Source organism: Helianthus annuus, chromosome 17, assembly GCF_002127325.2.
Source record: "Helianthus annuus cultivar XRQ/B chromosome 17, HanXRQr2.0-SUNRISE, whole genome shotgun sequence".
Taxonomy (NCBI): Eukaryota; Viridiplantae; Streptophyta; class Magnoliopsida; order Asterales; family Asteraceae; genus Helianthus; species Helianthus annuus.
Genome location: NC_035449.2, coordinates 87,930,878 through 87,991,825, shown reverse-complemented (window position 1 = coordinate 87,991,825; position 60,948 = coordinate 87,930,878). Strand labels below are relative to the sequence as shown.

Sequence of the window (60,948 nt, the reverse complement as noted above, 5' to 3'; positions counted from 1 at the left end):
GAATTGGCCCTCAATCTTTCATGCGATCTCCTTGGGCAATATCTGGCAATGTGACCTTTGATGTTGCAATTAAAGCACCTCCTACTCTCATAACTCCAATACTGGCAGTTAACAGCAATGTGTCCGTGATATCCGCAGCTGTAACACACTCTGTTATCGTACCGATCACCATTTTGAGTCCAAATGCTCAGATCAAAGCATTGTTTGGCTTGGTGATATTCTTTTCTCAAACTTGCTGGATTTGGCTTTGAAGCACTGTGGTCCGACCTGCACCACTTATTACCAACAATTTTTGAGTTTTCATTTTTTACTTTTTGTGTTTTTTTCTTTTGGTTGGATGAACGATCTGATGAACTTTTAATATCTTTCGAACAATTTTCTCATTGTTAATTTTTTGTTTCTGTTCTGCTTTCTTCTTCAAAGGTTTTTGCTTCTAGCATTCACCCTTTTCAGTTGATTGCAGAACAGTGTTCTGAACTTTTACCTTTTTATCATCAGATTTTTCACCACAATCTTTCACTTTGACTTTGTCAAAGTTTGTGACATTGTCACTCATTGGAACAGAGTTGATTGGTTTTAGACAAGGAATATTCAACTTGTCAGATGAAGTCACAAAACCGATCAACTTCTTTTCAAGTTCATCAATTCTGTTCCTCGAATTCTCAGCTTCTTTTTCAAACTGAGAGATTCTTTCAAGATGAGACTTGATTGAATTTTCATTTTCATTTTTCAAGTTTTCAAGAACAGATTTTTCATTTTTCAAAACATTTATCTGTTCTTGAAGTTTCACTTCATTAGCTTTCAGGTTTTTGTTTTCCAATTTTATCCAGAAATCTTCATTTTCTGATGATTTCTGTTTGCTTTCAAAAACTTTTACATTTTCTTTCAACTTCTTGTTTTCTGATGTCAAACTGTTCATTTTACCCAACAGTTTGTCATTTTCAATTTTCAATTTCTCACAATCTTCTTGTAACATAAGAATCTGTTTAATATCAGCTTGCTTCTCGTCTTCCAACTTCTTGACCTTCGATGTCAAACTTTCCGCATCCTTCAAGAGTTTGTCATTTTCAGTCTTGAAGTTGTCGCATTCGAAGCATACTGTTTCAGAACATGAAGTTTCATTCTTCACAGATTCTTCAACCTTCGGCACTTGTTCTTTCTCTATCTTATATGTACCTGCACCAAAGATTGTAACAAGATCAAGAGGATTTCTATTATCATCAATATAACAGCCTCTTTTCATATCATACACCGAATTTCTTTTTGTTTTCAAACAAACACTGATTTTTTTATTTATTTCTTTGATCACTTTTAAACTCAAATCTTCCAAATTTATTTTTATCTTATCCAATATTTCTCTCTTCTTTTGATAATTTTCATAATCGTGATTTTTAAGTTCACTGATGAATTCATTCAGAGTTAATTTTGAAAAATTAGAATTTTCTTTCAAATTTTTCAAAAAATCATCCCATTCAACTGATAAACCATTAGCGAACTTTGATACCATCTCAGCTTCTGATATCACTATTTGATTTTCCTTCAAATAGTTCATCAAACGATCAAAACGTTTCTCCAAATCATCCAATTTTTCATCTTTCTTACTCAAAAAGCCTTTGAAACGTTCATACCAAATTTCTTTTGATATTTTCTGATAAGAACTACTAAGATATCCTCGATACCAACTATTTATTCTCTCAAGATCATTGTTTTCCTGCACATCAAAACTCATTGTAATTTTTCCCAAATTCAACACGTATTAGTTGACTAAAAAGCGAACCAACTATTGGTCAGATGAGCGGTCCAGAAAAATAACCACACAAGCGAACAAACAACTGTCCCAAAAGCGGTCCAATGAATTTGTTGAATAAGCGGACCAGAACAATGTCTGAATGAGCGGTTCAAACAATACACGTTCAAGCGGTTCAGACAACTTGTATCAATGAGCGGTCCAGACAATTTCAAATAAGCGGTCCAGATAGAGTCTGTTTGAGCGGTTCAAGGTGGTCCGAATAAGCGATCCAATAATTGTTGGTCGGAGCGGTCCAAGATCAATCCGACCGAATGAGCGGTTCAAGATCCGTCCGAATGAGCGGTCCAAGATCAGTTCGGTCGAGCGGTCCACAATTTCAAATCCAATTTTGACCCACTTAAACTTCGAATTTTGATCTGAAACTTTCCAGGGTTTGTCACGGTACTATTGCGCACAATCCCTGAGATTTTCAGTAAAATTCGACCGTGAAATCTCTTCGAATCAGAAAAAGAAGGTGTAGAAGTGAGAATTTCGAGCAAAAATCGAGCTAAACGGTAACAACTCTTCCTCCTGAGCTCTGATACCACTTGTAGGATCGTTTGCTGACCTGACGAGTCGTTCAGAAGAGTGCTTAGACTAATTCAGAGGCGGAATTCATTGAATTAGTCTTCGTAAAGCTTGATTTCACTACTTAACGTCTCCTGTATTGATTAAATGTCAAATTACAAGCTTTTGGAGACAAACAGGCAGAGCTTCGCTTTTTCACACACACATATGCTACCACTGGAACCGCTCATATGGACTCTATATATATAGATCCTATGGATCGCTTATATGGACATGCCATATGAGCGATCCACTCATTATGTCATAAAAGCGATCCAAGCTTTATGACATATGAGCGATCCATATACATAATGACATAAAAGCGGTCCAACTCATCTACCCTATAAGCGACCCTAAGTCTAATACAAGATTTCTCGTTTACTGTTCACAATACAATCAGCTCTACCCTAAGACTCGAACGAAGATGTAGTCGACAGACAACTGCACCAACAAATACTACGCTTCCGCACTTGATCTTTTGTTTCGTTCTAAAATAAACACTTGTAGTTTTACTTTGAACATGATTTGGTTGGTTAAGCTTGTGAATGTCGTAACTAGTTAGTTCTCAAATCTTGAAAGTTTTTGTAAAGTCTACTTTTGGCATAAATTGTAAGTCTTACATGTTGTTAAATCTGATATTATAAACTGGGTGTTACAAGTTGGTAATCAGAGCTTAAGGTTGCCAATAAGTGTTCGGTTCAAGCTTGATCAACATCCGGTAAGAGTAATTGCTTAAGTAAAATTTAAAGAGTATAGAAATAATTCACGAACAAATATGCATGGAAAAGAGTGTGTAAACACACTCAAACACAAGAAAAGCATGAAACAAGAACGATAGAATCAAGAGTGTGTAAACACACTCAAACACAAGAAAGGCATGAAACAAGAATGATTGAGTCAAGTCACGAACTTGATTAAATCAAAACAAGTAAAACATGTGTTACAAATGAAATGTTTAACAATGTATGTAAACATTTCAGTATTAAAGATGGCGGATGGAGGTGATGATGATGCGGTGCCAAGAGTCACCGAACAAATGAGGATAGTGATTGCCGAAGAGGTTGGAAAGGCGATCGAAAACAGTTTGTCAAACTTCATTGATAAAATTCAAAACACGGTTTTATCAGTAATAGAAGAGAGAATCAAGAAGCTAGAAGATAATTCGAATCTAGCAAAGGAAAAATCTGGGGAATGAAAGCCTTGTTCATACAAGGAATTCATAGCTTGTAAACCACCTATATATAATGGGGAGGTTGATCCAATCGTGTATCAACGATGGATAGGCGATATCGAGGGAGTATTCGAGAGAACTCATTGCGGTGAGAATGACTACGTAGCTTATGGTACGGGTCAATTAAGAGGTCAAGCGAAAGACTGGTGGGATAATAAAAAGAAGGAGATTGGAAGCGAAGCGGCTAAGGCCATGACATGGGAGGAGTTTAAGACGCCGTTTCTTAAACACCATAGTCCCAAAGCGGTTATAAACAAGATCAAGGAAGAGTTCATGCAACTCAGACACAAAGGTGAATCCATAGACAAGATCACGGGGATGTTTATGGACAAGATGAAGTTTTGTGACGATCTGATAACGAATGAAGAGCAAAAGGTTTATTACTACCATAACATGCTAAGCGCGGAGTATAGGGAGTTCATAACCCCTTCAAAGTACGAGACCCTTACCGAGATTGTCAATGCCGCTCGGGAAAGGGAGATCGAGCTGAAAAAGAGTATAGAACGGGGTGAACGAAGGGCACAAGACGTAAATCCAAGCCCTACTAAGAAAGCAAGAACGAATGAAACAGTGAAGAAATCAGATACAAAGGGCGGTACACCAAGTTGCAAAATCTGTGGCAAGAATCATAAGGGTGAATGTCGCTTCAAAGATAAGCCCTGTCCCATATGTCGAAAAACGGGACATATGGCTATATCATGCCCGGAGAAAGTGACCGTTTGTTACAACTGTTACCGAACGGGTCACAAAAGATCGGAGTGCCCGAAACTGGTGGGAAAGAAAGAAGGGCAAGACTCGAAAGGTGAAGCCTCAAAAGCCAAAGCAAGATCTTTCCAACTGACCGCTGCTGAAGCAAAGGTCGAACCTGACGTGGTCTCAGGTATATTTATTGTAAACTCAATTCCCGCACGTGTGTTATTTGATACTGGTGCGAATAAATCCTTTGTTTCATATGGGTTTATTCAGCACCCTTCATTTGTTCTAACAAAATTACCTATGCCCTTAGAAGTAGAGATAGGTAATAACAAAAGCTTTATTGTTTGCGATGTATGTGAAAACTGTACGATGAACATTGATGACGAGGAATACGCAATAGACTTGATTCCGATGTCGATGGGAGAATTTCAGGTGGTAGTGGGAATGGATTGGCTATCCCGTTACCACGCGAAAGTGGTTTGTTTCCGAAAGGAAATAAAACTAATGTCTCCTAGCGGAAAACAAGTTACGATATATGGAGAAAAGGGAGGTAACCCGGTGATATGCACAATGCTAGAAGCCCGTAAACTCATGAAACATGGATGCAAGGCCTATATGGTATATGCAAGCGAAACGGAAAAAGAACCCCTCAAAATTGAGAATGTACCGGTCGTGCGAGATTATGAAGACGTGTTCCCGGAAGAACTACCGGGGATACCACCAGAACGGGAGGTAGAGTTCGGAATCGAGTTGATTCCGGGCGCGAAACCCGTGGCCAAGGCGCCATACCGACTTGCACCGTCGGAGTTACAAGAATTGATGTCTCAAATTCAGGAATTTCTTGACAAGGGGTTTATCCGACCGAGTGTGTCTCCGTGGGGCGCACCAGTCTTATTCTTGAAAAAGAAGGATGGCAGTATGCGCATGTGTATCGATTACCGAGAGTTAAACAAATTCACGGTGAAGAATCGATACCCACTTCCAAGAATTGATGATTTATTTGACCAATTACAAGGAGCAAGTTGGTTCTCCAAAATTGATCTTCGATCTGGTTATCACCAACTGAAGGTCAAGGAGGAAGACGTACCGAAGACGGCCTTTCGTACACGGTACGGGCATTATGAGTTCCTTGTAATGCCCTTTGGATTGACAAATGCACCCGCGGCTTTCATGGACCTCATGAACCGGGTTTGCAAACCCATGCTAGATAAGTCGGTAATCGTATTTATCGATGACATTTTGGTATATTCGAAGAATGAAGCTGAGCATGTGTATCATTTGCGGGAAGTATTAGACACCCTCAGACGAGAAAAGCTATATGCAAAATTTTCTAAGTGCGCTTTCTGGCTAAGAGAGGTGCAATTTCTTGGACATATCATTAGTACCGATGGAGTACTAGTGGATTCGTCCAAGGTGGAAGCGGTGTCAAAATGGAACCCTCCAAGAAACCCCTCAGAAATCCGAAGCTTTTTAGGGCTTGCGGGGTATTATCGGAAATTCATACAGGATTTCTCCAAAATTGCCTTGCCATTGACCAAATTGACTCGCAAGGAGGAAAAGTTTGTATGGGGCGTTAAGCAAGAGGAAGCTTTTCAAACGCTCAAAGAAAGGTTGACCCACGCTCCGGTATTGACATTACCAGAAGGGACTGACGACATGGATGTTTACTCGGATGCTTCCTATTTAGGGCTCGGGTGTGTTCTGATGCAACGAGGTAAGGTCATCGCCTACGCCTCGAGGCAATTGAAGGTTCATGAAAAGAAATACCCGGTTCACGACTTGGAATTGGCGGCGGTGGTGTTTGCCTTGAAGATATGGAGGCATTATTTGTACGGGGTAAAATTTACAATTTTTACCGACCATAAAAGCTTGAAATATTTCTTCGATCAGAAGGAATTAAACATGAGACAAAGGCGGTGGTTGGAAACAGTCAAAGATTTCGATTGTGAAATACATTACCACCCTGGGAAGGCCAATGTAGTGGCCGATGCGCTGAGTCGCAAAGAAGATTATACCCCGATACGGGTAAGATCAATGCAACTTGTTGTGACTTCAAGCTTACTAGAACGAATTCGAGAAGCACAGGATGAAGCTGTAAAGGCGGAAAACTGGAAAAAGGAAAGAATTATCGGCCAAGTTAAAGACCTTGAGATAGGCAGTCACGGCCTAAAGACTCGTTTTGATAGAATCTGGGTCCCTAACACATGTGAGGTTAAGAAGCTTCTACTTGATGAAGCTCATAAATCCCGTTATTCCATTCATCCGGGAGCGACCAAGATGTATAATGACTTGAAGCAAAACTATTGGTGGCCCGGAATGAAGCGTGACACCGTGAAATACGTGGAAAAGTGTTTGACTTGCCTACGAGTTAAGGCGGAACACCAAAAGCCATATGGTAAACTTCAACCGTTAGAAATCCCGGTTTGGAAATGGGAGCAAATTACGATGGACCTATTGACCAAACTGCCTAAAACAAGTCGTGGCTTTGATGCTATATGGGTAGTCATGGATAGGCTAACTAAAAGTGCTCACTTTATTCCGATTCGTGAGACTTATACGTCTGAGAAAATGTCGGAAGTATACACCAATGAAATCATAGCAAGGCATGGAGTACCGATATCCATTGTGTCAGACAGAGATACTCGATTTACTTCGAAATTCTGGCGTGAATTCCAAGAACAAATGGGAACTAAATTGTTCCTTAGCACTGCTTACCATCCACAAACTGATGGGCAGAGCGAAAGAACAATACAAACGTTGGGAGATATGCTAAGGGTTTGCATTATTGACTTTGGAGGTAGTTGGGACGTCCATTTACCTTTGGTCGAATTTGCATATAACAATAGCTATCACACGAGTATTAAAATGGCCCCGTATGAGCTATTATATGGCAGAAAATGTCGGACTCCAGTATGTTGGGGAGAAGTGGGTCCGCGGGGGCTAGCACCTACTGATATAATCCGAACTATAAATGCGAAAATCGACATAGTTCGGGCACACATGAAAGCGGCTCAAGACCGGCAAAAGGCATATGCAGATAAAAGAAATAGGCCAATTGAATTTCAGGTTGGCGATATGGTTATGCTAAAAGTTTCCCCATGGAAGGGTATTATTAGATTCAGAAAAAGGGGAAAACTAAGCCCAAGATTTATTGGGCCTTTTAGAGTCACTGAACGGGTCGGTAAAGTAGCATATCGTCTTGAATTACCCGAAGAGTTGAGTGGGATACATAACACATTCCACGTGTCACATCTTCGAAAATTTTTGGCTGATGAGATCGCTCATATCCACTACGATGATATCGAGGTGGATAACAGCCTCAACTATGTGGTAAGACCTATTGCGATTTTAGATCGTAAGGTGAAAACCCTAAGGAACAAAGAGATCAACCAAGTGAGGGTCAAGTGGGAACACAAGAAAGGGGCGGATACCACATGGGAATCCGAAGAGGAGATGCAACGGCTATACCCTTTTTTATTCGGTACGTAATTCGGTTTCGGGGACGAAACCCTTTTAAGGGGGGTGGACTTGTAACACCCCGAAAATAAAAACCCTTACCTTGAAATTTTAAAGAATTAATAAACAAGATATTACTAACTAGGAATATAACCTAGTTAAGATCAAGTCTTGAAATAATGCATGATATGCCTAAAACACATTAACTTAAGAACAAAACAAAGTTGGGGGACTAAACTTGACAAATTAGAAAAGTTGGTTACTAATAGTAACAAAACCAAACCAAACACACCAAAATTAGTGTGTCTGGTCGATCAAGAGAAGAGGGGCGACAAGGGGGTTCTTCAAACCCTAGCTTCACACCAAAATCCTTTAAATTGAAGCCCCAAATCTGTCTTAAATCAAGTTCTAAACACGAATTAGTGATCCCCTCGTAGTGAGGATCATAAAGGTATGAAAAATCTTGATATTTTGTTCCATCTTGAATCTTGGGTTAACTAGGATAAACTGAAATTTAGCCTAGATATGCAATGCATGAATGAATCTTGAAGTAATTTGATGTCTATGGTTAAACACTAGGTGATTCCTTGTCAAAACCTTACGTCATGTTTGTAAGAGTTTGGGTTTACATGTGGGGAACAAAGAACTAAAAGAAACTTGGTGAATACTAGAGATTTTGACTCTTAATTTAGCAAAATCTGAATTAGTGAAGTAATTCAGAAATATTGATGTCAAGATAATATAAACTTTTATGAAAATAAAGTGAAATTAGATGTTAAATTTCACGTCACGAACTTGGTAATTATTGTAGGAAAATCTGCCCCGTTAGGTGTTTGTTGAAATGCCTAAGTGAGGATTTAAATGTAAAAATTTGGATAAAAACGCAGATTTGATAATGGTCCATAATGATGTGATTGTGGTCATAAAAAGAGTTCTAAACATGTTGTAAACTGAAATTTTTAGGCAAAGAGTCCGGATCGTCAAGCGGACAAGCCGAAAGGAATCCACGGGGAAAGGGCGTGCTCTAAAGGTACGAAACTATTGCTTCGCTACATCAAGGTTAACTATCGTTCTTATATTATAGTGAAAAGCATGGTAAATAGGATAGAACATTGTGTCACGAAAGTGATTGTGCTTCTTAAACAAGTAAACGGGTCAAAACAAGTGAAAAGCATGAAATCTTGCATATCCTTAATGGTGTGTAAATTTAGCACCCAAACGGGTCAAACAAGTTTTGGTAATAAGCACGAAGCATGACACTATTATATAAAATGCGTGAATTACATGATGTGTAAGCCGTGTAGCGAACACCATAAGCAAATTAAGAAACTTTACTCTTAATATAGGAGTTAAGGTTTAGATTTGATGCATGACAATAGTACAAACGACTAACTAAAAAGCCTTGTAATTTAGTTTGTAAGTTAATTCCGTAGACATGCCCGCATAAGAATAGTTGAGTATTATCATAAGTAAAATACATGTATGGAGAAATTAGACCAGTCGCTTAACAAATTATGTGAAATTAAGCTGTTTTGTCGCATAAAAGAATCAGCAAAACTGCATTTGAAACAAGGGGGTTTTTGTGCAGGGCTCACCGTAAATTACGGTGGTACGGTAATTTACGGTGGCCTGCAAATCTGTTACGGTGGGATCCTACTGGTTTACGGTAGGCTCCAACTTGTCCAGAAGCCACCGTAACTTACGGTGTCACCGTAAGTTACGGTGGAACCCAGTTTGGTGTGATTCTGTTTTTAATTTCTTGAATACGCGTTCGAATCCGGTTAATTACGTGAAATTTTAGAATCATAATGCTAACGCCTGTTTAAAATATTAGTTTTCAGGTACTCAAGTAAAGGATGATGATCAAGCAATCGAGTCGAACCGAACACACAATACTACGCTTCCGCACTTGATCTTTTGTTTCGTTCTAAAATAAACACTTGTAGTTTTACTTTGAACATGATTTGGTTGGTTAAGCTTGTGAATGTCGTAACTAGTTGGTTCTCAAATCTTGAAAGTTTTTGTAAAGTCTACTTTTGGCATAAATTGTAAGTCTTACATGTTGTTAAATCTGATATTATAAACTGGGTGTTACATCAAACGGCAGGATATCCAAGATAGCATCTTTGACATGAGATGAGACATTACAAAAGAAAGCTGTGCTTTTCTGGATGCTGGGAACCAACCCGGACATGCTAGTAAACCGAGTAAGCGACTCCATGATGCATTGAGCCGACCGAACATCACCCGAGCAAATAAAAATAAGTCGTCTGCAAAACAGAGATTTATAATATTTTGCTTTTCACATTTGTTATGAAACCTAAAAGAAGAATCCAACTGAGCAGCCTGTTGCAAAATGCATGTCAATATTTCAATAACAAGCGTGAATAAATATGGGGATAAAGGGTCACCCTGTCTTAAGCCACGTTTACCCTTAAAATAACCATGAACTTCCCCATTAACACAAATCGAATAGGTAGGAGTGGAAACACATGTCATAATCCAATCTATCATTTTCGAATGAAAGCCGAAACCAATAAGGACAGGTAACTCATTTTAAAAATAGTAATTTGGTAGGTAGGCTTGTAAATGAGCCGAACGAACATGAACAAAGACATGTTCGTGTTTGTTCATTTTACTTTAACTGAATATGAGCACAAACACGAACATATAATCAAACACTTTTCTTTGTTCATGTTCGTTTAAAACTTAAAGGAACAATTCATCAATATCAACAAACAAATAATAAACATCATAAATGAACATAGTTCAAGAAATATAAAGGGTAAATTACACTTTTCGTCCTTTATGTTTGTATCGAATTGCAGTGCATAACCTTTAACTTCAATAATTACAGTCACAATCCTTTATTTGGAAAACTCATTACACCCTACGTCCTTTAGCTCTAACCTAGTTTAAAAAATTGCAGTTAAGTTTATCATGTGCAAGACACATGAGGGCACTTGAGTCATTTTACCTATTTATTTACAAAAAAAAAAAACAATAAATAGAGTTTTTCTTACTGATTTGGGCATCATCTTTCTTCTTCACACTTTTCTTACTCCCAAAAACCCTAAACACTTTTTTAGTTTGGAGTCTTTTGTATGTTGGTTTTTTGTTTGTGTTCTTTTTTGAGGTTTGGTTTTTATGGCAAGTCACCTTGGCCAAATGCTCTCTGGTTGTAATCTCGTTTTTTAAAATTTATTAATAATAGGTTTGCCTGGGGGTTTTCCCTCGTTTCCCAAAAAAAACCCTAAACACAATCACAACAGTTGTTTGTCAGATCTGAGCGGGTGGTGGTTGACTGGAGTTTTGAGGTGGTGGCAAAAGGGTTTTGATCGGAGTTTTAGTAGTGTTGCGAGTGGGGGTTCTGAACAGAGTTTTGAACGATGCAAATTGGGGTCTGCAAATTCTTCACTTTGGGTTTGCAAATGGGGTCTGCAACGAGTTAAAATCAAGACTTGATTGCGTTTAACTTTCAATTCGGGTCTGCAAATTCTTCACTTTAGACGAACCCCCATCTGGGTTTTAAAGAAAATGATGACGGTATTAATATGGACGGTGAGGATGAGCAGTGTGGTGGGTATGAAGAACAGATGGAGCAGCGACGGTGATGGTTAGAGCCATTGAGGTGATCGGTGCCGGAGAAATGGAGCAGCCTATTAGTTATTAGCCATGTGATGTGGGGTTTGACTTGTGAATCCATGTATTAAGCCTATGACCAAGATATGATTTTGTTAGTTGCTGGTTGGAACAGAATATGTAATTTTAATCGCACAACAAGGGGCTATCCTATACTCTTGGAGTCAACGGCGAGTTTTTTCAACTATGTAATTCTTTCTGCCAGTAGTAATTTCATTCCTTTTTTTACATTTATTAGTAAACAAGCACTTAGTTAGCTGTGATGTGGGGTTTGAGTTGTGAATCCATGTATTAAGTTATTGGAGACCAAAATATGATTTTGTTAGTTGCTGGTTGGAACAGAATATGTAATTTTAATCGCACAACAAGGGGCTATCCTATACTCTTGGAGTCAACGGTGAGTTTTTTCAACTATGTAATTCTTTCTGCCAGTAGTAATTTCATTCCTTTTTTTACATTTATTAGTAAACAAGCACTTAGTTAGCTGTGATGTGGGGTTTGAGTTGTGAATCCATGTATTAAGTTATTGGAGACCAAAATATGATTTTGTTAGTTGCTGGTTGTATAACAACCCTCGGTAAAACCGACATTCTCATAATAATTCCGACACCCTAATATATCTTTAAATATATCAACTTGTCTTTATATGCACCCCGTATGTGAAAACCGAGCCCGAAAATAGATTATACTATATAAAATAAATAAAAACCTTAAAAGATAAGCTGAGGCGGGCCGCGTAGGGCCTCACCTCAAGTTCATGCGGGCCGCGCGAGTAGGTGACCAGACTTCTCTTAAATCATAAGTCCAGGCGGGCCGCGTACATGTCGGGTTAAGTTAACGCGGGCCGCGAGTACCTAGAATTGTGGCACAGCCCGGTGCGGCCACGTGTCCAAAGCGTGTCGAGCCTATATGATGACCGGACCAAGCTACACCGTTGACCGAGGTTGACGCGGGCCGCGTGAGCCCGGCCCAAACCCCACGCGGGCCGCGAGAAAGTGCGTTTTCAGCACTATAAAGAGAAGGCAACGGGCCTTCAGTTCAACCGTTCATTTCCTTTCTTTCTCTCTTAAATTCTGTAGTGGCGTTATTATAGCCGGGTATTATACCCCCTAAATTAGCGAGGTTCTGCTACGATGTAAGTATTATAACCCCTGGAGACGTATTAGATACGCTGCCCGATTGATCTAGGGTTCCGTAACGGCTGTCGTGGTTCTGCCCGACGTAGTCGTTGGAATGCCGTCTCGGGGAGGGTATTACTAATGTTAAAATGGGTTATTATACTAACACACGTGCATTTGTGTAAATTATAGATATTCACCAGGAAACCCTAAAGAATCACCTAAGACAGCAATGTGAGTTGATCCACTTTTATAAACCTTTTTGTTTATTGTTTTTACAAAACCTCACTTAATTAAATATATACAAAGCAGTTATTGAGTATTTGTAAGGGATACAATTATAGTGGGTATGTTGGGGTTTTGTATACAAAATTGGTTACTGGCGTGGTAACATCCCATAAGTTGAGTATGACCGTACCACTGATGTTAATTGTGATGTCTTGGATACAAATGTAATTGCGGATGTGCCCTCAATACTGCAAATTGGTTTTTGCTTAAACTTGATTAAACTGGGAATCACTCACCAGTATTTTCCACTGACAAAATGTTTTTAAAACGCGTTTCAGGTAACAAAATGTGAAAGCCAAATAGAAGCCAGCTGGACAGCACTGAAGGCTTGGAAAAGTGGCAATAAAGTTACCTAAGAATAAAATGGATGTTTTTATTAAATAAATAGGATTTATTCCTATGAAACGTGTGTATTGAAAACTTGGGTTTTTACCCATATGTTTAATGTAATAAAACAAGGTGGTTTACTCTGATTAAATATTTCCTAACTACGGTCATGATGAAAATTTCCGCTGCCAAATTGGATAAATAAATGTGATACCACCGAAACTGGCTCACGGCCGCCCGTTCCCGGGAGATAGGGATCGGGGGCTGTGACAGAAGGTGGTATCAGAGCTATGCCACTGATTCAGCCACAGAAGTGTTCTGCTGACATCAAAATTCAAAGTGTTAGGAAATAAACTATGGAAATACGTGTATAATTGTATTTCTTGCTATGTGTTATCTGACTATTTGTTAGTTTACAGTATGAGCGACCAAGGACCTTCTGATGCTTATCGTCAACTGTCTGGTTCGCCTAGGAGCGAAGGCACCTCCTCTTCTCAGCCTGCCCTCTCAGGGTATTCTGCTGACACAGAAGAAGGGATCTTTGTGTTTAAGGCTCAGTCTGAAGAGCCATTTCCTCAGAAAAAGAGTGGATGGTTCAGTAGGGGAGCGCACGAGCGTAGGAAAAGAATGAAAAAGTTGCAGGAACAGCGAGTGTTAGCCGCAGCAAAAAGAGAAACTGATGCTTATAATCAGGATATGCTCAATAGGGGTATCGCTAATATCCATATTTTAGCAACCACTGCTGCCGACCCAAACCTGGAACAAATGCTAGCACCCCAACCACAAAATCCTGATCAACCCATGGAAATAGAAGACCAGATAGAAATGCCTGAGTACAACCCGGAGGAGATACCTAGGGTACCTGCACCTGATCCTCTAGACCCAAACAACTACGACCCCTGGTGGGACGATGTTAGGGACTACGTGCAACAAAACCCAATTCAGGAAAATGTGCCAATACCCAACTTAGGAGCTTATCCAGGGTTAGATCCTCAAGATCCCTACAACATTAGTGACGCATATGTTAGGGAAATTTTAGAAAATCCATACCCGTACCAAGCCCCTATGCCTCCGTATCAGGAACCCGTACCTCAGTTTCCAAATCCAGTCCTAGAACCTGCACCCCCAATGAGTGCAGAAAATGTCCAGGAGCTTAGGACTTTTGGGGAGGAAATTTTAGAAAGCAGTGATCGTATGCGACAGGTGGGAGAACGCCTCGTATGGAAATACGATGAGCGTAATATGGATTTTTGGATGAATCCATATCAGTAAAGGTGATGGTAGAAACAGTAATAATAATAATAATAAAATAATATATGTGTGTATGTGTTAGAAAAAAAAAACTACGGATGCATACTATTAGTATTGTAGCTTTACATTTCAGTCGGTACTGTAATTTTAATTTCTGTACTGGTGTGTATTGATGCATACTATATAAATAGAGTAAATGTCGCAATGCTCGACGTTTTTGGTTAAACGTGCGTGTCATGTGATTGGCTATATTCAAATATTAATTGTGATATTAATATTTGGTAAATGTTTAAAATTCAGATGGCCGACGAGGGAAATCAAGATAATCTGAATAACGATAACCAGAGTAACATTAACGTGGTTAATGAGAATTCGGACAATAATAACAACGGAAACCAAATGGATAATAGTGCCGTTCAGCATATTGTGGCACAGGGAATTATAGATGCGATGCCATTTATTATTCAAACAGTTCAGGAAGCGAATAATAAAAGTAAGCATAGCAGTAAGCGACCAACTGAACCCGAAAATAGCGTGAACAATGGACCCATACTTCAAGCGCCCGTTCCCAAAAGAAGAAGAACCATGCCACATGGTTGTTCTTACAAAGAATTCTGGTCCTGCAAACCAATAGAATTCTCGGGCAATGAAGGATCCATTGCAGCTTTACGCTGGATAGAGAAAACTGAGGCAGTTCTGAAAATAAGCAAGTGTGCTGAAGAAGATAAAATAATGTTTGCTTCAAATCTGTTTAAAAATGCAGCCTTAGAATGGTGGAACACTATCCTCCAATCCAGAGGAAGTGATAAGATTTATAATATGGAATGGGAAGAATTCAAGAACATGGTAGAAAGGAAATTCTGCCCTCCCAATGAAAAAGAACAGATAGCAAATAAGTTCCTAAATCTTAGAATGACCGGGGTAGACAGTAAAGGTTACACTACCACATTCTTTGAATATGCTAGGATAGTACCTACCCTTGCATCACCTGAACCAGTGTTAATCTCCCGTTACATTTGGGGATTAATTGGAGAAATTAGACATGTAGTCAAGGCAGCTAGACCCCAAACCATAGAGGAAGCTGTAGAACTAGCCAATACCTTGACAGATGAGTTAATCCGTACTAGAGAAGAAGACCAGAGGAGAAACCTAACCCAAAGGCTTACTCAAGAATTCCGTTCTGGGAATTCCAATCGTAGGAATGTAGGTTCTACCTCTGCACCCTACTGCAAAGCCTGCAGAAAGAAGCATTCTGGAAGATGCTCTACTTACTGTAATTTTTGCAAGGCCCCAGGACACAAGGAAGAGAATTGCAAGAAGAAATCCAGTAATGGAATGTGTTTCAATTGTGGGGAAAAAGGTCACATTAGGACAAACTGTCCGAAATTGGCTCCAGCTGCAACCAACAAAAATCCTAAAAATGCCAGAGCATTCGTGCTAACTGCAGACGAAGCTAGACTAATTCCGGACGTCATTGCTGGTACGTTTTTAGTTAAAGATATTTTTGCTAAAGTATTATTTGACTCTGGTGCAAACCGAAGTTTTATTAATACTTCGTTTTGCAAACTCTTAAATCAATCATTAACTAAACTACCACAAGAATGTCTAGTGGAAACCGCAAATGGAGAAACTGTTAAGATTTCTGAAATCTTGCAGGGAGCAAGAATAGAAATTTTTAATCAAAATTTTATTGCAAACCTTTATCCAATGAATCTGGCTGGATTTGATGTTGTGTTAGGAATGGATTGGTTAATAGCCAATAAAGCCAGTATTTTATGTGATCAAAAGACAATTCAATTAAAATCCCCAAGAGGTGAAAAGATCTCAATTAAAGGAGATAAACCTTTTAGATCCACTAAATTCATCTCTGTGATGAAAACTGCAAGTTGTATAAGAAAAGGATCTATAGTGTATTTGATTTCAATAATCACTAACACTAAAGGAAAAGAATTAAAAGATATCCCAGTAGTGTCCCAATTTTCAGATGTCTTTCCAGAAGAATTGCCAGGACTACCGCCAGACAGGGAAGTTGAATTCAGAATTCATCTGTTACCAGGAACAGCACCGATTGCCAAAGCACCTTACTGTTTGGCACCCGCGGAAATGCAAGAACTGAAGAAACAACTAGACGAGTTGTTAGAGAAGGGATTCATACAGCCAAGTTCATCGCCATGGGGAGCACCAATATTATTTGTCAAAAAGAAGGACAGATCGATGCGTATGTGCATTGACTACCGTGAATCGAACAAAATCACGATTAAGAATCGGTACCCATTACCGAGGATCGATGATTTGTTTGATCAACTTCAAGGAGCTCGATTTTTCTCTAAAATCGATTTAAGATCAGGATATCATCAATTAAAGGTACAGGAAGAGGACATTCCTAAAACCGCATTCAGAACAAGGTATGGTCATTATGAATTTACTGTCATGCCATTTGGTTTAACCAATGCCCCAGCCGCATTTATGGACATGATGAACCGAATATGTAAGCTATATTTGGATAAATTCATAATTGTCTTCATAGATGATATTCTAATTTACTCTAAAAGTAAAGATGAGCATGCAAAGCACTTGCACTTACTTTTAAGTTTATTGAGAAAAGAGAAGCTTTATGCTAAGTTTTCAAAGTGTGAATTTTGGTTAGAACAAGTACAATTTCTCGGACATTTAGTTAACCATGAAGGAATTCATGTAGATCCAACGAAAATCGAGGCAATTACCAAATGGAAAACCCCAGAATCACCAACTGAAATTAGAAGTTTCTTAGGATTGGCCGGTTATTATAGAAGATTTATTCGAGATTTTTCTAGAATAGCCATTCCTTTAACTAAGTTAACCTGTAAATCTGTTAAGTTTGAATGGGGACCAAAACAAGAAGAAGCCTTTAGAATCCTTAAACAAAGATTAACCCATACACCCATACTAGCATTACCAGAAGGAACTGAAGACTTTGTAGTCTTTTGTGACGCTTCTAAGTTAGGTTATGGATGCGTATTGATGCAACGTCAAAAGGTTATAGCTTATGCATCTAGACAGCTTAAGAGTCATGAAGGAAATTATTCGACCCATGATTTGGAATTAGGAGCCATAATTTTTGCCCTTAAGATTTGGAGACATTATCTTTATGGTAGTAAGTTTACCATATTCACAGATCATAAGAGTTTAAGATATGTCTTCGGGCAAAAAGAATTGAATATGAGACAGAGACGCTGGATGGAATTACTTAGTGACTATGATTGTGATATCCAGTATCATGCAGGAAAAGCCAATGTGGTGGCTGATGCTTTAAGTCGAAAATATCACGAAAAGCCAAAAAGGATACGTTCTCTTAAATTAAATCTACAAGTAGATTTAAACAATCAGGTTAGAAAAGCACAAGAATCAGTAATCAAGGAAGATACTGAAAAGTTAAAGGGAATGATTAAGGAATTAGAACAAGGAACGGATGGAATTTGGAGGTTCCATAAAAAGAGAATGTGGATACCTAAATTAGGAAATTTACGTTACCGTATATTAGAAGAAGCCCATAAGTCTAAATATACGATGCATCCAGGAAGTGATAAAATGTACCAGGATTTAAGGAAAAATTTCTGGTGGATAGGGATGAAAAAGGATGTAGCAGCTTATGTTTCTAAATGTTTAACTTGCTCACAAGTTAAAGCTGAACATCAGAAACCCTCAGGATTGTTACAACAATTAGAAATACCAGTTTGGAAATGGGAATTGATAACAATGGATTTTGTTACCAAATTGCCTAAAACAAGGAAAGGTAATGATACAATCTGGGTGATTGTAGATAGATTAACCAAGTCAGCTCATTTCTTACCAATAAAGGAAACCTTTAGTATGGAACAATTAGCCAAATTGTATGTAAATGAAATTGTTTCATTACATGGCATTCCTTTATCAATTGTTTCTGATAGGGATAGCCGTTTTACCTCTCATTTTTGGTCAAGTTTCCAAAAAGCAATGGGAACCAGGTTAAATCTAAGCACAGCTTATCATCCTCAAACGGACGGACAAAGCGAAAGGACAATTCAAACAATGGAGGACATGCTTAGAGCTTGTGTAATTGATTTTGGAGGTAACTGGGACGAACACTTACCTTTAATAGAATTTTCTTATAATAACAGTTATCACACAAGTATCAATGCTGCACCATTCGAAGCACTTTATGGACGAAAGTGCAGAACCCCAGTCTGTTGGGCAGAAATTGGGGAAAAACAATTATCTGGACCTGAAATAGTACAAGAAACAACTGATAAAATCATTCAAGTCAAGGAACGACTGAAAACAGCACGTGATCGCCAAAAGAGCTATGCTGATAACAGACGCAAACCATTAGAATTTCAAGTGGGAGATAAAGTATTATTGAAAGTCTCTCCCTGGAAAGGAGTGGTAAGATTCATCAAAAGAGGAAAGCTTAGTCCCAGGTATATTGGACCTTTCAAAATTCTTAAAAGAATAGGACCTGTAGCCTATCAGCTACAACTGCCCGAAGAAATGGCAGGAATACATGATGTGTTTCATGTATCTAATCTCAAAAAGTGTTTAGCTGATGAATCACTCGTAATACCTCTCAAGGATATAGAGATTAATGAACAACTCAAATTTGTAGAAAGGCCTCTACAGATTGAAGATAGAAAGATTAAGAATCTCAAGCATAAGAGATTAGTTCTGGTCAAAGTGAAATGGGACTCCAAAAGAGGACCTGAATACACGTGGGAACTGGAATCAGAAATGCAAAAGAAATATCCACACTTATTCCAGTAGATCTCGAGGACGAGCTCTAAAACAAGGTGGGGAGGATATAACAACCCTCGGTAAAACCGACATTCTCATAATAATTCCGACACCCTAATATATCTTTAAATATATCAACTTGTCTTTATATGCACCCCGTATGTGAAAACCGAGCCCGAAAATAGATTATACTATATAAAATAAATAAAAACCTTAAAAGATAAGCTGAGGCGGGCCGCGTAGGGCCTCACCTCAAGTTCATGCGGGCCGCGCGAGTAGGTGACCAGACTTCTCTTAAATCATAAGTCCAGGCGGGCCGCGTACATGTCGGATTAAGTTAAGCGGGCCGCGAGTACCTAGAATTGTGGCACAGCCCGGTGCGGCCACGTGTCCAAAGCGTGTCGAGCCTATATGATGACCGGACCAAGCTACACCGTTGACCGAGGTTGACGCGGGCCGCGTGAGCCCGGCCCAAACCCCACGCGGGCCGCGAGAAAGTGCGTTTTCAGCACCATAAAGAGAAGGCAACGGGCCTTCAGTTCAACCGTTCATTTCCTTTCTTTCTCTCTTAAATTCTGTAGTGGCGTTATTATAGCCGGGTATTATACCCCCTAAATTAGCGAGGTTCTGCTATGATGTAAGTATTATAACCCCTGGAGACGTATTAGATACGCTGCCCGATTGATCTAGGGTTCCGTAACGGATGTCGTGGTTCTGCCCGATGTATTCGTTGGAATGCCGTCTCGGGGAGGGTATTACTAATGTTAAAATGGGTTATTATACTAACACACGTGCATTTGTGTAAATTATAGATATTCACCAGGAAACCCTAAAGAATCACCTAAGACAGCAATGTGAGTTGATCCACTTTTATAAACCTTTTTGTTTATTGTTTTTACAAAACCTCACTTAATTAAATATATACAAAGCAGTTATTGAGTATTTGTAAGGGATACAATTATAGTGGGTATGTTGGGGTTTTGTATACAAAATTGGTTACTGGCGTGGTAACATCCCATAAGTTGAGTATGACCGTACCACTGATGTTAATTGTGATGTCTTGGATACAAATGTAATTGCGGATGTGCCCTCAATACTGCAAATTGGTTTTTACTTAAACTTGATTAAACTGGGAATCACTCACCAGTATTTTCCACTGACAAAATGTTTTTAAAACGCGTTTCAGGTAACAAAATGTGAAAGCCAAATAGAAGCCAGCTGGACAGCACTGAAGGCTTGGAAAAGTGGCAATAAAGTTACCTAAGAATAAAATGGATGTTTTTATTAAATAAATAGGATTTATTCCTATGAAACGTGTGTATTGAAAACTTGGGTTTTTACCCATATGTTTAATGTAATAAAACATGGTGGTTTACTCTGATTAAATATTTCCTAACTACGGTCCTGATGAAAATTTCCGCTGCCAAATTGGATAAATAAATGTGATACCACCGAAACTGGCTCACGGCCGCCCGTTCCCGGGAGATAGGGATCGGGGGCTGTGACAGGTTGGAACAGAATATGTAATTTTAATCGCACAACAAGGGGCTATCCTATTCTCTTGGAGTCAACGGTGAGTTTTTTCAACTATGTAATTCTTTCTGTCGGTAGTAATTTCATTCCTTTTTTTACATTTATTAGTAAACAAGCACTTAGTTAGCTGTGATGTGGGGTTTGAGTTGTGAATCCATGTATTAAGTTATTGGAGACCAAAATATGATTTTGTTAGTTGCTGGTTGGAACAGAATATGCTGATATGACATGGGAAGAATTTAGCAAAATCAAACTAGGACTTGCTCAACACTACTCTGCCACTAAAAAGGGCAATCACAAACTCACTGATGTTGTCGTCCCACTCACGGTAGATTGACCTGCCGGTGGTTAGGTCACGAGCTAGCGGATTTGATGGTGGTGGTGGTGGTGATAGGGGCGGGGGTTGGTTAGAGAGAGAAAGGTGGTGGTTGGAGAGAGAGACAGAGTCAGAAAGAGGGGTGGTGGTGGTGGTGGTTATGGTAGTGCTGGTGATGATGAAGAAGAAAGGGAAAGAATGAAGTGGGTTTTTAAAATTACGTTTTATTTTTTTCTTTAATAAGTTGGTAGAAAGACTAAACTGCCCTTGACTGATCAGACCTAACTTAAATTTTTAACCAGGTTAGAGCTAAAGGACGTAGAGTGTAATGAGTTTTTCAAATAAAGGATTTTGACTGTAAATATTGAAGTTAAAGGCTATTCACTGTAATTCGATACAAACATTGTAATTCGATACAAACATAAAGGACGAAAAATGTGATTTACCCAAATATAAATGAACACAAGTGAACATAATTTACCAAATATAAACGAAAAAGAAGTAGGTTTTTATATAAATTAACTAACTAATAGAAAGCTTCATCGTGCAAAGACCCGCCTTGATGCAGGCCCAAGTGTTGAGGAACGGGCCATCTTTATATTTTTATGTTTTTTAGTGCTTTTCGTGGACTTTTATTTGGTTCTAGCTTTTGGCCCAAGTGTGTTTTGAGGCCCGTTTTGAATTTACGTTGTTATTTATATGGATGTAATGGGAGGAAGATAATCAGTTTTGAGTTTTATGAAAAGTCATTTTTTCTCCCAATTCACTTGTGAGTGTCTTGAGTGTGAAATCCCCAATTTTCGGTATTCCACAAGAATCAATGAATTTTGGAAGAATTGTTCCTGGTATTCTGTGTGAATCAACAGGTCCGATTTCGTATCCCATTTCCTAGTCTACATCACGCCTCTAGTTAGTAATTAACGGATAATATGTGACACCTGTGTCTCTGTGACCATCAAAAAAATACCAAATTAATGAAATATTGTGTTTCATACTTGGGATTTTAAAAAATATGTGTATCTTTTGCACAAATCAATTCTTGTTCAATTTCGAGCTTTAAATCGCTTTCTGGAAGGTTATACGCGATCTGATGTGTAAATATAACCAGTTGAATGCAACAAACACTCCGGAATAGTGACATGGGCTTAACATACCTTAAATAACCTTTACATAACTTAGAAATAAGTTTTGGAGGGTTTGGTGTGTCGAAATCAAGTTTATTCGCTTACAGGGACTAATTTCGACAAACTGCGAAAGTATGCTGATTCGTACTGTAACGAACATTTCGGAATATGATCATAAGTTAAACATGCCCTAAATATCCTTTACATAGCTTAGAAATAGGCTTTGAGGTGTTTGTTGCGCAAAAAATAAACTTATTTGATCAACAGGGACTAAAAGCGTCAAAAAGTGCCTAAGTTTGCATTTTCGCGCATATCTTACGTTCTGAATATATCCGAACATCCAAAAATTTATGTGATCATTAAAATATTATATTTTAGTGATTGGCATGATAAAATTCCATTCGTCGCTCAATTTGGATCGTTTTTGCGTTCGTTACGACTTCTGTCGTAATTAACCGAACAACGCGACCGTACGACCAAACGAACCGACATCCGAGATGTTTTTGAGCATATTTTAAGTTCCCTATACTTTAACTTCATTTTAGAGCCTTGAAATGAGGTTAACGGGGTTTAAACGTGCCAAAACGCATCAAAAATCAAGTTTGGAGTCTTAGGGGCCTGTTCTGCCAATTTTGCAAAGTTGCTGCCAGCATCAAGGGTCCTTACGGACCGTATGTCACACCCCAACCGATGGCGGAATCATCGGGGCGCGGCACTGAGCGAAACAGATTGTCCAGAAGTTTCCATAACACCTATATTTACCAATTATTTAAGCAACATGTCCCATACCATGTCATAAAAGATAATACAATTATTACAGAAAAGATCTAGTCAAATTGTTCTGTTCCGACAACTCAGATTTTTATTACAGACAATTGTTTATTGTTGACCTAGGTCTTTCCTAGCCTCGATTTCACAGCAAGCTAAGCAAATAAGCATCCTAAGCACCTGTCACATACGTTAAAGTAAAAGTCAATACACATAGTGTAAAGGTGAGCATACAAGTTTAATAGATATAATAGAGTTCGATATCGTTACGGATAACCAGCACTTATAGTGTAAAATGAGGCATGTTAGTTATCGACATGAACCTATCGATACCAATGACTGCGAGTTGACAGCCCAAGGCAGTTCGTAATACACACTCACCACAGTGAGCCGTGTAACAAATTGTCCTTAACAACCCCTGAGTGAACAGATGCTGAATCCAAACAAATAGTACTATCGTTGCTAAGGCAGGTAGACAACATTCCATGTGTAAACATAACAAACAAGCATTCATTCAGTCACGTATAACATGCGGTAATTGGTTAGCGATTAAAGTATTTCGTAGTGTGTTTGATGTGATTTAGAATAAGTAACGTATGTAACACCCAAAAGTGCATAAAGCAAAAAGGGATCGAGTATACTCACAGCGATTGGTGGATTGAAGGGAGCGCCAGAGAGTACGGTTAGCCTGATCAGGACGATAGCACAACGATTAGCAACGCGTAAAAAGATACAGAGTGCAAGTGGCTCGGACGGCAGTTCGATCGGATGGTAGCCCGATCGGATAGCCGGTCATACAGGTGACAGTCCGCTCGGATGGTCATCCGATCGGGTGACCGTTCGAGTGGATTGTTACTTCCTTTAGGGAAGGATGTGTTTGTGTATGATGGCTTGTCTTTTGAAGTTTTTGTTGTAGCATTTTGAAAACATAGAAGTATCTCTACCTTTCAGGTCGGTCGATCGAACGGTCGTTCTATCGGGCGACAATCCAATTGGTTAGACACTTTAGTGAGAACAAGTTCACAGCATTTTGTCACTCGATCGGATTGTTGTCCGATCGAGTGGCAACCCTTATGCATTGAACATGTTGAAAATTGTTTAAGTGTTGAAGTCAGAACATTACATGGTCAAGTGACAATCCGATCGGGTGGTAATCTGATCGGACAGTAGTTCGTTCAATGTCCATAACTTCAAACTGTTTGAAATAGAAGTTAGATATGGGACCCAAGGTGTAGTCCGATCGGGTGGCAATCCGGCCGGGTGGTAATCAATTCGGACGGTAGTCCGATCGGACGACACTCCAACCTGGTCGACCTGATCGTCTTCTTCCTTGGTGGTTTTGGTAGTTTTGCAGTTTTATCGAGACGGTGTGTGACAACGTGCCAACCAACAGAACCCTATCTTGACCCCAGTGACCCGGTTGAACAGGAATCACCCAAGTTCCACCAGTCAACCGGTTCGAGACGGTTGTTCTTGGTTAACCCGAAATCAGTGGTCTCGTGGATAGAATCCAAATCTTGAACCAACACGTTACCAAGAAGGAGTAAAACGTTAGAACAAGGCCCGATTCTATCGGTTTTGAGTGTATTGAGTGTAAAAGAATTGAAAGAAAGTTAAAAACCATCTTTCAATCCTTTTTCCACCATGAATATGTTTAGATCTATGCAAGATCTTTGGTTATTTGTGTGGAAATCGTTAAGGTCTGAGTTGTTCTTGGTGGATTGAGGCCAAAACATGAAGTTCTCAAGAACACCACCATGACATCATCCTAGAACACCTCAAATCTAGTGATTTCACGGTTAAAAGTTAAGATTCAAAAGATAAAGAGCTGTAGGAGTGCGTGTAGGTTAAGAAAGTACAAGATTTAGGATGAGATCTTACCGGAATTGCGAGAAATCGAAGAAAAAGTGAGCAAGAGCGCTGGTTGGACGTCACGGAGCAAAAGTGGTAAGTTGTGATGTTGACAGGGGTATTTATAGGCTTACCAAAAGAGGAAAGGGCTGGTCGATCGAGTAGGCAGCCTGATCGACTGGCTGGTCGATTGAGCGGTAGCTCGATCGAGCGGTTGGTCGATCGGCTGGTCACTTGGTTAACTAGCCACTTGATTTGAGTGTTCGGTGCTACGAGTTTTGCCGTTTCGATTGCGATTGCAAGCTTTAAGATGCGATAGAGTTTCTCATTCAAATTACTTTTAATCCCAACTACTATATCTAACATACAATCATCCTAAATTACTTGCGTTTAGCGTTTATGATTTGATTGTGATTGAGTTTCGGTTGAGTTTCGATTAATCATCACATATAACATAAATAACATGCACAAGTAACACATAAGGCACACACACACACACACACATAAAACAATATCCATAACGTAATTCGAGTTGCGGGCGTGGTTGCGATAAACGAATAAGCGATCAAATGTGACAACCGGTGATTTATGGCTCTTAATTTCGTGATTAACAGGTTATTTAAGCGATAAAAAGTAGTGTTTGTGAAGTAGATTAACTTAATTAGGCCATTGGAGTGCCTGTGAACGCCTCTTCAACATTACAGTGCGCATAGGACGATCCGTGAAGAAACTGCTGAAAATTAAGTAGTGACAAACTGATACCGTACAAAATACTGACAACGCCACTATTATACACCTTTTTTTTCTAAAAACTTTATGCTTTCGACACTTATGGAGCTCGGATTGCGATATCGGGCCTCGTAGGAATTACGAGCCACTTACACATAAGATGGGCTTGTGGGCCCCGGGCCCAAGCCCAAAACCCACAAGCCTAAACCTAATATATTATATATTTTCCTTACAAATCTTATTAAAATCTTAACCAAAATCCGTACAAAAGATTTGTGTCTCAAAAGTTTGGAACATAAAATCTCTGCAAGATACTATCCTCCTCTATATATACACTAATCTTAATCCTCTCCCTCTCAACTACAACAAACCCACAATACACACATATAACCCTCTGCCTTACCCTCTCTCTCTCTCTCTCCATAACATACACAAACAAACAATATACACAAACACCTTACCCCTTTCCCCTCTCCACTCGTTTGTGAATCAGCCGACAACACCCACCCCCCCCCCACTTCTCTTCTCTGATCTCCCCCTAAATCGGCGACCGAATGGAGGAGGCGCCGCCGCTCACGGCAGCGGTGGTGGCACACGGTGGCTGAAGCAGATCGAAGAAATATGAGAGAGAGAGGGAGAAGGGAGGAGAGGAGAGAGAGAGAGGAGAACCGGTAGATGGCGACGAACCGCCGTGTGCGGCGAAGCCGCGGCGGCGCTGATGGTGGTTGATTGACGACGGAGCCACGGTGGTGGTTGCACGATGTTCTGTTGACGTGAAGACATAGAGGTGATGACGGCTGACCGGCGTTCGAACCGCCACACACGGCGGAATGGCGGTGGTCCTCTCAGTCCGACAAGTTCACGGTAACCCCTCTCCATCTTTTCTTTCATCTTGTTTTTTTTCTTTTCCAAAGATCTGATGAGAAATGATGCAGATAGAGTTGATTGGTGTTGCTGTTGATGATGATTCGGCGGTGGTGGTGGTGGTCGACGACTGCTCGGGGCGGTCGGAGCCACACCGACACCGGAGACACCAGGTGGTGGTGATGATTATGGCAGTCTGAATTTTTGTTCAGATTTGATGCAAGATCGGGTGCACATTGGGTCGGTTGGATCTCGGTCAGGCACGGGTGGTTCGGTTCAGTCAAGTCGGGTCACGGTCCACTAGGTCAGATTTGGCATCGGTCTCAAGGCGTGGTACGAGTCAACTCAGATGCGTTTCGGGTCAAACCCGGTTGACTCGGTCAACACCCGAGTCAACTCGGGTCAACAAAAGTCAACAGAAGTCAAGGATGGTCAACTCAAAGACCAGGTAAAGATTTAAACGCGCGAAAGTTTTGTTTATATTGTTCGACACTTTATAGTTACGCGAACCGAGCTCGAACCATCGTTATACGTTTAATGATTTATTTATGTTTAGTCATTTTAACAAAACTATATATTGTCAATTACAAAGCATTGAATTATTGTTGAATTTTGAAAAAAATAAGTCGACACTTAGTTGTCGGGACCCTTCAAAAACAGGGGAAACTCTGCCCGTTTTTCGAGAAAAAAAAACCATAAACGAAAAGTATTTTTTAAAGCGAACGTTACGGATTCAAATTAAATTACGAAACAATGTGTTTTATTGAAAAAGGGTAACTAACGACATCAAGCGACTTTTACGACGATCAATATAAATACATATATTTACTTTCGACGACACTACATAACTTACAAAGTATGGTTATCACATTTCGACAAAACCATTTTACGAGATAACTAAACTTTATAGCTTTATAAAATAAATATATTTAGATATATTTATTTCCAAACACAACAATCCGGATATCTTTTATAAAAACCATAACTATTTATATTTGGTTTAAACATTTAAGATTTGACAATGCTTTTATAAAAATAAATATAATTTATATATTTATTTCAAACACGAACCCTTTTATAAAAATAAATATAGTATATATTTATTTTCAAAAACAAACACGACATATATCGTTAACCAAGTTTTTTCAAGACTTATTAGTTATTTCGACAACAAATGAAGCTAAATGAATATAACTTAATCATTTTCATTAAGTTAACAATTTACGTCAAATCGTTCAGTTAGCGATTCTGTAAAGCTCGGTGACATGTAGTGTAGTTATCACAATTACTTAGAAACTTATAAGATATTCCGTGTTAGGAATATTGTAGAACGCAAGCTAGCAAGTCAAGTCTTGGAAACGACATCACAAAGTCGTATATAGCTAGCTTTGCACTGGAATATTCAGGTGAGTTCATAACCCCACCTTTTTACGATTTTACATTTTTCTAAATGTTTTCGGGGTGGAAAGACATGCACTTTTTGCAAAGCATACAAGAATTACATATTTCTAAACCATTTTACAAGCAAGTTTTAACTGACACAAATGGTTTACGAAAAGCTTATGTTTTATACCGGTTTTTCAAACAAGCATATTTTTCGAAATATGCATACACACGCATTCTAGTTTTCTAAACTACGGGAAAATACAAGTATAAAGAGATACAAGAATTGAGAAATGATACAAGAATTGAGAAATGATACGAGAATTGAGGAATGATACGAGAAATCGTGTCACGAATAGGGTACCATAAGCACCATTAATCAACAATATACCTAGACCGCAGAACAAAAGGTTAGATCTAACGGGTGTCGGGCAGCCTCACTCTTGATGAGAACGAGTACCAAGCAGTGCTTTTGTGTCTTAGAATATGCCAACTAGAAAATGCCTAAGGTTTGGTGGCTTCCTATGTCGTGTCACATGTTAATGTCCTTGCAACCCATTAACAACCAGATACATACAGAAATATATGATTTATATAAGAATACATGATTTATACAAGATACATACCATGTTTTCATACCAAGTTTCCATATAATTTGACAAGAAAATGATTTTAAATTCGTTTTCTCAACAATACAACAAAAACCGGTTATTCAAAAAGATTTATTTCAAATCTTTTACAAACGAACTATGAACTCACTCAACTTTATGTTGATTTTTCGCATGTTTCTTTCTCAGGTTGCATTTCAGAAATTATGGCACGGTTGGAATAGGAGGACCATGTAGAGTCGAGTACTTAGTGGGCGTACATTTTCTAGAAGACTTAGCTTATTTGCTTCTGTCACGACCCCTGACCCCATCCTGGACGGAATCGGGAGCCGCGAGCAGTCCAGTGGTACCGGTGAGTTATTTTGAAAAATATTGCAGCGGAAATTTTATCAGGACCGTGAGTTAGGAAAAATATCAGAGTTTAGAAACACCGGATTTTATTTAAATAGATGGAATAAATTCCATTGTTACAAAGGTAGCTTTTAATAAAAACAATATTTCTTAATTTGATTTAATTAATAAAATAAGCCACTTCTTGAAGTCTTTTAGTGCCGGATCCAATCCTTACTCCAATCTACTGTAATTACCTGAAACGCGTTTTTAAAAAGGTTTTGTCAGCGGGAAATACTGAGTAAATCATTCTATTTATTTAAAATGACTCGTTTATTATAATGTACAGTATTAAGAGTTTTTACATATGTTTCTGATATCTACCAACTACCCACAGTATTTGTCACTCGACCGGATCTGTGACTGTGGTCATATCACCATTGGCTGCCCCAATGAATGATGTATATCACTTAATTTTAGGTTCGCCCACCTAAAGTGATAACAACAGTAGTAATGTGCACAATACCCCACATACTGGCTGTAATTTGGTGATTACATAAACTTAATCACTTTAATTATAATTCTGAAAATAATTTGGAGTATTGTAAAACAGTTGATAAAAAGAGAATGACTCACATTATAAGCATGCAGTATTGAATTAACAAGCTTCATGATTCAGATTCTTCTGAGAACTGGTATCTATTTTGATTGTAAGTGTATGGGGTAGTGTTTATCCTATGGATAAGCCTGATAACCTAATTTAAATAATAATGCACACGAAACTAGGTAATTAACTAATACAGCATTTACGATGAACTCACGAGATCAAATTCTCACAATGAACGACAAAGTGCGATACTTAAACATCCATCGAATTAACGACGAACGACAAAGTATAACCCTAATGTGGGCGGCACTTAGACATTCATTGGATATATTGATCGGTCGGAAAATGAATCATAATAGCGATCGAGTTAATACCCTGTATCGTAGCAGAATTCGAGCTAGTGTGTGTTTGATAGTAATCAGAGAATATCTCAGCGTATATTTGGAGTTTTTACGTCGTTTCAGTGTCCAAAATCGAGTGCCAATGTCTGCTATTTATACACAAAAATTGGACATGCTTACGGACCGTAAGACTATTCCCTTACGGTCCGTAAGGGACACCTAATTGTCATAGGGTTGCCACGTGTGGGACTAGGCCTGCTGAGTTGATGATTTCTTCAAATTCGAATTCGACAACAAGATTTGAAGATAATCGTCCACTAGGGTTTACCCCCCCCCCCCTGGGTTGTAGGGGCCCTGATCCTGATTCTGATTGTTTTGAAAATTTTAGGGTTTGTGCAGAATTACTTGGGTGTCTTAACTAGGGTTTCCTATTGAGTAAATAAAATAATAGATATGACTTTTTATGAGAGTTATTTTACCAAAATAGAATAATAAATAATAGTTTTGGGTAAATCATAAAAAGGAAATAAAATGGTGAGAAAAGAGAATGGACCCCTTGTGTAACTTTAGGGTTCAACTAGAAAGACTCCTGGTATAAATTTGGGGTATACTTTTGGGCTATTAAAAATATATAATGCACTCGTGTTAAGTATAGTACCCCTAAATCAACCTTGTCCCGATGTCCCGAGACAGAATCCCAACGAACTTAGTCGGGCAGAGCCCTGACATGCGTTATGGGACTCAGATCAATCGGAAAGGGTAGCGGTGATCGGGAGTTACAATGCTTAAAACGGGGCAAAACTTTATTATTTTTTTTTGAACGGCCAACAAACTCAATCCCGAGCACTCTCGGGGCACCCACTGGACAAACAGAGTACTCCGAGAGTAACCCGAGTCCACCACCAATTCCGGGGAAAACCCGGTAACCCACCCGCCCGTAGGCACGACGGTGAAATTACCGGTAAAACCCGTTTGGCTCAAGGATCCAACCCAGGTTTCCCTGGGTCTCCTATCATTGCCCACCAATGCCTCACTCTGCACCAAGTGGGAGTCGAACCTGCATCTCTCAAGAGAAATGCAAGCCCTCCACCACTTGATCTAGAGATCATTGGCATATATGAATGAATAAAATATATATAGGTATACATATATGAAAGAAAGAGGGTCTTGTGAGAAGACAGACACAATGAGCACTTTTGTTTGGAGGAGTTGAAGTGCTATTTATAGTTATACTAAAATTTTTGAAGCTCACATTCAATAGACACGTACACCATATATATTAATTGCAAACATACACGTATACTACATATACTGGTGAACACAATTCATATGTTACACCTAATTGAATTTTTCATAATTGCCATGCATAGGTACACGTATTCATCATATGTGTTGTTCATAATTTTCAATTTTTATAGTACTTATATGTATTGCATGCTTTATTCAAATGAATGGTTTTGATTTTAACTTTTATTATTATATATATGTATTATAATTAATTTAACTGCTTTACTTATTTATAACTTCTATAATGTTCTAGAAAATAATGAATATGTCACTAGAACGAGAATATTTGTATTTATATTTTGAACCAAGTTTCATTAAAAATAGAATAGGTTCAAAGTACAATGTATTTTTATAATTTAATTACTATATGGTTTCTAAGCTCGTCTAGGTACTTCATATTTTTAACGGTCAGCTTACCCGTAATCTACCTGTCTAATAATATAAGTTTTTATATACTTTTATTTTATTATAAAGGTCACCCAGATACAGGCTAATTAATTAGAATAATATTTCAACCAACTATATAAAATAGTGTTTAAAACTATTTGGGTTGAATATTTATATTAAAAATAAACTAGTTACTAGTTAATAGTGGTTAATAAATTTAACCAAACCTTATAATTTATATGATAAAAATTGGTATGTTACATCCTCCCCACCTTGTTTTAAATCTCGTCCTCGAGATTTGGGTTACGATATTTCTTTTAGACTTATGTCCTATTTTAGTCAGTAAAAACAATATTTAAGGTAGATGACACAGAATTAAAATATTAAATTTTGTGAATACGAGTTGTATCATAAGTAGGATTCAATGGTTCAACTGAATTAGTTCAAGAAATCAAAGACAAATGAATGAGATGAAATGATATAATTTCCAAAGTGACTAGGTTCAAGCCATAAGATATATAATTAATAGATATTTAAAATGGATGTGAAAGATTTTTTTTTTTTTTAGAATTAATAAAAATTCTTTGTCAAAAGAAAGCTTATTTTGATTGGCAACTGAGGAAAACTTAGAATTAACAGGTTCCGAATGAAATAAAAGCATGAAAAAAATGATTTGTCAAATATTTATGATATGAGAAAATCAATGTGCTGAGATGAGTGAATTTGCAAAGATACACTAGAAGACTATAAAGTTAGTGTATTATTGTTTAGAGTTCCAAATTATATTAAATTGTGAAATAATGTGATAGTATATTATTAGTGACTATATTTTTCATACTATGTCATGGAAATATAATAAGAACAAGTTGTTTTGGCATGACCAACTATTATATTATTTTTGTAAAGCAAATGTAATATATATTATTTGTGTTCCTGTCTGAACCGTATCTTACATATCAAATATAAATACTATGTAATATAGATTACAAAATGCCGCAATAAAGTTATTACATTTACAAAATATTTTAGTATTATGATTTTGTAAAAGAATCACTATTATTTATAATGTTAAATGAAAGTTGTAAATAAAGGTGTAAAAATATTTATTGTACAAAAGTATTTGTAAAATATTTTGTAAATATATAACACTTAATGTGTCGATTCTATGTGATTACTTATTTTTTTATTTTGAAATCATATAACGTTGTGAAATGTATTTACAAATGTTGTAAATAGGTAAAAACGGAGACTATTCTTTATATATTACAAGGTTCTCATAATTCAACGTAGTTGATGACTACTATATTATTCTTATATGGTTATTTTCTTACCAGAGTGTTATGGTACATAGTTACCACAAAACATGTGATACACCATTATTTATATAATTTTATTTGTCTCTCTAATTTTTGTATTGTGTTATAAAAATATGTTTTCTCTTTACAGTACAAAGTATATATTTATATGTATATATTTTCATATATAATTAAAATTTACTAAATAAGTATGATAACTTTAATTTATATATGTTAACTAGTTATTATCATGGTTGGATATTAGTTAGTGCTGCCTTGTTTAAGCATAGGTGGCCAGTCCATGCCTAACTAAGGTTAGGCTATTCAATATATGCCCCTGATAATAACCCTAGTATTTTAAAATAATACTAACACTATTACTATTAATATATTATTATTAATAATAAAACTAATATTAATTGCCAATAATAAATAACTAAACATAACTTAAATGGGAGTATATCTCAAACAAAATTTTATACGTATAATTTCTTTACCCTTAATGGTTTAACAAGAATATAGGAATACTATATTTGTAAATAAGGTAATTTGTATAAGTTTCCATATATAATCAATAAAATTTTTATTTATATTCATAATGTTTATCGATTAATGATGATAAAGCAAATAAATATTACGAAAGGCTCGATTGATGTTGTAAGGACTATTAAGAGATATATTGAAATATAAAATGAATTTGTGTATTATTATCTTAGCATACGATGGTGTTAAGATTGCTTGTTTAAAATAAATCAACAAAGCGGATTCAAAATAGATAAAAAAAAAATTAAATCCGAGATTAGCGCAAGCTTCAGATTTTGTGAAAACGTCACTACAAGGTGATCGTGATCAAAGAAATAATTTAGTAAAGTCGAAGGCCAAGAAAGCATGTTATAGTTCAAGAGAATCGAAGTGCTTGTTGGGATTTATTTTGAATTTGAATATGATGGTTTAAAATATCATATGGGACCTTAAATTGAATATGTATTGCGAGCAAGTTAACTGGGTTTGGATAAAAACGAGTTTTAATAAGGAAGTTCGGACATGATCACAACAGAAATCATGTATACTCTTCAAAAGAAAATCGAGTTTTTCAAGAAATTCATTGATTCGATATTAAAGAGTCATCGCTTTGTAAAAACGCGGTTTACAATGAAAAAATCAAGTATAGCGAAATGATATTTGAGCTTTTGATAAAACAACAAATTGGAATGATGCCCTCTTATGGTCTTCATAATTCAAATGAACCACATGCGTAACAAACAGTGCATGTGTAGCGTGTAGATTTATCAAGAAATGAAATGAATCAATATTTGTTACTATGAAAGAAATCTTTATGGTATGATGATCATTAAAAGAAGTAGAAACACGAAAGTCAACTTATTTATAGGCAGAAGTCAGAATTGCAATGAAAGAAATATAAGAACTTTATCTGAAATCTCATGTGATAACCTTTGTTAAGTGACATTACCAAGGAATGTCGAATGAAATGAAATGAAATGAAATAGGGGATTTGCAAAGGTAGATGACTTCTTTTGTAGTGCCAATAATTATGACTATAATTAGACTGTGCACCGATGGTTGTGAAATATTGTTCCAACGTACCTCAGCGATATTGTGATCGTTTGTAAGATCATGTGGCAAAGTGCCGTTTTTTTTATTAGGAGTTCTTTTACTGACGGAATTAGTATTGATGTCATCGTGCCTAATTTATATTTTCCAAAGGTATTGCCTTGGAAGTCATGTGTGATAAACTTCGACGTCCGTGGATATAATTTAAGTTTTATGTGTTTTCTTGTGCATTAGCACAACTTTAGATGTTTCTTACTTGCGTTAATAGTTTATGATCACGCATTGGTAATTCTTATATTTTTTATGGTGTTCCAATTTATAGAGTTTCCATTGTTTATTTTGTCACACGAACTACGAGACAAATGATCAAACGAAATAATGTTTGATATCAGAAAAGAGATTCCTAATAAAGAAATCTAGACACATATGCTTGTGTTTTATTTCACATGGTGTAATATATATACCTTCTATAAGATCAATGTATTTAGCAGATTCATATTTCCAAAAACAAGTCAAATATCTGGTCATGATTTTATTTAGGGAAATCTTGTCACTGATTTGACATATTATTTACCCCGTCTTATCCGGTTCGCGCCGGAGAGGTAACTTCAGTATATCCAGACAAGCTGGAGAGTCTGCTACTCTATACCCAGTTTTGCCGGAGAAAATTTTCTATTTCCCATAAATAGTATCTTTTCAAGATTTTTAAAAGTGCCTCTTTTATTAGGACTTTTATCCAGAATCAAGGAAATTTGTATTTCCCTAACATATCTTATTCTCGACCAAATAATATCAATAAGCAAGAAGCAATTACGTGCTATTGCCTGCTAATCGTCATTATTTTATGGAATACCAATATCCATTACATTGTACTTATCTAAGTAATTTACCTTAAAGTTTATTTAAGGCAAAATTCTTAAGTTCAAGTCTAAATATCATCCGGAATGCTATCAGATAATATTAAGCTTCTAATTTTCCGTTTAAACTAAGGTATTATTATAACACCTAATTGCGTAAACAAGTAGCTTAGCTTATACTAAGGCATCTTTTCTTATGTTCAAGTCTAACTGCTATCGGCTGTGCTACCATTTAACAGTAATTTCCTAACTCTTTTTATTTAAGCTTAAGTATTATTATCACAACACTTATAGGCTTAAAGTAGTAGCTCTGATACCACCTTTACTGTCACGACCCCTGACCCCATCCTAGACAGAATCGGGAGCCGCGAGCAGTCCAGTGGTACCGGTGAGTTATTTTGAAAAATATTGCAGCGGAAATTTTATCAGGACCGTGAGTTAGGAAAAATATCAGAGTTTAGAAACACTTTATTTTATTTAAATAGATGGAATAAATTCCATTGTTACAAAGGTAGCTTTTAATAAAAACAATATTTCTTAATTTGATTTAATTAATAAAATAAGCCACTTCTTGAAGTCTTTTAGTGCCGGATCCAATCCTTACTCCAATCTACTGTAATTACCTGAAACGCGTTTTTAAAAAGGTTTTGTCAGCGGGAAATATCGAGTGAATCATTCTATTTATTTAAAATGACTCGTTTATTATAATGTACAGTATTAAGAGTTTTTACATATGTTTCTGATATCTACCAACTACCCACAGTATTTGTCACTCGACCGGATCTGTGACTGTGGTCATATCACCACTGGCTGCCCCAATGAATGACGTATATCACTTAATTTTAGGTTCGCCCACCTAAAGTGATAACAACAGTAGTAATGTGCACAATACCCCACATACTGGCTGTAAGTTGGTGATTACATAAACTTAATCACTGTAATTATAATTCTGAAAATAATTTGGAGTATTGTAAAACAGTTGATAAAAAGAGAATGACTCACATTATAAGCATGCAGTATTGAATTAACAAGCTTCATGATTCAGATTCTTCTGAGAACTGGTATCTATTTTGATTGTAAGTGTATGGGGTAGTGTTTATCCTATGGATAAGCCTGATAACCTAATTTAAATAATAATGCACACGAAACTAGGTAATTAACTAATACAGCATTTACGATGAACTCACGAGATCAAATTCTCACAATGAACGACAAAGTGCGATACTTAAACATCCATCGAATTAACGACGAACGACAAAGTATAACCCTAATGTGGGCGGCACTTAAACATTCATTGGATATATTGATCGGTCGGAAAATGAATCGTAATAGCGATCGAGTTAATACCCTGTATCGTAGCAGAATTCGAGCTAGTGTGTGTTTGATAGTAATCAGAGAATATCTCAGTGTATATTTGGAGTTTTTACGTCGTTTCAGTGTCCAAAATCGAGTGGCAATGTCGGCTATTTATACACAAAAATTGGACATGCTTACGGACCGTAAGACTATTCCCTTACGGTCCGTAAGGGACACCTAATTGTCATAGGGTTGCCACGTGTGGGACTAGGCCTGCTGAGTTGATGATTTCTTCAAATTCGAATTCGACAACGAGATTTGAAGATAATCGTCCACTAGGGTTTACCCCCCCTGGGTTGTAGGGGCCCTGATCCTGATTCTGATTGTTATGAAAATTTTAGGGTTTGTGCAGAATTACTTGGGTGTCTTAACTAGGGTTTCCTATTGAGTAAATAAAATAATAGATATGACTTTTTATGAGAGTTATTTTACCAAAATAGAATAATAAATAATAGTTTTGGGTAAATCATAAAAAGGAAATAAAATGGTAAGAAAAGAGAATGGACCCCTTGTGTAACTTTAGGGTTCAACTAGAAAGACTCCTGGTATAAATTTTGGGTATACTTTTGGGCTATTAAAAATATATAATGCACTCGTGTTAAGTATAGTACCCCTAAATCAACCTTGTCCCGATGTCCCGAGACAGAATCCCAACGAACTTAGTCGGGCAGAGCCCTGACATGCATTATGGGACTCAGATCAATCGGAAAGGGTAGCGGTGATCGGAAGTTACAATACTTAAAACGGGACAAAACTTTATTATTATTATTATTATTAGAGAATGAATAAAATATATATAGGTATACATATATGAAAAGAAAGAGGGTCTTGTGAGAAGACAGACACAATGAGCACTTTTGTTTGGAGGAGTTGAAGTGCTATTTATAGTTATACTAAAATTTTTGAAGCTCACATTCAATAGACACGTACACCATATATATTAATTGCAAACATACACGTATACTACATATACCGGTGAACACAATTCATATGTTACACCTAATTGAATTTTTCATAATTGCCATGCATAGGTACACGTATTCATCATATGTGTTGTTCATAATTTTCAATTTTTATAGTACTTATATGTACTGCATGCTTTATTCAAATGAATGGTTTTGATTTTAACTTTTATTATTATATATATGTATTATAATTAATTTAACTGCTTTACTTATTTATAACTTCTATAATGTTCTAGAAAATAATGAATATGTCACTAGAACGAGAATATTTGTATTTATATTTTGAACCAAGTTTCATTAAAAATAGAATAGGTTCAAAGTACAATGTATTTTTATAATTTAATTACTATATGGTTTCTAAGCCCTTCTAGGTACTTCATATTTTTAACGGTCAGCTTACCCGTAATCTACCTGTCTAATAATATAAGTTTTTATATACTTTTATTTTATTATAAAGGTCACCCAGATACAGGCTAATTAATTAGAATAATATTTCAACCAACTATATAAAATAGTGTTTAAAACTATTTGGGTTGAATATTTATATTAAAAATAAACTAGTTACTAGTTAATAGTGGTTAATAAATTTAACCAAACCTTATAATTTATATGATAAAAATTGGTATGTTACAGCTTCCGCTGTGCAATGAAGATACCAGTCCAATCACGCCAATGCTCTGATATTTTGGGGCGTGACATCAAATATGCGATAAATATCGAATAAACCTCGATTATTAATAAGTACTCCACATAATACAACTAACGTAACTCATAAAATAGGCTATCTACGAGTCAAAGAAGTCAAAACAGGAATTGAGCAAGGAGAGACAGATCGCAATTAGCAATCTTTTCTTCCTTCGACCTCAATCTTGACTTTGACTTTGACTTTCGAAACACGGGGTGTTACAGCCTCCCCTACTTAAGGGAATTTTGTCCCGAAATTAGGCTTTAGTCATAACAAACAACTGCGGGTACTTCGCCTTCATGTCGCTTTCGAGTTCCCAAGTGAACTCTGCGCCTCGTTTGCCTTCCCATCGAACTTTCACAATAGGAATGCGCGAGCGTCTGAGCTGCCTGGTTTGGCGATCCATGATCTCGACAGGCTTCTCCACGAAGTGTAGTGTTTCGTTTATTTGAAGATTATCAAGAGGTACAATTAAATCATGCTCAGCCAGGCACTTTCGGAGGTTCGAAACATGAAAAGTTGGATGGACGTTACTATGTTCCTCCGGTAGTTCGAGTCTGTAGGCGACTTTTCCGATCCTTTCTAGAATCTTAAAAGGTCCAACATATCGAGGCGCTAGTTTCCCTTTCTTGCCGAATCTGACCACACCCTTCCAAGGTGATACCTTTAGGAGTACGTAGTCGCCAACGTCAAATTCAACGGGCTTGCGTCGTCTATCGGCGTAACTTTTCTGACGACTCCGAGCTTTCAGCAGATTATCTCGAATTTGGAGAACTTCGTCAGTTGTTTCTTGCAATAGCTCAGGACCAGTTAATTGCGAGTGCCTGATCTCGTGCCATACAATAGGCGATCGACATCGTCTTCCGTATAAAGCCTCAAACGATGCCATTTGAATGCTGGAATGATAACTGTTATTATACGAGAATTCGACTAACGGCAGGTAAGCGTCCCAATTACCACCGAAATCTATGACACACGAACGGAGCATGTCTTCAAGAGTACGGATCGTTCTCTCAGTCTGACCGTCGGTTTGAGGATGGAATGCGGTACTTAGATTAAGCGTAGTACCGAGAGCAGCTTGAAACGTTTCCCACAGTCGCGAGGTAAACCGAGCATCACGGTCAGAGATGATGTCGCGAGGCGTCCCATGATTACAAATGATCTCATCGGTGTAGATTCGGGATAATCGTTCTACCTTGTAGTCTTCTCGTATAGGCAGAAAATGAGCAGATTTGGTCAAACAATCAACAATAACCCAGATGCTGTCGTGACATGTGACGTACGCGGGAGTTTGGTTATGAAGTCCATGGCTATACTCTCCCACTTCCATATAGGGATCGGGGGTTGTTCGAGTAAGCCAGAGGGTCTTTGGTTTTCCGCCTTAACCTTCGAGCAAGTCAGGCATCTTCCGACGTAGAGAGCGATATCTCTTTTCATGCCCGGCCACCAGTACTTGTAGCGAAGGTCCTGGTACATTTTATCAGCACCGGGATGAATAGAATACCGAGATTTGTGGGCTTCGTCCATCAAAATCTATCGCAAATCGTTCCTCTTAGGAATCCAAATTCGGTCCAGATAATGGAATATCCCATTCGACATATTCACAAGATGGGCTCCATCGTGGTGGATTCTTTCCTTCTTCAAAGTGCGTTCGGTAAAACACGCATGCTGGGCTTCGCGGATGAGGGTTTCGAGATGACGCTGGGCTCGAACATTGAGAATACTATACAGATAGCTTCGTCGGCTTAGAGCGTCGACAACAACATTCGCTTTGCCTGGGTGATAACGAATTTCACAGTCGTAATTGTTGAGAAGTTCTACCCATCGGCGTTGACGCATATTAAGTTCTTTCTGATCAAAAATATGTTGTAGGATCCTATGATCGGTGAAGATCGTACACTTGGTACCATAAAGGTAGTGTCGCCAAATCTTTAACGCAAAAACAACTGCGCCTAGCTCGAGGTCATGGGTTGTATAGTTCTTCTCGTGGATCTTGAGCTGACGAGATGCGTAGGCGATAACCTTGTCTCGTTGCATGAGAACACAACCAAGGCCAAGGTTCGAGGCATCGCAATAGATAATAAAGTCGTGTTTTCGTCGGGTAAAGTGAGGATAGGAGCATTGCAAAGCATATGCTTGAGGGTTTGGAAAGTAGACTCTTGTTTAGTTCCCCAAAAAAAAGGCTTGTCTTTATGTGTGAGGGCGGTAAGCGGCACAACAATTTTAGAGAATCCTTCGATAAATCGACGATAATAGCCCGCTAGTCCGAGAAAAGATCGGACTTCAGATGGGTTCTTCGGCATAACTCAACTCCTAACTGCTTCAATCTTCGCGGGATCGACATGGATACCTTGACTATTGACAATGTGACCGAGGAATTGAACCTCCTCCAGCCAAAATTCGCACTTGGAGAACTTGGCATAGAGTCGATTCCATTGGAGTAGCTCGAGAACCAAACGTAGATGTTGCGCGTGTTCGGCTTTCGACTTGGAATAGATCAGGATATCATCGATGAACACGATAACGAAGCGGTCAAGAAATGGTTAACACACCCGATTCATCAGATCCATGAAAACCGCGGATGCGTTAGTTAAACCAAAAGGCATAACAACGAACTCATAGTGGCCGTATCGAGTGCGAAAGGCGGTTTTGGGAATATCCTCCACTTGAATGCGTAGTTGGTGATAACCTGAGCGTAGATCGATCTTAGAGAAACACGTAGCACCATGTAGCCGATCAAACAAATCATCAATCCGAGGCAGGGGATATCGATTCTTGATTGTCAGCTTATTCAACTCCCGATAGGCGATGCACATCCTGAACGACCCATCCTTCTTTTTGACGAAAAGGACTGGTGTGCCCCATGGAGAGGTGCTCGGGTGAATAAAAGCCTTTATCAAGTAACTCCTGGAGCTGGCTCGAGAGTTCACGCATTTCGGATGGAGCGAGTCGATAAGGAGCTTTAGCAACAGGGTTGGCTCCAGGAATGAGGTCGATACGAAAGTCGATATCACGACTTGGCGGCAGTCCGGGAAGATCATCAGGGAATACCTGAGGAAATTCGCAGACCACAGGAACATCTTTCACTTCGGTCTTCCTTTTCTTTTCCTTCTCCGCTACTACAATGTTGGCCAAGAAAGCTCTGTATTCCTAGCGGAGATACTTACTAGCTTAGACACACGACATGAGTTTGAGACCTTTCGACGGAGTTTCGCCATAAACACATAATAAATCACCGTTAGCGAGCACGAATCAAATCATCTTATCAAAGCACACAACTTCAGCATGGTTTTCACGAAGAAAGTCCATGCCTGCTATGATGTCAAAACTTCCGAGCTGCATCGGAATGAGATCAATTGGGAAAATGTAATTGTTGAGTTCAAGAGTACAATCACGAATAACAGAATTGACGACGACGGTTCTTCCGGTGGCGACTTCGACATCGAATGTTGAGGGGATATGGGAGCGCTTACGATTTAGGAGCTTCTCGAATTCAAACGACACAAAACAGTTATCGGCTCCAGTATCAAACAAACACGAAGCATAAATACCGTTCACAAGAAACGTACCATTAACCACATTGTTGTCGGCTTGGGCTTGGCGCGCATTGATGTTGAAAGTTCTGGCGCGAGCGGCTTGTTGTTGTTGCTGTTGAGGCTGGTGCTGATGCTGTTGCTTCTGCTGAGGCTGCTGCTGCTGGGGCTCTTGTTTCACAACCCTATTCGGGCACATGTTCGCGAAATGGTTGGGATCACCACACGCGAAGCAGACTCTTGCGTTGACCGCGGGTGCCTGAGCCGCTTGTTGGCCTTGCGGGGCTGGGAGCAGAGCTTGATGAGCAGTGGCTTGAGCTGGTGCTTGACGGGGACCTGTACGGCAGTTTGCGGTGAAGTGACCATACATATTGCAGTGCACGCAAAATCGGCTGGCGATTCCCACCGGGTGATGATAAGTACAGGTTGGGCAAGCAAGGTGAGGACCTGTATATGCACGCTTTGCAGGCGGTGCATAGGTAATTGGTGCTGGAGCTGATCGGTGCTGGGGTAGCTGCTGAGCTGGTACGACTTGGAGTGGAGCAGTAGTGGTTGTGACAGCACAGTTCTTGCTGCTGGAGCTGCTGTTGTTGTTCTTCCTCTTGCGACGAGAAGACTTTGACGATTACGATGCGTTGGCGGCAGTGTCAGCGGTTGGTGCGGCGGTAGTAGCTTGGTGCAGGTTCTTTGAAGCTTTATCCCAAAAACCAGCTTTTACTCGCTTGTCGTTGATTTCAGCGGCAAGCAAGTAAGTTTCTTCGATCATTGCTGGCTTAGAAGCATGCACAAAATCTGTAACACAATCTGGCAGAGCGCGAATGTACTTCTTGATCGTCATGTCTGTAGTCTTCACCTGGTCGGGACAGATAATGCTGAGCTGCTTAAAGCTAGTAGCGAGGGCAGCATTGTCACCATCTTTCTGCTTGATGTGCCAGAATTCATCCTCCAGCTTTTGGCGCTCATGGGGAGGGCAGAACCCATCGAGCATAACATTTTTCAAGTCGTCCCATGACAGGCCGTAGGCTGCATCATTTCCACGCTTTTTCCTCTCGGCCGTCCACCAGTCTAGTGCGCGGGACTGGAAAAACGCCGGTAGCATTCAGAGTGTGGAGATTGTCAGGACATCCACTCTAACGCAAAGTGACTTCGATCGAGTCGAACCATTGAAACAAGGCTGTTGGACCTTCTTCGCCAGTGAACTCTTTCGGTCCGCATGCCTTGAACTGCTTGAAGCTGAAAGCAGCTTTGGGGGTTTCAGTCCTGGATTCCTCGGACGATTTGCTCATGTTCCCGTACAGTTCACTCACGACTTGAGGTACAACCTTTGCCATTTGCTTAGTAATCATGGCAGCGAGGCGTTTGTCTGCTTGCTTTCGGCGAGCATCTCGGGTAGCGCGGGATCCAGATGATGATATTGTTTGCAACAGACATCGCCACAGGACTCAACACAATATAATCGGATCTCACCTCACAATCTTAATACTACTAAAGCTCAGGAACACGTGTAATTACTTAACCACATAGTCACACAGCCACATAATCACAGATTCACAGAAGCACGTAAGCATGTAAGGCACAGAAGCACATAAGCACATAATCACGAGAAGTAGTCAGAATACAGAAACCTATCATTCCAACTCCGCGCTCGTTCGAGAATAGCGATTGCGATTAGCGAAATACATAGCGTGCAGCATAGTGTATAGTATAACATAAGCGAGTAATGTAACATGCGATCATCCACAAGTAGCGATTTGTCAGTGTTTTGAGATAGAGATGCAGTGCGAATCGTGTGTGTTGATCAAAGCGAAAAGCGAAAGCGAATAAATTACCAAAAATCGAAAACACATAAACAGATAAAACACATAAAATTCACATAAAATGGCAAATATCAGAGTCGGCAGTATCGAGCTCAGAATCGTGACACATAAAAATCGAGAAATAGATTGTATGCGGCTATATAGACGTCGACTAACCAAAGTGATTCGACTATTCACAAGGTCTTTAGTTCACACTTTGGCCTTCGGGACTGTGCTCTCGCCTCGAATCTGGGTGATCGGCATGCATCCTTCCAGTCTTATCGTGACTTCAAGTCGTTGGAGTCCGTCAAGACTTTGGTGAGAGTTTTGTAAAACCAAAAATAGGGGGACATAACAAGTCATCAAGGTTCGGGTTTCACCCCTGACTTAACAACTTTGCTCCTGTTTTTGATGAAAATAGAGATGAAAAATCGGCGTTTAAGTATGGATTTCACTCCTAATTCAACGCAAATTCTCGTGTTTTATAGATAAATACAGATCGAACAAGCGATTGAATCGAGAGTTTGCGGTTTTCACACCTAATCTCGACCTATTCTGCCCTTTCTTCCTGAAATTTGGAGTGTAATGTTAGTGTAGTGTGCGCGAGAACAGCGAGGTGTAGCAAGCAAGCTCGTACAATACCCCTAAGGATATGCACAAGTCGGTCTTTGGTACCTAACAATAGACTAGGTCATTTCTAAGACGTCGACCCGGACTAGGTCGAGTCTTGCCTAATTCCCTATAGTTATGGCTCTGATACCAATGTGTCACACCCCAACCGATGGTGGAATCATCAGGGCGCGGCACTGAGCGAAACAGATTGTCCAGAAGTTTCCATAATAACTATATTTACCAATTATTTAAGCAACATGTCCCATACCATGTCATAAAAGATAATACAATTATTACAGAAAAGATCTAGTCAAATTGTTCTGTTCCGACAACTCAGTTTTTTATTACAGACAAATGTTTATTGTTGACCTAGGTCTTTCCTAGCCTCAATTTCACAGCAAGTTAAGCAAATAAGCATCCTAAGCACATGTCACATACGTTAAAGTAAAAGTCAATACACATAGTGTAAAGATGAGCATACAAGTTTAATAGATATAACAGAGTTCGAAATCGTTACGCATAACCAGCACATACACACTGTAAAATGAGGTATGTTAATTATCGACATGAACCTATCGATACCAATGACTGCGAGTTGACTACCCAAGGCAGTTCGTAATACACACTCACCACCGTGAGCCATGTAACAAATTGTCCTTAACAACCCCTGAGTGAACAGGTGTTGAGTCCAAACAAATAGTACTATCGTTGCTAAGGCAGGTAGACAGCATTCCATGTGTAAACATAATAAACAAGCATTCATTAAGTCACGTATAACATGCGGTAATTGGTTAGCGATTAAAGTATTTTGTAGTGTGTTTGATGTGATTTAGAATAAGTAACGTATGTAACACCCAAAAGTGCGTAAAGCAAAAAGGGATCGAGTATACTCACAGCGATTGGTGGATTGAAGGGAGCGCTAGAGAGTACGGTAAGCCTGATCAGGACGATAGCACAACGGTAAGCGACGCGTAAAAAGATATAGAGTGCAAATGGGTCGGATGGCAGTTCGATCGGATGGTAGCCCGATCGGATAGGCGGTCGTACGGGTGACAGTCTGCTCGGATGGTCATCCGATCGGGTGACTGTTCGAGTGGATTGTTACTTCCTTTAGGGAAGGATGTGTTTGTGTATGATGGCTTGTCTTTTGAAGTTTTTGTTGTAGCATTTTGAAAACATAGAAGTATCTCTACCTTTCAGGTCGGTCGATCGAACGGTCGTTCTATCGGGCAACAATCCGATTGGTTAGACACTTTAGTGAGAACAAGTTCACAGCAGTTTGTCACTCGATCGGATTGTAGTCCGATCGGGTGGCAACCCTTGTGCATTGAACATATTGAAAATTGTTTAAGTGTTGAAGTCATAACATTACATGGTCGAGTGACAATCCGATCGGGTGGTAATCTGATCGGACAGTAGTTCGTTCAATGTCCACAACTTCAAACTATTTGAAATAGAAGTTAGATATGGGACCCAAGGTGTAGTCCGATCGGGTGGCAACCCGGTCGGGTGGTAATCCGTTCGGACGGTAATCCGATCGGACGACACTCCAACCTGGTCGACCTGATCGTCTTCTTACTTGGTGGTTTTGGTAGTTTTGCAGTTTTATCGAGACGGTGTGTGACAACGTGCCAACCAACAGAACCCTATCTTGACCCCAGTGACCCGGTTGAACAGGAATCACCCAAGTTCCACCAGTCAACCGGTTCGAGACGACTGTTCTTGGTTAATCCGAAATCGGTGGTCTCGTGGATAGAATCCAGATCTTGAACCAACCCGTTACCAAGAAGGAGTAAAAGGTTAGAACAAGGCCCGGTTCTATCGGTTTTGAGTGCATTGAGTGTAAAAGAGTTGAAAGAAAGTTAAAAACCATCTTTCAATCCTTTTTCCACCATGAATATGTTTAGATCTATGCAAGATCTTTGGTTATTTGTGTGGAAATCGTGAAGATCTGAGTTGTTCTTGGTGGATTAAGGCCAAAACATGAAGTTCTCAAGAACACCATGATGACATCATCCTACAACACCTCAAATCTAGTGATTTCACGGTTAAAAGTTAAGATTCAAAAGATAGAGAGGTGTAGGAGTGCGTGTAGGTTAAGAAAGTACAAGATTTAGGATGGGATCTTACCGGAATTGCGAGAAATCGAAGAAAACGTGAGCAAGAGCGCTAGTCGGACGTTAGAGAGCAAAAGTGGTAAGTTGTGATGTTTACAGGGGTATTTATAGGCTTACCAAAAGACGAAAGGGCTGGTCGATCGAGTAGGCAGCCCGATCGACTAGTTGGTCGATCGAGCGGTAGCTCGATCGAGCGGCTGGTCGATCGGCTGGTCACTTAGTTGACTAGCCACTTGATTTGAGTGTTCGGTGTGACGAGTTTTGTCGTTTCGATTGCGATTGCAAGCATTGCGATGCGATAGAGTTTCTCATTCAAATTACTTTTAATCCCAACTACTATATCTAACATACAATCATCCTAAATTACTTGCGTTTAGCTTTTACGATTTGATTGCGATTGAGTTTCGGTTGACTTTCGATGAATCATCACATATAACATAAATAACATGCACAAGTAACACATAAGGCACACACACACATAAAACAATATCCATAACGCGTAATTCGAGTTGTGGGCGCGGTTGCGATAAACGAATAAGCGATCAAATATGCGATAAATATCGAATAAACCTTGATTCTTAATAAGTACTCCACATAATACAACTAACGTAACGCATAAAATAGGCTATCTACGAGTCAAAGAAGTCAAAACAGGAATTGAGCAAGGAGAGTGTAACACCCCGTGTTTTCGAATGTCAAAGTCAAAGTCAAAGTCCAAGTCAACTTTGACTTTCTTTGACTGTAGATACTCGATTTTATATTTTAGTTGTATTATGTGGAGTAAGTGTTGTAATCAGCAAGAATCGAGGTAATCGAATGTGTTTTAATGCGAACCTATCTACGACTGTGAATGATAGGAAGTAACAATGCGATAAAATTAACCTAATCAGCAATCAAACCGATCTAACAGTCAATCGAACTCGAGACTCGAATTATGCGAATTGTAGTATTGTTATACGTGTGTGTGTGCCTTATGTGTTACTTGTGCATGTTTACTTTATGTTTGGTGTGGTATTCAAGCGAATCAATCGAAAATCGAATCGAAACTCGAAAAGCAATCGAACTCAATCGAAATCGACATCGAAACGTGACTTATAAGAGATTGTATGTTAGATATAGTAGTTGGGATTAAAAGTAATTTGACTAGGAACTCTATCGCATTCGTATCATCGTCCATCGAAATCGAAACGTCAAAAATCGTCGCAAAATACTCGAAGTGTGTGGCGGATCGAACAGGAAGCATCCTGATTAAACAGGCCAGCCGATCGAGCAGCCCACTCGATCGGAGCTCCCAGCCGATCGGCTGCCACTTTCCCCTTTTGGAAGCCTATAAATAGGGCTGTCATTGTCATACTTTCCATTTTTGGAAAGCTCTGACCGAACCAGCTATCTTCTTCACCTTTTTCTCAGATCTCTCTCAATCCCGGTAAGTTTTCACTCTAAATCTTGTACGTTTTTTATCACTACTTGATTCTACACCTTTCTATCTTTCAAAACTTGGATTCTAACCGTGAAATCACCAAGATCCAAGTGTTCTTGGGTGATGTCATCATGGTGTTCTTGAAGAACATCATGTTTTGGCCTCATTCCACTATGATTAGCTTAGATCTAACCGATTTCCACATAAACAAGTTAAGATCCATCAAAGATCTAAACATCCACAAGTTGTGAAGGATTGAAAGGAGGAATTCCAACTTTCTTTCAACTCTTTTACACCCAATGCCTTCAATCAATGGAAACGGAGCTTGAACCGGCTAACTAATCATTAAATAGTTAAAAGGTTCAAGATTCGGGTTCTATGAACAAGGTTCACCGATTTCGGGTTAAACTCTAAACCGACATTCCGAACCGTTCACCGGCCGGACTTGGGTGATTCCTATTCGAGCCAAGGGAACAGGTAGGAACGAAGGTTATCCTAGTTCAACACGTTGTCAAGATACCTTGAAAGAATGACAAATAAACAAACAGCTAAGTGTTAGACGAAAGGTCGACCAGGTCAGAAATGCTGGCCGAACGGCTAGGCTGTTCGAACAGCCCAGCCGATCGGACATGCCAGCCGATCGACCGGGCCAGCCAATCGGCTAGCACATGGTCCCACACTTTCAAAACCTTATGAGGTATAGTATTGACGAAGTAGTGTTCGATCGAACATGGCACTCGATTGGTGAACATTACTGTTCGAATCATGAGATACTATGCTTCAACACTTAATCGTTTTCACAACTCGTTCGTAGTAGGGAATGCCAGCCGATCGAACAGACAGTTCGATCGAGTGACATTCAGTTAAGGACCACTTCTGAAATTCCTAGCCGATCGAGTGAGCTAGCCGATCGAGTGAGCTAGCCGATCGAGCGAACCGCTCGATCGATCGACTTGAAAGGTAGGAACACTTCAGTGTTCTTAAATGCTGCAACGAAAACTTCAAAAGTTCAAATCCTCAAACACAAACACACCAGAGGAAGAAACAATCCACTCGAATGTTCCAGCCGATCGAGCCAACCGGCCGATCGAACAGGACTGTCCAATCGGATATACCAGCCGATCGAGCAGGCCGTCCGATCGAACCTGCCGTTCGATCGACCAGCCTATTCGATCCATTCACACTTGTTTACTTTCCACGTTACTCATTGTTGTACTATCGAACTATTCAGGCTAACCCTATTCTCAGCGCTCTCTTCAATCCATAATCAATCACTGTGAGTATACTCGAACCCTTTTTGTTTTAGCACTTTTGGGTGTTACATACGTTACTTATCAAAATCACAATCGAACACACTAATTCAAACTATTTGAACGCTAACCGAATGCATGTATTACGTGATTAAATGTATGTTTGTTATTATGTTTACACGTGGAAAGCTGTCTACCTGCCTTAGCAACGTAGTACTATAGTTTGGACTCAGCGCCCGTTCACACGGGGGTTGTTAAGGACAATCTACTTGCATGATTTACGGTGGTGATCATGTATTGCGAACTATCTCGGACAGTCAACCCGCAGTCACTGGTATTGATAGGTCCATGTCGATAATTTACATGCATCATTGTTATCTGTGTACGTGTTGGTTATGCGTAAACTATTCGAACTCTATATGCTATTATCAAACTTGTATGCTCACCTTTACATTATATGTATTGACTTTATTTTAACGTATGTGGCAGGTGCTTAAGTTTCTAGGATGCTTAGGTGCATGGTGATGAAATCAAGGCTAGGGAGTCTAGAAACAATAAACACTTGTCTGTAATAATTAAATCTGAGTTGTCGGAACGGGATTACTTGTCTTGTTGCTTTCTGTGATAACTTGTTATTTATTTGGGACACGGTATGGGACGTGTCATTTAAACTGAATTTATATTATAGTTGTTGTGGAAACTTCTGGACAACCTGTTTCGCTCAGTGCCAGGCCCCGATGATTCCGCCATCGGTTGGGGTGTGACAGAGAGACAGATCACAATTAGCAATCTTTTCTTCCTTTAACTTCAATCTTGACTTTGACTTTGACTTTCGAAACACGGGGTGTTACAGCCTCCCCTACTGTTACACCCCGATATTTCCACGTATTACCGGTGGGCTCGGTGGGGAGTTTCGTGATGTAGTTGATATCATCATAGTCAAACAACACAAATTCAAAGGCACAGCGGAAGCAAAAGATAGATTTATTTCAACCGAATAAAATGTAATATAAAGTATCACAAAGTGGCTGAAACAGATCCACAGGCGGATCGAATAAAAAGGAAACTTTGTTCAACAGACTTTAGGCATCTAAGCTTACGAGACTTCTATTTGATGCTAGGAGAGAGACCAGCCTATTCTGATTAGTACTTGCACTTAGCCTTTTTGGGAAAATACGTCAGTTTACACTGGTAAATACAATTTAACTGACTCATTTTGAAAATGTTTAAGAAATTGATTTGAATGCACATGGCACAAAAGATTTTATAACTTGGGATAATTATTTATATATAAACTCGTAAAAGAATTACATGTTTCTTATACGTTCACTAGCCCGGGCTAAACACCGGGTTAAAGATTAATTGACACACCACATGATATAGTCCCGCGACAAGTTATTCTCGAAACCGACGGTTATATCTCTTTATTTATAAACGCACTGACGGGTGTACGCCTACACCCGCGTGCTAAGGTCGTGGCCATTTCTATGAATGATGCCAAGGATGTACGGGACATGGTCATTACCCCCCCCCAAAGGCTTTAAGCAAACAAAACAATTTAAACGGGTCATTTCAATAAATTAACCTTCATACGATCAACAATTTAATGCCCGACCAAGCGGTATTTTATATACCGTACCCCAAGCTCGTATAAGGGAAAATAAGTTAAAAATATTTACCTTTGCAAGTAATAATCACAAGTAGCAAGTGCACGTAACTTTAACCGGGTCCTACCGGGTCTCCTATTCTGGAATGAAGGTTTATAACAACCTATTAGATTCCTAACGGGTCTTTAATGAAGCCTAAACTTAGACCGGTTAGTTTTAAAGAAAGATACGGTTTACAACGCATGATGAAGCGAAAACCGGAATAGAGTGTGATTTAGACCCGACAAGTTTGGATACTTGTATAATATGGGTAAACTAAACACACTCTGGATTTTGAGATAAAAATGGTAAGGTTTGACCCGTTTTGGTCAATTTATGCAAACTAGTTACATCAACCGAACCGAACGCGAATAATGCGTAACGGGTGACCATAAGAGTCATATACAGGTTTCCTATGTTAATATGCTTTAAATATGTTGTGATATCAGTAAGATATCTTCTATTATGCCCAAAACGAATTTAAACTCAAACTATGCCCTGTAGGGGCATTTTGGTCATTTTAAAGGTTATAAAAGAGTTCAAATAATAATCTGAGTTACAGGTCTGATTTAATCAGTAAATATACTTAATTTAATAGGTTATAACAGTAGGGTATTACATATATGTGAAATTTATCATTTATAACCAAACTTTGCACCTTAGGGGCATTTTGGTAATTTCACATAAGCTAAAAAGGTCAAAACTGGAAATCTGAGTTTACAACTTTTGCATACTGTTAAAATATAAAAATTTACTGAAAATATCAGTAGGCATCAAATCTTATATGTTTAAAATAGTTTTAATACATACTATGCGTTAAAAACGCTTAAAAAGGCGATTTTGAGCTATTTTCGGGTTTTTAAAGGAAAGATGATATTTTTATTATTCCAGAAGGCTCAAAAGGTTTTGTTTATCATATTAGATCAGTAGAAAAAGGTTTGGTATCAAAAGGATTTGTAAAACTCATTTTATAAGCCAAAAGGGCAAAACCAGCAATAACCGAATCAATGGTATAACTCTATGTTATGCTCAGCCTAAAAATAAATAAAAATCTTCAAAAATCCCAAAATATTATATTACATCAGTGGGTAAAAAGTTTGATATCAAAAATTGGGTTTAGATAGGCTATACGCTAATTACGTCGTTTAATTAATAAAAAGCTTTTCATTTACGCTAATGAGCATAACTCCTAATCTAGACCTCAAACTGATGTCAAATTTTAGGGACAAGTCAATAAATTAGTAATGAAGGTTTCTACTCTTTTACTTTTTCAAAAATCATGTTTTAAGGTGAGAAGGGCATAATAGTCAACATTTAAGCAATTAACGGAAACATGCATATAAATTGGATAACTAATGAACCAAGTTGTATAATCTCAGAGGGTTATACTAACATGAAACCTGGTCCTAATAAGGCTCTAAGGCATTTCTAAACTATGCTTAAACGGGTCAGAACTGAAAGTCAAAGCAGAAGTCAAATTATGCGACTTTCGGTTCCGAACCGGGCTTAAACTGAAAATTGTTGGGTTGAACATGTTTAGACATGTTCTTACATTAATTACCAAGTTATATTAATGATAAAACGGGTTGCATGGCTTCTACATTGCTAATTATGCATTAATTTGAAAATATTCTGTTGACTTTTTAAGATTAACTTTGACCTGACATTTGACCTACTTAGAGTGGGAATCAGAGAGTACCCTTTTAAGGGTTTATTACCCACATAATTACCAACTCATAGGTATTTTTAATTCGAGATTTAACTGGACAAATTATGATTAATCTCAAAGTCAAACCTTAATTACGACAGTTTGACTTTAAGCTAATTAACTAAGCAAAACTGAATTAAGGAAGGTTAAGGACACTTACAAAGGTCCTAAGTACGATTTAGAAGCTTAATGATTCTTGATTAAGTCCAGAGAGCTCCAGGGAAAACTTGAAATTGTTATGAATGAGCAAGTCTTATGTTGCAACCAGGAACTCCTTATATATGCATCTAGATTGCACATGATCATGCCAACCAAGTCTACAATTGTTACCAGATGTCCCCAAGTGTCCCTATGCATGTAAATCCATTGGCCCAACTCCTGTAATTCGAAAACCATGCAAGTAAGGCGGTGTAACAGGCTGAACAGGCAGCTGTCCATTTTCTGCTGCCAGCGACAGTCTTACGGACCGTAAGCAAAATCCCTTGCGGTGCGTATGCACCTCTTGCGGAGCGTATGCTCAAACCGATGCGGTCCGTAACCGACCTTGAACTGCATCGCCCAGCTACACCCCTTGCGGACCGTAAGCCTAAGCTCATACGGTCCGTATCCGCTGACCAGAAGACAAAAATTTGTAAACTTTTAAGCTTTGACCATGCAACTAGCACAAATTCGAATCTTATGTCTTCCTTGCAGTAGGGGGACCATGTATTCAGGTCTTGCATGCCCTTGCATGTGTGCCATGCACTTTAGGGTTCTTGGATTTATGTAAGAAGACTTTCAATTTAGACTTTGTCGTGAAGTACATAGAATCCCTTTCTTTACAATTTGGATTATGCATTATTAGGATTTAACCGGATCTAAATATATATCAGATGTTTATAATATAGATTAAGGTCTTGGGATTTATAATTAAGTCACTCAGAGGTATTTATTAACATGTCGACACTGTTAAATCCTACCATACATCTTTTAACTTGATCCGGGTTCCTGACACGTTTATCTTACATGACACGTGTCTTGATTTTACTGGGTATGATTTTACGAGGTGTTACACCTACTTAAGGAAATTTCGTCCCGAAATTAGGCTTCAGCCGTAACAAACAACTACGGGTACTTTGCCTTCATGTCGCTTTCGAGTTCCCAAGTGAACTCTGCGCCTCGTTTGCCTTCCCATCGTACTTTCACAATAGGAATGCGCGAGCGTCTGAGCTGCTCGGTTTGGTGATCCATGATCTCGACAGGCTTCTCCACGAAGTGTAGTGTTTCATTTATTTGAAAATCATCAAGAGTTACAATTAAATCATGCTCAGCCAGGCACTTTCAGAGGTTCGAAACATGAAAAGTCCGGTGGACGTTACTAAGTTCCTCCGGTAGTTCGAGTCTGTAGGCGATTTTTCCGATCCTTTCCAGAATCTTAAAAGGTCCAACATATCGAGGCGCTAGTTTCCCTTTCTTGCCGAATCTGACCACACCCTTTCTTGCCGAATCTGGTCTAATTCAGCTCATTTGATGGTTTTCAATCCCTGATTTTTGATTCTATGGACTAGTATTTGAGTACCCATTGTATTCTAAACCATGGGCCCAAGTGTAAGGCCAAGATTCAAGGTTGGATTTCAAGAAATGATCCTAACGGTTATAGGAAATCTATAAATACCCACAAGCTTTCATTGTTGCAACACACAAATCTGATTCTTTTGCTCTCAGTTGGGGTTTAGTACCTCATACCAGAGCAATTTGGATCAAGATTTCCTTGCTTGGACCCTTTGTGAGTATTCTTTCGTTCTTTTATGCTTTTCTAAGCGTGAAAGTCAAACCGTGTTTGACTTTCTGCTTTGACCGGTCGATGGTCAACACGAAGTTGGTTTGAACTTCGTCATGTGAGTGTAATCACGATGGTCATAGTCCTTTATGACTATACCTACTGATTACCACGTTGATTAGGTGTAGTGACGAGTCGTAGTTTCGGCCAAAATGCGTGTTCATGCGTATTTTGTAACCAAACTACTCTTGGGTATCAAAACACTTTCTTTTGATATCAAAACCAATTTTCTAACTTCGTTAAACATGTTTTAACATGTTTAACTCGTCACTTTTAGTTTAGTGCTTGTATAGAGTCGTAAGTCAAGCGGTCTAAACAACCACTTAGACTTTCGAACCCGACCCGTTTGGTCGGTCATTAGGATCCGACCAAACATGTTTTGTGACCATAGTTGTATAGGGAATAACCTTCCGAGGTTATACCTTATGGTCACTTCGTTTAAGTAGTTGTATGATAGGTAGTTTATATGCCTTAGGAAAATGACCAAAATGCCCTTTTTACGCATAAATTCATTTTAAGCATATGTAACCTAAATTTTTATATCTAAACTGATTAGGTAACATTATTAGACATGTTAAGGCATATAATACTTGTCATAGGACTAGTTAGGCGGTCCGAATGCGTTTTACGCGAACGACGCGTTGAAGTAGCGTAAGATACCTAAACGGGTCGTAATGGGTCGTAAGCACTTAGGTTAGGTTTCGATTTAGAATGTAGGATTTGTTAAAACATGTTATATGAGTTCCAATACTCATTTGGTTTATAAAACCTCATCCTATCCGATCTTCCGATTTAGGTCCGGTTTATTTACATAGTTACTTATATTAGGTGCCGATTGATTTCCGTGATCCCTCCAGCTTTGCTTGGTTGTTGTTCAAGACTTCTAAGCATTCTCATGTGAGTACATGGTCCCCTCTTTTACTATTTTCAATGTTTTGGGGTGAAACATGTGTACCTATTTGTTATGTTCATGATTTCAAAGTATAAATTTATTATACATGTTAGTACTTATCTTTTGACAAACTGAATGATTATTTATGATTTAAACACTAATTTTTCAAAGATTATAAAATTAATTGTTGGATAGTACTTATTTTACATTCACCAGACCGATTGGTAGTATGATATAGCGCTGTAGGATTAGACACCCCATTCCTGTTGTAAGGAATGTCAGAAACCGATATTGTATCCAAATAGAGATTGCCTTTGTGGTATTTCTATAGTCTCAATTGGTGTAGTTTGATGCACTAAGGTTTGAATGAATTCCAAATCACATTTTGTTGTATATTTTGTTATACTCCCAAAGGTATAGGTTGATATGCTCTCATGTGTGATATTGTACAAAACAACATATATTTTGTTAATTACTAAAATATAGTTTAATATGTTATTTATAAAACAAAAGTATAGTTTAATATGTTATTTATAAAACCAAAGCATAGTTTAATATGTTATTAATAAAACCAAAGTATACTTTTGATATACTACTGAAAACTATTATTTTGACGACTGAAGTATATTTAATATACTATCTGTTTAATTATTTTGGAACTAAAATATATTTTAATATATTACTTATTCGACTTTCTTAAAACTAAAGTATATTTTTATGCATACTACAAACCTTTTTTTATCAAAACATATTTTATACAAACTCATTTTACTTAATTATTTACTTATGCATCTTTCTGTTATATCATCTGATTTCTTATAAATTTTAGTATGATTTATAAAAGAAAATATTTTTAAGGTTCATGACTATTTTTGATTAAATATTTTTCTCTAAACTTACAAGTCATGAATCCTATTATAATAAAACCTATGTATCTCACAGACATTTTTATGCTGACGTACCTATTTTTACACATGTTTCAGGTGTTGTTATGTGATGATTGTTGATGCATGCTATACATAGGATGGACTCGTGCCTTAGCGACTTTAAAAGTTGAAAGATAATATTTGTATTTATCTGATTTGTAATAAAATAATAAGTTCAATAAAACAAAATTATTTAATCCATGGTTGTGAAACAATGATTCTGTTACGACACTCCCCGACGTTTTCGCCACGATTTGTTGTCTTACGTGGTCGGGGTGTGACAGAAAAGTTGGTATCAGAGCCAATAGTTATAGGGAATTAGGTTATTTGTAATGCTTTGACCTAGACTATAACCTTCCTAAGACCTTAACGCGAGTTATCTCGTGTTTAGTCTTAAAACAATACCGTCACCTATCTTTAGGTGATAACCACAATAAGAACACAAGTTTTGAATCCGCTTTGAAACCAGTCATCTGTTCTAGGATGATTTATTATAAGGTTTTGAACCCTCTAAGTTTTCAAAATCCCGTCAAAGTTTGGGTCTTATAATGTGAACACGTGCAATCTGGAAGGATGGGTGCCTGTACTCTGAGCTTTCTGTCTAAGGTTAGAGTGTTCATACAAATCCACATAATCGGACCAGTCACTCTTACCTTGGAACTCTTGGGGTGAGTGTCCACTTATAGGCTAAAGCATGTCTTCGCGATACATTAATATGACCCACTTACTTTGATTAGTCACCGTCTCATTTGTTTGCCCTAGGTAACAAACAAATGATCGCAATTTCTATGCGTTGTAATTCTATTTTGATTATCCGATATCATTTCACTTGTTTTCTCCCACATCTTTCGTTATCTTCATGATGCCTCTTCATCGCAACAACAATGTCCGAACTAGGTGCTACAATCGCTTAACAAACAGGCGTCGTATTCCAGAGGACCATTGATTTAGCTATCACCATGCCTCGCCTCAGGGATAAAGCCGTACAAGGAAACCGCTTCTTGGTGCAATCAATGCAACCGTCACCATCCGAATCAAATACCCTGTTTCAAATGTACCCACTGTGGACGATGGGGACATTTGGTTAACATGTGCCGCTTTGCTATCCAAAACAAAGCTGTTGCAAATCCTGCTGTTGCTCAACCTCCTGCAAGGAAACCTTATGCCGATACTACGTCGATGTAATGCACCTCACCAAGCTTACATGCAGTATCGTCTGTATGCATCATATGGACGACTCAGTCACTTGGCAAATGCTTGTCAATTTAATCCAAGCCAAGGTGGTCCAAACCAACCCCAAGTCAACCCTGCTCGTATGATCGACTTAACATACGTAGTACCCAACCTCCAAACTCTGCTTCATATGTCGCCTTGGCATATCTAGCACCTCAACCTCATGAACTTTCTACCTTGTGTATCGCCTTAAGCACGTTTAGTGCAAGGTTTCGAAACACCTCTCGTTACACAAATTCCAAAATCCAAAATAGGATCTTTCTATCCTCATAATTAGATCCTTATAGATAAATATCTCTCAAATCGGAGCCCTTAATTGAATTATTCGTATGCCTTAATACGTATATTACGATTCAATAAGGACAAAGCCGAATTCCTATTAAGATCTTTCCATCCCCATAGTTAGATTCTTGATGATTTTTAAAGTGCCAAATGAAATCCACGGATTGGATTCCTGGTGTGCTTTAAATACCCATATCCAAAGATAACAAATTAAAGAACAAGTTAAACAATTATGTGATTATGTGCTTATGTGATTTCTTTATGTCTTGTGTTTTTGTGTGATCCGAATATTCATTACCCAAATCCTCATAGAATCTTCCATATCTCATATGAGGGATTCATAGTAGGATATCCAAAGGTACTATCTTAAATCCTTAATGGACTTCTACGTTGTAGTTAAGTCCCTTGGGTTATGAAGTACTATTCTATAATTGGACCCCTTGAGTGGTCTAGTTAAACAGATTGATTCAAAAATCTGGTTAGGAATATCATGTGATGATATAATTGAAAAGATCCCTTAAGTGGTCTATTTAAGGAGATCGTACGACGGTCTAGTTAAGAAGATCATGTGTTGATCTAGTTAAAAAGATCGTTCGTTGATCTAGTTAAAAAGATTCTTTGATGGTCTAGTCAAGTCGCTTCATGTTTATTCAATTGATTTTTCCCCTACGCATTATGAAATGAACTATGCGGACTGTGCAAGGAATTACATAATTATGGATGCATACATAATTATGGAATTCAGTGCACAGAAACCATAACAAATTTTGTCATGTGTTAAGACCTATAGTGATGAGAATAACGAAACGGGAACAATGTAAAAAGGGGCATGGTGGATACGCCGCTGGTACTTCCTATATATAAGTGTTCCTTATTACATTGCGAACGTAGAGTTATTTAAGTTACTAGAAGTCCTGGACCTTGACCAATGTCATTTTATCTTACACTCTCCGACTCTGATTTCGAGCACACACAAGTTTCCTATGATAAGTCTTCATAAGAAACGTTCTTCTGTCCATAGTTCGAAACTCCATGTTTTATTACTACAAGGACTTCACTTTGACAGTTGACAATTTCTCTAAGAATCCAATCATGACTCAGAGTTTTACTTAGGGTTTGAGGGATTCATTCGAAAGCGAAACAATCACAGTTGTCTTCACAAGTTTCCTCTAAAATTAAATTTCGGGACGAAATTTCCTAAAGTAGGGGAGAGTGTGACACCTGTGTCTCTGCGACCATCAAACAAATACCAAATTAATGAAATATTGTGTTCCATACTTTGCATTTGTAAAAATATGTGTATCTTTTGCACATATCAATTCTTGTTCAATTTCGAGCTTTAAATCGCTTTCTTGAAGGTTATACGCGATCTGATGCGTAAATATAACCAGTTTAATGTAACAAACACTCCGGAATAGTGACATGGGCTTAACATACCTTAAATAACCTTTACATAACTTAGAAATAAGTTTTGGAGGGTTTGGTGTGTCGAAATCAAGTTTATTCGCTTACAGGGACTAATTTCGACAAACTGCGAAAGTATGTCGATTCGTACTGTAACGAACATTCCGAAATATGATCATAAGTTAAACATGCCCTAAATATCCTTTACATAGCTTATAATAGGCTTTGAGGTGTTTGTTGCGCAAAAATAAACTTATTTGATCAACAGGGACTAAAAGCGTCAAAAAGTGCACAAGTTTGCATTTTCGCGCATATCTTACGTTCTGAATATATCCGAACATCCAAAAATTTATGTGATCATTAAAATATTATATTTTAGTGATTGGCATGATAAAATTCCATTCGTCGCTCAATTTGGATCGTTTTTACGTTCGTTACGACTTCCGTCGTAATTAACCGAACAACGCGGCCATACGAACAAACGAACCGACATCCGAGATGTTTTTGAGCATATTTTAAGTTCCCTATACTTTAACTTCATTTTAGAGCCTAGGTTAACGGTGTAACGCCCTGCTTATTTGTACTTTCCATTTATGGCAAGTCTTGTTTGTATTTCTATTTTTGGAAGGTTGTTCCTTTTGTATTTCGTATTTCGTTTCAAACCGTTGTAAACCCGAGACTTCGATCGTAATGAAATTCTATTTTTTTATATATACATGCTTATACGTGTTACAATACTCGGGTTATATGTTACCAATCTCAAATGCATACGCTTAACCGATACCCGAACTACTGATACTCATAACTTATACATGCTTGTTAACTATTAAATACGTGGTTAATTCTACTACTATTACTAATAATAATAATAATAATAATAATAATAATAATAATAATAATTTAATAAACATCAACGAAAGTTGATGATATTATGAACTTATTTTATTAAAAAAAAGAAAAAATAATAATATACACTAATAGCCATGCGACCAGAAATGAGCAGCCATGTTAGCTCCTTCTTTTGTCATTCGATTAAACCCATTACATGCATTTTAGACTCTAGTTCATTAATACCTAATGTGTACTATAAAAATATTTATATTGGGTAGTCAAAAAATGAAATAAAACAAGAGCAACATAGCTGCCAAGTGCAGCGATCAGAAGTTTCAATTAGAATAAAGGGAGTAGGGTAACTTTTTGAGTGGGCGTCTTGCGACACGTGGCGCCACGTCATATTAGAGGATTTTGAGCAAAAAAGGGGTAGTGGGGCAACTTTGCTGGGTAGGGCGTCTTGCGACACGTGGCACCCATTTAATTTTGATTTTCTTTTATGTTAAAAATATAAAGTGTTATATTTTTTTTATAAAATTATTGATACTCATTAAATAAAATAACCAACATACAACTTATTCATTAAAAAACATACAACAATACACATCTACTACTCATCGTCACTAACGTACTCGTTTAGGTCGAGGTCGACTACATTGTTATTATCTTCATCCTCGTTATCTCCTTCATCCTCGTTAACGAGTTCCGCCTCGTATCCTGGTTGTTTGTTGTCCCATAGGTGATCGATCAAGTCATACATAAGATGTTGTGTGTCTCTCTATTCTTTATATCCATTATGTTCTCGATTCGTGTCTCCGATGATACTTCTTGTGTCCAATACTCCGGGAACAATGAAGGGTCATTCTCATTGTAATCTTGGCAAATGGCTTTGTCTTCGTCTTCCAATATCATGTTATGCAAAATAATGCATGTGTAAATGACGTCATGCATTTTTTCCTTTGTCCAGTATCTTGCTGGATAATTGATGACGTGCCATCGCTTTCGAAGAACTCCAAACGCTCGCTCGATATCTTTTCTTGCTGATTCTTGTTTTCCCTTGAAATATTTTCTTTTAAGATCAATAGGATCGGTGAACGTCTTTACGAACGTTGCGTACTCCGGATAGATATCGTCAGTTAAATAATATCCGCGTTTGTAGTAATTATCGCTCGCATAAAACGCTGAACTTGGTGCCAACCTGTCTATAATCTCTTCGAGAACCGGCGAAGACTCAAACACGTTGATGTCGTTGTGAGAACCTTGTTGACCAAAATATGCACTCCATATCCAAAGATCATAAGATGCAACCGCCTGCAATATTAACGACGGTTTGCGAATGTCGCCTCTAGTATGTGTACCACGCCAAGCGGTAGGGCATTGTTCCCACTTCCATTAAATTGATCGTTGTCATTACCGCCTCGTTGATGACTTCTTCAAATTCATAAGAACTAGATGAAGTTGTATCGTCGTCGGACGAGGATGACGAAGGGACGTTGAACTCCATTTGTGG

At 38.3% G+C, this 60,948-nt stretch overlaps 2 long non-coding RNA genes across 3 annotated transcripts; both read left to right on the top strand.

Annotated features, from left to right (window-relative positions):
* Positions 1-8,142: 8,142 nt before the first annotated feature.
* LOC110921094 lies at positions 8,143-9,629 on the top strand. The gene is made up of 3 exons (XR_002582160.2): positions 8,143-8,190; positions 8,703-8,769; positions 9,574-9,629. It is a non-coding gene; the product is annotated as an uncharacterized LOC110921094 (long non-coding RNA).
* A 16,166-nt stretch (positions 9,630-25,795) lies between these two features.
* LOC110923250 lies at positions 25,796-27,684 on the top strand. 2 transcript variants are annotated; one of them, XR_004885818.1, is made up of 3 exons: positions 25,796-26,296; positions 26,368-26,744; positions 27,626-27,684. It is a non-coding gene; the product is annotated as an uncharacterized LOC110923250 (long non-coding RNA). The 2 variants fall into 2 exon arrangements; XR_002583907.2 differs by lacking the exon at positions 27,626-27,684 and having other exon boundaries at positions 26,368-26,890.
* The last annotated feature ends 33,264 nt before the right edge of the window (positions 27,685-60,948 follow it).